The 72,089-nt window shown below is 38.5% G+C and overlaps 1 protein-coding gene across 1 annotated transcript; it reads right to left on the bottom strand.

Moving 5' to 3' along the window:
• Positions 1 to 17,265: 17,265 nt before the first annotated feature.
• Positions 17,266 to 65,516, bottom strand: LOC146005410 (hemolymph lipopolysaccharide-binding protein-like). The gene is made up of 4 exons (XM_083144648.1): positions 65,463 to 65,516; positions 64,034 to 64,134; positions 60,385 to 60,639; positions 17,266 to 17,465 (listed from the first exon to the last, which is right to left on the bottom strand). The coding sequence occupies exons 2-4, from the start codon at positions 64,110 to 64,112 to the stop codon at positions 17,296 to 17,298; spliced, it is 504 nt and encodes a 167-aa protein (XP_083000774.1). The 5' UTR covers positions 64,113 to 64,134; positions 65,463 to 65,516; the 3' UTR covers positions 17,266 to 17,295.
• Positions 65,517 to 72,089: the final 6,573 nt, after the last annotated feature.

The following is a 72,089-nucleotide window of genomic DNA, read 5'->3' as shown; positions in this document are numbered from 1 at the left end:
GGACCGATAGAGCGCCACGTCGTGACTCAGACGAGGAACCGCGAAGGAAATCAGGTACAGTGGTGACACTTTGGGTTTTATCATTGTCAGTGTTTAGATATCTTGCTGGCTCGTGCGTGATCTCCCCTTCCCCCCTCACTTGTGCGATTCTATTAAATATTGGTAAAGAGCAATGAGAGTAATTTATTCCATTCTTCATACACACATCCTCTTGCAGCCAAGCCGGTGAACGGCCTAAACGTAACACAAGCCCCCCATTGGTACAGCGTTCACAAATAATTTCCCGACAACATTTTATACTAGACAACCCAACTTACACAAGGCGTTGGTAGGTTGCATGTAGAGTAAGACTCAATTTCAGGGTTTCCACATACACAATACATACGTGTGAAATGCACGAAAGGAATAAAAAAAAGTTATTACGTATTTAAAAATACAAATAATTCGGAATGATAATTATCATTATAATCACAAATAACAAAATACTTTATGAAAACAGAATTCCCATACTTCAAGAAAATAGATTTGTTACTATTTCATTGATTTTTTTCAATTTTTCGTTGCTTACAAACTAAAATTTCACCCTAAATAATGAAAGCATATTTTTCAAAATCATCAATGCATGAGTAACTGTCATTTGCAAAGATTGTTTGGCAAATTTAAGGGAAGTTACGAATGTGTGAACCCCTGCCTACTTACGCCACTGATTGTATTACAATTTAAGAGTTTCCAAAGTGTATAGAAAATATTTCATGTGAAGCAGCAACTTAGAAAATACATTTCTTTTATGATTTTCAATGGTATTAAGATGCTACAGAAATATTGGGCAAACCAATGCCTAAGGTAAATTGTATCAAATTGTGATTGCAGCACGTTGCCCTGGCTAACTTAACAGCAATAATGTAACCTCTTGTTTTTCCATACGAATGCTATGTCGATCGTTGATTGATTGATTGAATTAGGTTATTTTACGCCTCTTTTTTCTATTTGTGGCTCATCGCGACGATGGAAATGAATGTGATGAAGTGAATGAATAGACAAATACAACCCACGTGGACATCACAAAACAAAAATCCTTCATAGGATTATACTGGGTCTGAGTATTGACGCCAGAGTCAATATGCAATATGTAGACCGGGGCGTACTTACATGGAATAGATTTTGACATTATTCTGTTTCAAAGCGTTTCTCGCTGCGTCTGTCTTTAGAACTTTCATATTTAGACTTACCTTATCTTTGCACTTTGGTTTGTAATATATTATTTTTGTATTCCCTTCAAAAGTCATTCACTCTGGAAGAATTTTCCTCTGGACCTTTCGTTTGAAATAAATTTCGTAGTAACTACAGTGATAACCAACAACAATCAGTATTGTTGTGGTAAGAATTGTTGATCTTTTATTGATAGATGTACTACAAGAGGAAGGCATGGATTAAGATTCAAATTACAATCTTAAGAAATTGAATAGGAAGAAAGTCAGGAGAAAGATTGGAAAGCAGGAAGTCGTGTTCAACATAAATAACCAAGTTCCATGAACATCCAGGGGGAAATTGAGTAGTGTGTTTGGTACTATTATAAACCCGAGAAAGTATGAGCCCCCCTCAGGCAGACTTGGCTACACTTAAACCTAGCTCAAGATGTGCATATGAGCTTATTGCTCAAGTGTGGTACTCTGTCTAACCCAAGATTTTTGTAAAAATGCCCTCGGGAATTTCCCGTGAAATGATGAGCCCCCTCAGATTGATTTGCCTACACTTACAAAAGCTACATCTGTGAGATTGTTGTCCATAAGCTTGTTAAAAATATGGCCCTCTTGATATTGTTTTTGCTACACTTAAAACTAAGCCAAAGAGCCACCCACACCCACACATATTTACTTCTGGTTTAAGTTCAATTGAACACCAGCCTCAACTTGCATATCTAGTACTAAGACAATGTAATATGCAGAGGCCTTCTAGAATTGCTCTGTGACTCTCTCATTTCTTACATCATAAACATATGATTTTTCACCTATAAGAATAACACTACATATGGTGTCATCAGGGAGTGAATCGTGGAATTCACAGATAATTTTAATGTTTGTCCTGTCATTAACCACAACCTGTTTCCTTTTTGAGGTGTTGATGACAAACATGGGTCTCTGTGCTTTGAATTCATCTGGTGTGTAATACATGTCAGTATTGCCTGTAGTGACCCTTTTGTATGCTGTAAATGCTTCATATATTTTGAGGAAATCATCCTTGGACATGTTTAAATTATAATTTTCTCTAGGAAACACCTCATTTCTGCCATTTTTAAGATATATGTTTTTGATGTTGCAGCTATCAAATTTACTTGATTTTTTTTCCTGATTATTGTGTCTTCCAGTCTGAAACAGTACCACCACAAAATCTGGCATGTCATATTGTATACTGGAGAATGAATTTGTAGCATCAAATTCATAATAGCTACCAGTGGCAGGCTAATGCACACATTGATATGTATAAAATTGTAAAGGCACCTGTGGATTTTTTAGGATATCTGCTTTGTATTTAAGAGCATAACTGGCTTCATATTCAACAACTGGAATTCTTAGCTCCATAGTCTGAATAATGCATTTGCCCTCATCAGGTAGGGTATTAGGCAGAGCTTCCCCTGTAGAGTTTAATGTACTGTACCTCATCAAAGCATTAATATCATTGGCAGCTCTTCTAAATGTGATTCTTAAACCACCCTTCCACATAATATCTTTGTAATCTGAGAAGAATCCTGGCAACAGGCGCATGGGGAACAATACTGTGTGGCTTTTGGATAATATTTTATCACCAGCCTCAAATCCACCTATTTTGTAGTAAGAAGCCTCGGTTTTGGATAATTTTAGTGTGGCCAAAGCTGTAGAGGTAATGCCAGGGTAATCTACTCTGTTTATAACAACACCATGTTTTCTGATCTCAATTTCAGAGAACAGATGTGGCACAAAATTGTCTACCAATCTTATATTTGAATTTGCAGGATAATCTGTACCATCGAGCTTTACAACATCAAATTTGATGTATAGATCTGCTCTGTGGGGGTGTATAAAGCCATCCACTACATCAAGATCAACCTCAATCTCTGTGTTGGGTTGATTTAAATTTGCAGAGGTCCTCCTGTTTGGGGGGAATGATTGTAGCTCATAACTATCAATATTTTCCTTTTTTTGTATGTATTTTTATTTAAATATTAATTTCTATGATAGCAGTTGTTGTGGCTCCAGCAAAATCAACTAATTCTTCTTTTTCATTAGTGACCATCAACTCAATGTAATCTATTCTATTATGGCACACAGGAAAATATAATGTTGGTGATGGAGTGTAGATGATGGGCTCCATAAATTCAGAATTAGGTTTGAATGTTGCAATGATGCCAGTTTGTTTGTGAGTGCCTATGCCATTTGATTTGGTGATCATACCCTCTGCCACATTACAGTGAATATTCAGAGTCTCTATGGCTAAGAATTTAGGTATATTAATAGCAGTGTGTTTGATGGCTGGTTCAAGTTTTGTGTTGTTCTCAAAGCCTAACAGCTCTCCTATAGTACCCAGATCTACTGTCTCTGTAGCAGACACAATCTCTACTCTGTGAGTGACAGAATTTTGAGTTAACACTATACCTCTGGGTAACTGAGCATTTAGAGTGGACAGATTATACTGCCCTGGAGTGATGACAATTTTTTGATCACCAACTTCAATTGTGTTGTTGTGGTGTGTAATATTAGGGATCAAGTACATGCCATAAAATGCTCTGAGAGCTATTGTTTTGGGATACACTATATCATCCTGTAATCTGAGTTTCAATATTGAATTTTGGCTGGTGAGATGGAATACTCCTTTGATGCTTCAGATACCACAGGGCCTTTTGAAAATCTTCAATTGATGGTTTATTTATTTGAGACAGATATCTAAGAACAGATAAACACAGATGTCCACAATTAACATCTTTGAAATTTTGAACACGGGCATTATTGTAATAAAGATTAGTTGTTTTAGATATTTTACTAAATTTTCAGGTGGAACACCTCCAAATGAATCAAACACAAATGCCTCATCTTTTAAATATTTAAGATAACAGATCCAGTGAGTGCCCTGATTTTTGTACTTATCCAAATTAACTATGCCACACTCTTTGTTGAGTGGTTGTTCTGGTAAAGAATCAGACATGTATACACCTTTAAAATTTTTGATGCCCAGTGGCTTGATTAAAGCTTCAATATCTTGGTTTGTAAGCGGCTCTTGTTTTTTTAAAACTTATTCATTGCTCTCTTAACACCTTTGCCTTGTTTTTCCATGGCCAGATTATGGCGCTTTATTTCATCTAATTCTGCCTTATTCTTTTTGGCATCTATTACTGTTTTTGCTATAGCAGCTGATCCCACAGCCAAGCTCCCCACAGCCCCAAGTGCTACTAAGATGACCGGGATAGTAAATATAAAGCCACCTGTATGCAATTTTTTTCTAGATTGCTGTAATTTTTTTAATTGGGGGGGTGCTAAGTAATAGTTTCATACCATGGCCCTTGGCAAGACAAGAACTTTTCTTCTTGCGCTGCTTTTTGGTTAAAAGACTATCAATAGTTTTAAGAGATTTAAGACCTGCATAAGGTATCTGATACACAACACCCTTGGCCTTCATTTTAGGTTTATTATATATATATTTACAACCCCCACCCCAGTTTTTGTTTGGTGTTCATAGCTATGGTGGTCCCCAATGCTGCTATTTTTTCACTTAAAGAAGCATCTTTGCTTACAAATCTACCAAATGCAGCCTCTTCTAATTTCTTGTCTGCAACATGTCGCCTATCAAGATCAGAATGTGTGTTGTATGCTATGTCATGGTCTCTACAAGCAGCATCTAGGGGATTAACACCAGGATCACCTCTGTTTAATCTATGGTCTAATTTTGTACCGGGACCACAACACTGATAGCCTGGAATGTGTAGTTCAAATGGCAGCTTGTTTATGATGTCATTAACCAGCCCCCGACCCTCAGAGATATTCCAAAATTTGGGGGGTAAAGTATTAATAATTTTTATAAGATATCCAATCCCCTTAGTGTCATTCACTATTAAATTAGACAATTTTGTGCTTATCATGTCCATAATTTCAACCTTTTCATTGTAAAAATTGTGGTTGCCAGCATTTTCCTCCCCAGCTATCACCAGCAACCTATCTACAAGTTTCCTGATATCATCAACCCACACAAATTCTTTAGGCAGGGTGTTGTATTGTTTGATTCCACTACCTGTCTTGATCTGTGACCATATGGGCTTGATTAAATTGTTGTATTTTGCTCCACTGCTAGACTTGACTGTTTTTTGTGTGGGATCATTGTTCTGGTACAGAGCATCTGATTTTATTAATATTTCTTTGTAATGCTCATAATCTTGATCTGTATAGCTGCCAGGTCTCTTCCTAGTCATCAGTTCCCACAATCCAGATGTGCCAGGATACTTAACAAAAGCACCTCTTTCTCCAAGATGAGATTCTGAATATACAATGAGATCATCTCCCATAAATGTTACTCTGAAATTGCCAATTCTATGTATGATGCTACCATCACGCTCTGTGTCAGCATATAAGCCAAAAACCTCATCTTTGTTGTCTTTAGGTGTGCTTAAATATTTTTGAGCAAGAAGACCCAATTCAATAGGATCCTGAGTAACTTCAATTCTTCGAGGAGCAACAGGACTAGGTGTATGAATACTAGAAAGTGGGGTGATTGGATAATCTAATATGTTCCTAGCAGCTACAGGTACAAGCTCTGTGATCAAATTTTGATTTTGCTCTGTAACAGTTTTGATATTTTTACCTAATTCACTAATAGCATCAATAATAGGCTGTTCTGTTTGCTTGTGTTGTTCATAGATTCCTCGGTTCTCTGATTTCCATCCCTTAAATCTTTTTACAAGATAATCTCTTAATTTAAGATCATCAATAATTGGCCTTTTCATGGTTATTTATATATGTTTCAATGTCTAGAAAATTGTTAATTTTATTTCTGTATTTGCCACTATTAGGTTTCCTTGTCATATCAATTGTGACAAACCCATAACTGTCTTGATTCCAGCACCTACTGCAAAACTTGGAAAAATCATTGTAGCTCAAGTCCCCACCTACATATTCATCATGTATGTGTTTGAGGTTGGTATGATCTTGATGAAACACACATATAAAATTGCTGTTGTCTCGGATCAGCTGCTTCGGAATTTTAGAAAAAGTCTGTGCCAGGTAGAAGCAATCTATGTTTTTGTGTCGGCCCTGTGTGAAAAAATTTCTAACCTTGTTTTGATTATCCAGTATAATGTCATCAAACACAACAACAGAATTATCGAGACATTCATAGAGTGGCTTAACATCTGATTCAAAAGTGGCAATATCCAGTCTATCATATAGCTTCATCAGCTGCTGATATTTTAATTGTTCTAAGCTCTTAGAGAAGACATACACGTGCCTGTTTTCCCAATCTAACCAGTTAGGTGCCAATAAAAAATTATCAATCATTAGTGTAGTTTTACCACAAGCTGATGGCCCAACAATAAGACATCTAATATTATCAGGCAGCAGCATTCCATTTCTCTTATTCTGCTGTTCAGGCTCTGGCAGCCTCTTTATAACATCCCTGGTGTTCATAGTATCACTTTGTCTGCCTCGATCCAGGTGTGTTCTGGGAGTCCTAGCCATTTGACAAGTAACTTGTTGCCTTTTCTGCGGATGATTTTTTCTATGAGATATGTGTCAGGCTGCTTAGTTTTGCTGAGTTCTTCGTCATAAAACCTGCCTTTGAGAATTTCTCCTCGGTGATCTTTTATTATATATGTGTTAAGGGTCCCAGGTTTAACTTGAACCACTGTAAATAATTCAGTGCTCCAGTTTCTGGTAAAGCCTCTTTTGAATAAGTGCTTATATTTGCTGATTCTTACTTGATCACCCACCTTGTATTTGGCTTTTCTTGTTGTTGGCTGGTATCTAGGATAATAAACAGTGCTGATCAATTTTTGCTCATCAGATGAAGTTACCTCAGAGGTTTTCATGTTGATTTTGGAATGGACCGAGTTGTTATATTTATGTAGAAGTTCTGGAAGAATATTAAGCCATTTATAATTACCTTGGAGGGTAAATTGTTTATACATATGATTTTTTAGGGTTTTGTTGAATCTTTCAACAATAGAGGCCTTGAGATCACTGTAACTCGAGTAATGTTGTATTGACTGGCTTTTAATAAATTGTTGGAACACAGAATTATAGAATTCTTTGCCATTATCTGTTTGCAAATAGCGCGGTGATCTTCCACTCTGATTGATGATTGTCCTGAAGGCCTCTGTAACACATTTTCCAGTCTTCGATTTGGGTGGCACAGCCCAGGCAAATTTTGAAAATGTATCTATGACAGTGAGTAGATACTTGTAGTCCTTGTTGATCTTGTCCAAGTTTTTCAGCTGTCCACTTGACATCTCAACCAAGTCAGACTGCCATAAATCATCTATGCCTTTTGTGACTACTGGCAGTCTCTTATAATTATGTCTGGCTTGTCTGTGTAATTCATCAACAATAATTTGTCTAGACATAGTATGTAAACAAGAATATTGCAACTATAGGGTGTTCAGCAGCTGATACTACAGGATTTTCTAAATACAGTTTGTCTCCTATTTGTATATTAAATTCCAGAGAGCCATCATCTTCAGCATAAGATGTTTCTAATGTATTGGGGTCTGTAAAATCCTCTAACTCTACACTGGTGATTTTTGCTTTGTTATCAGCATTTGTTATTGATAAGGTAGGGTAGTGGTGTGCCTGTAGTTGAAGCCAATATTTGATCTTGATTGGTCTAAGTGTGCCCCCAACAAAAAACTGGTAATAAAATTGTGCAGGGGACAGCATATATATTTTGCCGCCTGGTGTAAATGGTGAATCATATTTTTTGTTGGGGATACTGTACAATTCAAGAATTACTGTATGTTTAGGATTCTCGATTAGGCCAGTTATTTCTTTTTCTGCTGTGAGCAATCTACTTGTTACAGATTCAAGATGCTCATTGATAGTCCTAACAACATCACCATGGCCTGGCTTGATCTTTATGTCCACAACAAGTTTCTTGTATTGTTGCACAATCTCTTGTAGCTGGGTAGCAAAAACAGACAAAGCATTTGCTTGATTGGATTCCATGCTTCCTAGCTGTTGCTTGATGTTGGCTACAATTTGCTGTAAATTTTCAACAACTGCCAATTTTGAATTTTGAGCAGTAAGATCATGGACTTGTCTTCTGATATCCTCAAACAGGGCATGCAGTTCATTAATATGTTGATTAGTTGGTAGAGTGGCCACTGTCTGAGTAAGTTGTTTGATCTCTGTCTGGATATTCTTGATATCTTCTGATTTCAATATGCGATTCACAGCTCTCTTTATATTTTTAAGTTCCTGTGATGTAGGCAGATTTGATACAGTATTCTGCAAAGATTCAAGTGCCAATTTCACATCATTTAATTCAGAAGCATCAACCACACCACGCATAGCATCTTGGAGCAGGGTTATGTCTGCCTGAGTGGGTGTTGATTGTTGTAAGCTTTGTTTCAAGCTTTGTTTGGATATCATCGATCAAGTGATGAAAATGAGATAGTTCAGATTCAGTGTTGAGGTTTTCAAGTTTTGTGATCTGTTGCTGGACACTGGCAAGGGTATCTACAATACCAGGCAAGCGGGATTCTAGAGTTTCTTGTACATTTGTCAAATCACTTTGCACTGCTGCTATTGTACCCTCAAGATGGGTTATGGTACTTTGAATTTTTCCAAAATCTTCAAATGTTTCAAGTTGCAACACTCGGAGTTATTGCACTCAAAGCATCAGAAGATGCTTTGACACTTGTTTGGAGCTGTGTCTGGACATTATTTATCTGCTCTTCCAATTGTTGTTTCAATTGCTCAGAGTTGGTAGCCTGAGTCTTAAATTTGGCTTGAAGAGCTGCTACAGCCTCCTCTAAATTTTGAAAATTATCCAATGTAGCCAAGTCAGTATATTTTTGAAGCAGTAATTTGAGTTCTGAGTCAATTTTAAGAAGAGGGTCCATGCATTGTGATTGTAAATTTGTAATTTCTAGTTGAAGACTGGCATTGAGTGTGGTTTGTAAAGCTTGTAAATCACTTCTTAATTTTTTGACTCTGACATCAAGCATCAGAATCTCATCACTGTGATCTTCATGTCTTGTATGGCCAAATATATCATTAGGCATTTTTGTTTTAGTGGTTATTTATTATTGAATATCTAATTCTTAATTCTATAAAAAAAGGTATAAGCTTGTCATAGGATTCTGGGACCTCAATATATAAGCAGTCACCAGCAGAAACAGTATATACAGTGCCAGAAATCATGTTTGAGTGCTTAATTCTATAAATATTTCTCCCTACTGAAATCTTGACATTACCCTCGGGAGTTGTAATAAATTGTAATTGACCACCTACAGGTAATTGGTAATGATTTAAATTATTGTTAAATATGTACAATGTTTTACCTGTTTTATCATCAACATCTGTAATTATGCTGTTCAGATGAATAATTAACAAAGCACTTAGTTTAGATATCATAGATTGTATATCAGAAGAGGGTGCTGGTGTTGGCAGGTCCATAATAGCCTGTTTTTTGAACCCAAATAAGTTCATTGGCATGTTTATTTATTTCAAATCATGCTCTGTTTTTGGGCATTGTTTGCCACTTTTCAAATCACAATGACCCCATGGTAGAGTATGTATGCCACATGATAAAATGCATCTCTTATCATCATGTGGGTCTAGAGCTACTTTTCTTACAATATTCCTAGTCAACAAGTGATTCATACTCTGAATTCTATCTTCTGATGTTCTGATTAAACTCTGGGTTTTGAGACAATTTTTGTAATCTTTAGATTGGAGCTCTTTGTCCACAGTTACTCTGCCAATGCCCTTGGCCTTTGTGACAACAGCACCACCACATGCTTCAAAGCTGTACATCTTGGCCCTTAACCCAGCAAATGCCACAATAACATCACCAAGTGTCTCATCTTTTAACTTGCCAGGCACCTTTTTGTTGTGGGGCTGAATTTTTGAATGTTCACTGGTATCAAAATATTTAAACAATTCAGGCTGTGATATATCTTGATAAACATCTTCTGTCTGAATATCAAGGATAAAACTATCTGTGTCCATGTACATCAGTTTTACACGATCACCATAAAAAGGCTTGAGCACATCATAATAGAGCTCCAGCATGTGTAATTTGGCAAATTCTAATATCACAGCCCCTACATAAATAGGCTTATCAAACTTAATCTTTGTTTTTTTCATGTTGAAAAGTGCCATATTTTCATCATAAATTCTTCTATAATTAAAATTCGGCTTTGCCACTAATTTTTTGCTCAGGCTGGGGTCGGTAACTAATTTAACATCACTATGTTTTCTAACATTTTCTATAGTTTTGCCATATACTGAATTTACCATTAATTTAAACAAAGTTTTATCAAATTGGCTTACTGCAGATGTTCGAAGCTCGGTGTTGGTATCAATATATGGCTTCAACAATCTTGAGTGCCTGAACCTCAAAACTTTGCCAACTTTGGTCACTTGAACACCATGATTCATTAGGAACTGGAGGTTTTTGTAATATATGACTTAACCCTGTTTTGGCTCTAGAGTCATCATTAGCTTCTTCTGTTTAGAGCCAGGTGAACACTTAACCTCAGGAATTGGGGGCAGATCAGAAAATGTCTTGTGTAAATCATCAGGAATTGTCAGATCAACTTCTAAGAACAGGCCATAGTCACTGTCATCAAAATCCTGAAGATCTTCAATATTGAAATCTTCAACCCACTCAAGCCCTGCATATGGCAATTTATCCATCATAGCATAACCATAGAGGCTGTTGGCATCTACATACAATATATAATTTGATGGCAGTGCTGGATCATAATTGAGAATATATTTGTTATTAGCTCTGGCATATCTCTGAGAACATTGCACCATGCCCCCTCTTATACATTGCTCCATAAACAGATACATGTCCTGATCCTGGATCAGATCCAATTGCATTTTAGTGTTTAAAAACATTGCAGACCATGCTAGGCCTGGGGCACTGTAAAAATACATTGGATCCAGTTTATAATTTTCCATGGAAGATTTTCTAAATGCCTGAAGTATATCAGCTAAGAGAGTGACATCAAGTTTTAAATATGCCTTATGATAATCACCAAATGTCTGGCATTTTAAATTGTTCCACATCAACTGGGCATGGTGATAATCATCATCAGTAATTCCAGATGCCCTGAGTTTACTGTAGAATGCTTGTTGTGGTGGCAGAGAACACTCATCAAATTTAGAAAAACCTGTAACATAATCATATGGATATACACCCTTCCGCCTAATTAATTTCAGGTCCTGATTTGGAAACATAGCACATGTGATTTTGAATTGGTCATCAGATAATTGATTGGCCAGTGTAGCCAGGCTAGCAGACAGAATTCTGTAGGAATCAAGAAATCTTAAGTGAATAGGAACACCATTAACTTTAATTTTCTTGCTAATAGCAATATATTTCTCATTATTTTCTGTTAAAATATTTAAATTCTGCTTGTCAAACCCCTTGTACCTGATCAGATGATGAAAATCATAATTAGATGCACCATGGGAAAATATAGGGACAAATTTTGGTCTCTGGATCTTAATATTACAGCTATTACACAGAGCCATTTTGAATTTACCATCTGTATGAGAATGGTGATGCACCTTGATATTTGTATCTGAAAATTCAGAATCACATACCGGGCATTTTTCTGCCTTGTTGAAATCTTCAATCTGTTCCTCTGTTAAAGGCATCATGGGTTTTGATTTTAATAAGATATTAGATGCTATGTCATGGCACTGATTTTCTATTCTATGTGCAAATTCTTTGATGGCATCTGCTCCCATGTATAAATATTCTTCACTAACAACACCATCCTGTACAACAACATAATAAAATCTAGAAGGTTCATGTAACTGGTATGATGTAATTGAAGATTCATCAGGATCTGGGCTGCAGAATGCAAGGGGTTTGAAGTTTGATTCAAAATCACAGACTATATATGCTGGGTGTTCCAACAAGGCTTCAAATTTTTTGAATTTGGCATTTTCACTTGGACTAGGCATCACCATATGAACAGGTTTATGGTTGCCACAGTATTTTAGATGCTCAATTAACTTGTTGTTAGCAATTTCTGCATTCAATTCCCGAACCCCATTCACCATTTTTCTACCATCAAATACAGTCAAACATCTTCTGCACAACTTGAATATTGTATTGGATTTGCCTTGTTGTTTTCTGACTAAAGCTTCAAGACTGTGTATTAGAGTGTAATGGTATGTACCATCTCCTTCAATTAAGAGCAGATCAATCGGAACAGCAGAATCATCATCAAGTGTACTGATTCTGAGAGGTGCTATCAAGCAATTGCCACGGCCAGTAGAACAAATATATACATTAATAGATAATTGTTTACCATTGATATCCCTGGCCTTTTTTTCAAATTTATCAATATTCTGAACTGACATTGGATATTTTAAGCCCTCCATAGCATCATCAAAATCATTTTCATGCTGTTTATAATAACTTATTCTCTCAGGATGCCTTAAAACTGGAAACAAAGCAGCTAAAATACACCACAAAAAGCATTTCTCATCATTATTTTCTATGTTAACCACGGCTTTTTTGTTTTTAATATTGGCAGGTAATGGCAGATATGTAGATCCTTGTAATGGGCTGAATTCAGAAATATTAACATAGAGCTTGTGTGGAGATCCGCATAGGCTCCATCCTGACTCTTTTGCTGCAAATTCAGAGTGTTTAATATTCAATTGATCTATCAAACTGCTTATTATTTTGTCTGAATTTGCATTTGAATATACAGCTACAGTTTCTGTTATGTGGGGCTGTGTAAATTTTGTGCCATTTGGCTTCTTATATTGTGTAAACAATTTGAGGGACAGCTTATAAGAGCCATTTTGTGCATTTAGAATTGCCTGCACATCAGAATTTACACTGTTCAAAAAATTCTTAATGTCTCATTTTTGCTCTGATACAAACCGGTAATCCCTAAGTTGGCCAGCAAAACTGCTATGGATGGGTTCATAGCGTGGCTGCTTTGCTGCTCTAGCATTAACAGGTGCTTCATGCTTCCTTTTCAGACCAGATGAAGATGGTTGTCGGGGCAATGTTGATGACTGCGCAGAACAAGTACCCTTATGTTTATATGTGAAGTATTCCATGCTATATTTTCTATGGCATTTAGGGCATATTTTTGTGAGAGTTCTGCATTTATCTGGATTACAATTCTTTTGGTGCTTAGCCCAATTAGGGCTGGATATATTCTTATTGCATTGATTACAATATTTTTGATTTGGCATTTTTGTTGTTTATTATATAAAATTTCTTGGGATTCAAATCAAAACTCTATACTTAATAAAAAATATCAGTTGGGTTCAGCAGTGTGCTTTGTATATTTAGTGTATATACTAAGTGTCTTAATATTTTTGGCTTTGTTGTTGGTTTATTATATAAAATATCTTGGGGTTCAAATCAAATTTCTATACTTAATAAACCTATGACAGGTTGTAAAGCTAATAGCTTACATGCACAAAGGTAGAATAAGTATTGATCTACTGAAGCACTGACCTATCACAATTGCATGTCTGCACAGGCATGTCGTGGTGTGCATGGAAAGGCAATGACCTAATACCATGTGTCATGTATTGATCTTGTATAACAAACTGGGACAGATATAAACCCTTTGTTTAATATATTAGAAAATTCTGTATATTAAATCAAACAAACCTATAATTCAATTTATACAAATCTGCTATATTTTTGTGTTTTTTTTAAAAAATAAGAGGAGTACTGCAACAACACATCTGTACTCCTCAGCCACTCTCACAATACTAACTGATATGTAATGCAAGAGCTCTTGCATCATAATTTGTTGCATAATATTGGGTAATAATTTGTTGCACAACATAATGCAAAAGCTCTTGCATCATAATTTGTTGCATAATATTGGGTAATAATTTGTTGCACAACATGATACAATAGAAATAAACCAGAAGTAGGCCACAAGTGGGCAACAAGTGGGCCGGAAGTGGGTAAACCGGAAGTGGACCGAAAATGGACCGGAAGTAAATATGTGTGGGTGTGGGTGGGTGTGGGTGGGTGGCTCTTTGGCTTAGTTTTAAGTGTAGCAAAAACAATATCAAGAGGGCCATATTTTTAACAAGCTTATGGACAACAATCTCACAGATGTAGCTTTTGTAAGTGTAGGCAAATCAATCTGAGGGGGGTCATACTTTCACGGGAAATTCCCGAGGGCATTTTTACAAAAATCTTGGGTTAGACAGAGTACCACACTTGAGCAATAAGCTCATATGCACATCTTGAGCTAGTTTTAAGTGTAGCCAAGTCTGCCTGAGGGGGGCTCATACTTTCTCGGGTTTATAATAGTACCAATACAACTACTAAATTGTTGTTTTAGACACTTATTGAGAAACATGCGGAAATTTCAACAACTCGTATTTCCACTGTGTATTGCCTTTTACTCTTAACGTGTTGAATGCTACTCTTGGCTTCTCCTAGCGTGTACATTTGCCCCCTTACAGCTTATACCATCAATTCTGTATATGCTGGATATGTATATATGTGTGTGTGTGTGTGTGTTTGTATATTTTGCATATTCTATCCGATAAAAATATCCCACACTTACCTCTAACACGTAAACCAACGTCTAGATGTCGCTATGACTTAACCAAGAGGTATGAAAGTAGCACATAGTTTTGTGTTTTTCAGTGAGAAGAAGTAGGAGCGGAAAGGGTAAATCAAAGGAGCTCAGTGACCTTGAACTTGGTCTAGTTAGCAATTCTCACATTCGGACGAAAAATCGATCAGATACTTTTCAGCCCTTCTTAATAAGCAAGTAAACATGTGACATGATTGTGAAATGGAAATGTGACGGAACAAAACCACGATTTGCCAGTGAGCACCATGACTTTACATCCAGAATTTAAACAAATGGGGTCCCAAGGTTGAGCAGCCGCCCACAAGGAAAATGTTACTGCCGTAATGCTAAGCCGTGTAAAGAGCGACGCCACTGGCCTTGCTTATTGGCAACACTGTAGGTGGGTGATGTGATCTTGACTGGGCTGTTTTCGTAGCGTTTGCTTTAGTACATTGCACAACAAATTTGAATACATTTTCTGTCCTTTAGATGAAATCATGTGATTTGGACTAAACACAGGACACAGAATTGAAGTGTGAAAACCGTATGCTTCTATCACGTATCATTTTCATTGGACAGCCACCTGATGCATGTGTGAAAGGCATATTACAATATACTGTACAGTAAGAAAGCACAGTAACAATACCTACAAACATGACGTTGTGGAGCATTTGCGCTTGTACATATCTGTAGGGGTCTCCCTGATGATAGACCAACAATAGTCAGCAAGCATACTGCCGTTCCAACCACTTTTCAAACACAGCAATGTCCTGGTGGAACCTTTCCCCATGTTCATCACGGACTGCTACCAGGTTTTTCTGGAAAAAGTCCACATGTGAGTCCAGAAAGTGTAATTTGAGGTACATGTGGCATCCCAAGATATGGAATCAGTGCACCACGTCACGAACAGTGATTCATATTTGTGTGCTTTGACATTACCCAGGAAACTAGAACACAGCAACTTGAATGTCTGCCATGCTGCATTTGATTGGTCAGAAAGTGTAGAATCAAACGGCTCTAATCTGTGTGCCAACAAACACACCTTCCTTAACCTTTGCCTCACTTAAGTGTGGGAATTTCGTCCAGAGGTACCTGAAAGCCTGGCCTTCTCGGCCTAGTGCTTGAACGAAGATTCTCATCAAACCAAGCTTGATGTGTAATGGGACAGAAATACATTCTGATTGGTTGTTTATATTAAAATAACTTCTCTCTCGTTGCCGCATCCCACATTTTGGGGCCTCTCAATTAGATCTCGCGATATGTTCTTGATGCCTGCAGTAGCGGCCAGTGTTTACGGACATAATGATTATCTCTGTCCCGACTGTCCGACTCACAGAGGAAGCAACAGTATTTCATGTAACCTTCTTGCATACATCTTATCTTGTCATACCAATGTATAATTTCGAGCATTCATTCTTTGTAACACAGGAGAAACACGCTTTCGGCTATTGTACCTTACTTTTCTTATGTAACTTTCAAATTTTGTGTTTTGGGCTAAATTATACGTGATACACGGAAACGAGTTGCAGATTCGTTTCTGTCATGCACAAATACATTACAATCACACATTTTCATCTAAAGGACAAATTTCGTGTTGTGCAAATCAGTTTTATAACAAGAATAACGGGCGATTTTCAAATGCCGTACAAATTCCACAAGCAAAATTACTAATGTACTCGGAACCTTTGATCGTTAGTTAGCGGAGTGAGCAAGTTCTTAGAATATCGGTTACCGATCCGGAAAGGAGCGTCTCAAGGTATCGCTCCGCTCCGGAGTGAAGTGAACCATTTCCTAAAATTTCGCTCCTCGCAAAACTCAACAAATTAAAAAAAACGTAAAGCGCTCCCTTTTGTTTGCACCATGCCATGAAGGCGTACCTATAGGGGGGGGGGGGTGGAGTTAGGGACCCACACTTTCATGTTCACGGCCGAAGGTGGGGGTGATGTGATCAGGACCACGCCCCTGGTTGCCTTTACCCCCAGAGTTTCCTCCAGGTACCCACTTTATAGGACGCTGGGTGGGCGCCGGAGCCACTTGAACAGGTGGAAAAAATCCCGGTTCTCCCCGCCGAGGATCTAATGAGAGTCTCTCGCATGGTAGTCAGACGCCCTAACGACTGAGCTACCGCGGCTTTAAAAATTAGCTAAATATAATTAGAGAATTGAAGTTAATTAAGCTGCAACTCATATGTTGTAAGTCCAAACTTTATTGCTTCATATTGAACTATGAAGTGATTCAATATTAAATTATGGTAGTAAAAAAAAATATTTTGTTTCGATTAACTAGCAGAAGTACGTTCATCCCAAATGGTCGTCTGCATAATAAAGGCATTAAATATATTTTAAGCCTATGATATTAATTCGTAAGAAAAAAATAATTGAATATTAATCACATCATGCTACAACACATTTTTATGATAAAACAAGAAAAAAGGAAAAAAAAGGTATTTATGGTAAGTGAAAGTAGAGTAGAAATATATTATACATCTTTAACATAATTTTATTTTTAAAAACTGACAAAATTTATTTGCTTTCATTTTCATACTTTTCGCACAGAAACGCTCTTAGGACGTCGCATTCAACGTCGTTCAGTTTTCCTTGAATGTTGATGGACCCGCAGTCTTCAGTAGCGGCCACATTGCTGCTGGGCTCACCCTCTTCCCAAGAATTGTAAATGCCGTACAGATCCTCTCCTACAAAAAACAGAAATATTCATTTGATGTAACCAGTAGTTTCCAAATTTACATAGGTCCTCCGGTTAATGTAATGGTCAACATTAAATGCCTCCATTTAATCATGTAAATTATATAAACTCACTCAATATGATCTCAACTCCTCGTGACTCCAAGGGGTGTAAACGGGTGACGTCACGATACAGCCTAGCAAAACCTTCTCCAATACTGTATCCACACTTCTTGGTGTGGCCCTCCCAAAACGGTCATTTTACATTACAATAACCCAACCGCCTTGGCGACGCCAACCTACAAAAACGAAACCCCTTTGGAAAATAATAGAAAGGCAGAGGAAAATTTTAAAATATAATCTTTCAGTAAACTCTGTTTCGTGCTTTGGCTCCTTGTGGTGCACGACGGCAAAGCAGCTGGGAGGTTATTTCCAATGTTGCATAAAAGGGCTAAGTTGTGAGCGCAAGACGGGTCATTGAGGTAGAAAAAGGGCTCGTTGGCGTTCGCCTCCACGAAAATACAGTGCATTGTTGTAAGCTGTTTTGTGCTCTGGGGCTTGTATATTTTGTGATGTAGCATTTCCTTTAACATTTTTGCTAGCATAAATGCTAGGTAAATGCTCCCAAAATATTATTGCAGAAACTAGTATACACATAAGCATTTCATCGAACATTACGATTAAATTTTGCGATTACAGTGTATAATATATACAGCACGAAAATCATCTTCGAGCTCCATCGAGTTACACCATCTACGTTGAGTGCACGGTGTTTACAATTGAAACAACTAAAATATTCTTCCATTCGTGTATTGTATACTTCATAAAGTATGTATCGTAACGCCCCGCACCTCCACCACGTAACGCAACTCCCATGCTGTAACAAATGGGATCGAACCAAGAACCTGTAGATTGAATTGGGTGATGTAGTTATTTCTCATTCATCTCTCAGACGGTTATCACTCGCTTGGCCTAAATGTGATAAATGCAAGAGGTTACATTTAAAGGAATGGCGATAGAAATTAACTTAGGTTAGATATGGGTTTTATACTCTCCATGACTGAACCGATATGGATTGGTTTAGAAAAGGATATTACTTGCCTTACAAATAGTGTGATAGTTCCTACACTTGTCCTCTCAAATGTCACTGTCTGACCTCCCCGTCAGACATCGATTCAATCACACACCATCGTCCAATAATCGTTCTCCACTTTGCTTCTCTCTCACAATCCGCAGATCTTACTCTCTCTCGTATTCTCGCCAACTGCTCACACCTCCTGACAATTCCAACACTCATGCCACATACGCCTTCCATGCCACCTGACCTTTGCCTGATTACTTATTCAGCATTCCTATCTCTGCTACCTGCTATGCTAAGACTTTATATTTCTTGCCCAATACCTTGGGTACGATACGGTATTTAAACAACATTGATTGATTGATTGATTTAGTTTATTTTACTTCGCGTTTTGTGCCTCTTGGCTAATTTACGAAGATGGGGATGAGTGATGAAATGATGAAATTGATGAATGGACATTCACAAACAAACAAGCCCGACCGGGATTCGAACCCGGGACCCTTGGTGTCGCAGCGAGGTATTTAAACAACGTCATTGCTTTGTACCTAAGAACTTTTTAAAGCAAGCGTTATTCCTCTCGGTTCAATAGTTATTGTCTATTTAAAATGTGAAGTTATACATTGTTTACATCTCACGCGGCCGCCATTACATCTGCACTCGTGCCCTAGAGGTCGCTTCTGATTGGTTATGCTACGAAATATGCTATGGAAATAGGACTGATTCTATCCTTAAAAAATGCCATGTAATATGCCATAAAGTTTTCTGTTTACACGGTAGCATTTTGGTCATGGCAGAAATGTTAAGAAGAATGCAAAGGACAAGGTTTTTTTTGTCTAAAGCGGGAAAATAATGCATGAAATAATACTCGTTAGTTTTTTTGACTGCAGCAGGAAGTGTGTTGCTCGTAAGTATGAAAACACCAACAGCGAAGAATTTGCCAAAGATGAACATATTACCAACGACGATAAAATCTGTTTTATGCCACTTGAACGACATCTTAAGGCACTTCTGATAAAACATAAGAAATACTTTTTCTCTCCAACAATAACAACATGTAATACGAAAGATAAACATAAATGAAGAGTATTTGAAAATAAAATTCTTAAGAAAATATTTGTACATATCTAAAAGGGAGGAGGAGACAGGTGAGTGGAGAAAGTTACCAATATAGGTATATATGACGCCCATTTTCACGGTTATTGTACTTAAAAGTTATTTTTTGTGTTTAAAACACTACTTTAGTGACAAATATACCAAATTTTTACTCTAAATATGAGAGCTTTATGCTTACTTCTCAAATGATAGTAGTGATGATTTGTCGTGGAGCTGCTGCAACAGGTTGGTCCATTCTAGGGTCAGAATCATATTTCCAAGTACTTTCATTTTGTTCCGTCCACCGCCTTCCATGTCTTAATTTTAATTCCCTGACTTACCTGGCTTGTCTGACAGAAAATAAAATATTTTAAATCTCCAAGGCAACGAATACAATTGTGCACAGAAAGATTCAATTTCTTATTTTTAGGACAGTTCCCATGGTAACGTGCATCAAAATTATACATGGAATGAACATTTTCCACTTACCCGATAGAGAGGGTCGAGCTGGTTAGATTGCCTAAAATCATTGATTTATCTTCAATAGTAAAGAATATATGAGCGTTTGAAATTTGGATAGTTATACTACAGCGCCTTGAATAACGTAGTGTGGAAAACGACCCAAGAAACTAGTTCCCCAGACGGATGACAAACATAGATGGCATTGCGATCGGACCAGGTGCTAATTTTATTATGAAAGTAATGCGTCTTTGTTAGTTTTTGGAATATATTGTGTAGATTTGTTTGTCTAGAAAGGCGGTAAGTGAATTGATGGAAACAGTGATATTTGTGGAGGGATTTGCAGTCACGAAATGACATTAATTTGGAAAGAAAAGTAAAATAAAATTAATAAATAAATAGCATGCGTAACACAAGAAGAAACATCGCAAAGTGATTCCGGACGTCAGGTGTTGGATTGTGTACTAGAGTTTTATTTTTCTATGTTATTAGAATATAAATAGTATCCTGAGAGATATTTCATACCGAGGCGACAAACCACAAGTGTCGCTTGGAAGCGAGCAGTCGGTAATCAATGCAGTCTTTCGAACCGTAGGGACAAAAGCTCTGACTGCACCGTTTCCTCAAGGAGATTTTACACCAAAGCGACACGCGACAAACGATACGAGGATTTCACACCAAAACGACACGGGTCCTTCGGTCCAAGGCAACTTCCATACCGAAGCGACACATGTTGCTTGGAAACGAGCCAATCAAGAGCAACATTTCACATTGTAAAGGCATGACGGGCAGCACAGCCCAGCGTTCGGTTGGTGAAATCCTCAAGCGATAAGTGTCGCGTGCCGCTTTAGTGCGCAATATCCCTAAAGCAAGACACTCATTGCATCGCGCATGCGCGAACAACAAACCATGGCAACACGTTGCAAGCTATTGAGGAAATGGCCCAGTTTGAGCGACACACAAGCGACAAAGCGACACGTGTGGCTTATCGTGTCGCCTAGATCTGGGTTTCGCACAATTAGCAGCAAACGCTTGCTAATAGACTGAAGTGCCGCTTCAAGGCTGTCGCTTGCCACTTAGTTGGGGACTCCCCCTGTAGCGCGTCGCTTCGGGCTGAGCCCCCTTCTTTCCGACCGAAAAAACAAGTAGCATGCGAATAAGATATACGAACGTGTCGTTTGCTGTTTCGACCCTCATGTGCAATGAATGCTATTTTACAGTCTGGAAGTGTGTGTCACTAGTGTGACAGTGTGAACATCCCGTGTCGCTTGTCCCATTGGTTTGAAAGTTTCCTTACACTCATGTCGATGGCACTAAGAAAGTTTTGTGGGGTTCCCCTTGTCGTTTCATGGAATCATCATTATCATCATCGCCGCGATTAGTTTAAAGCGGAAGAAAAGAGACAGTAAATATCAAAAATACAAATGCTTCAGTGTGTTTATCTTTAAAAGAAATGATGATGATGATGATGATAGTAATGAACCTAATTCATACACAAAAATTTAGTTACCAAGAGCATTCCACGCGTATTTTTTCTCCCGTATTATTAACGAAAGTATGACGATAACAGGACGTGGTCGACTGTCTAGAATGTTCGTTAATATCTTCGCGACCACTGTACCAAATATCATAACAATTATCACATCCATAGAAATGCTTCATGTAAAAGAATCAGACGTTGCAGCGAAAACTCCATTTACTTCCATTATAATACCAAGCACCGGGTCCAACACCAGCGCCTCTAGCGGATCATTTTCGAGTGGAACCAGCCAGAGAGCGCAGAACCGTGCCGTTTTCCACACTACGTTATTCAAGGCGCTGTAGTTATGCTGCCAAATGTACTCCGTAAGTTAGTTTTCAAATGTTTCGACAATGGAAATGGACATTTTAAATCTCCATGGCCACGACTACAATCGTCAACAATTATGTTTCAATTTCTCTTTGTTAGGATGATTTCCATGGTAATGTGGCATGAAAATTATGCATGGGATGAAAATTATAGATTGAAGGTATGCAGAGGGTCGAGCTGATTCCATTGAGTGTAAAATCATTTTTTTACCATCATTAGTAAAGAAGATATGGTCGTTTCAAATTTGGATAGTTCCAAAGAGGGTATCGGTGGAACTTCATGTGTCGGACCCACAAGTGACAAGGAGGATTGAATGAATCTTTGAAAAGGACAAATCTTGAATTTTTTCACCTGGACGCTATTTCAGCCACTTAAGATCATTGGTATCGGCGAGGAGAATTCAACCGATACTTACTGATACTGATTCATTGATATCGGCGCACCCCTGATGGCGTAGTGATATTCCGCGACGAGATTAGGTAGAGAGCAGACGTGTGTAGCGAACGCTCCCCGAATATTCGTCAAGTAGAGTAGAATGAACACGCGGAATTTACTTTCTACAGACAGGTGAATACATTAACAGCAGAAAGAGAAGCTCTGTAGTCGTGAAGTTAAGTGAACGTATGTAATTTCTTAGACATTCCGGTCAAAGGTTAAACACTTTGCAATTTTCTTTTGCAAGAGTGCAGCAAAGGCCGACCAGGCTTGCCATTCACGAATGGCTGAGAGACATAGTGAAATTGCGCGTTGTGGATGTTTTGAGTATCGAAGTAGATTTCATGAAACACCAAGTGTTTGTTAAAGTAAGTACCGAGCAATTCTGCAATGAAGTAATAGGTAGCACGTTGCACGGGAACATTCGGTTTTTTCAGACGATACGGGAGAATGTGAAATTCCAGTACACAGAGCCGACAAACCTGTTACAATCGTTCGTATTCATCTAGTTCCAGTGGAATTACCAGAAAGTGTTATAACAACTGAAATGTCTAAATACGGTATAGTACAAACAGTACCGGCCGGATCAAGAAAGTGTGGGGTGTTACCCCCACACCCCCTATACGCCTTCATGGCGTGGTGCTAAGCACAGGGGAGCACTTTACCTTTCTTACCTTTACAAGCAGTACGAGTTGAAGTGTATTCCACCTCGCACCCCATTCCTGTGAGAACAGGCAGAAAGATAATCCGCAAAATTCTACAAAAAACAGTGCCTTCTTATACCATGTTAAATGAAGAGCGTTATTGGACAACGTATGAAGGGCAACCCAAACTATGTTTCGGATGTGAAGGCCAGGATTATCTCCGGCATAAATGCCAGCATAGGGTGGCAAGGTCGACACGTATACAGGATACGCTTCAGCTGTGGAAAATACACCAACCAATCCTTCACACCCTTACACGTAATCAACTGTTCAAGACCAGAACACCATCACCATTTTGCCAGTACCGTCATATCGACAGGCCAATCCAGATGACCACAAGGAACAACAGGAACAGATGATAGTCACTAAAGACAACGAACCAAAGGCAAGTACTACGATTCCCAAATCTACACAGTTAAATCAGCAAGAAGATAATGCAAGTGATGGTAACAAGGCAAGTGTACAGGTGGGAATGAATCTATAGATTCCAACTACTCTATTCGAAATTCCGAATCAAAACTCCCAAACCCCTACAAGTTCGATGTTCGCAGATGCAGAATTTCCAGAACCTACCCTAAAACAACCCGCTCCAGAGCCACCAGGAAAGCGAGGGAAAATGCTACAGACCATATGACCTTACGTCCGAAGAAACAAAAACAGGATGACGAGGTAAGTACAGAAGCAGAAGTACAGTTTAAGTCCAAGAGTGAAAAACCTATTCAACCGACCCCTCCATTAGGAAAAGAGGAAAAGAATTTAGAACTCATAGGGACAGGGACAGATAAACCAAGTGATACGGAAATGCATACAAATCTTGATTCAGGTATCGACGAAGAGATATGAGTGATCTTGTCCAGCGTCAAAAGTGGAACAATCGCGAAGATTAAAGTATTGACAATTATTAATGCATTGCTTAAAACAGATCCTTACATCCATAATGTACATATTCACATTAGCAACTATTAACCTTAACAAATTACAAAGTCAGAATAAACTAATGGCGTTAAACGATTTTTTGACACAGTCAGATATTGATATAGCCTTCTTACAAGAGGTAGGCATTGACAATTTTTCGTCTCTGGCAAAGTACAATGTTCATAATAATTTTACGGCCACATATCAAGGCACGGCAATAGCGGCCCATCAAAGATTTGATATACATAGTGTTACCATTCACCCATAAGGAAGACTAATAAGTGCGGAATTAGGTCCTTTGTTTTTATGCAATGTATATGCGCCTTTAGGAAGTCATAATAAGCACAAACGAGAACATTTCTTTCTACAATCCTAAGTCCGGAATTGACATCGCATACATTAAATGCGTTAGTGTTAGGTGACTTTAATTGCGTCCTAAATAGGCAAGATCAATAACCTGGTTATAATTTTTTTCGGGCACTCTTTGAATAATTCAATTTTGTTAATTATTAACAAAAGGATTACAGTTACACGATGTTTGGAGTTGTAAACGTGGAGACCAACAAGGATTTACACTTTTTACAGCTCAAAGTTCTTCACGCATTGACCGATTTTATATAGCGAAGGGTTACAAAGAAAATTTGCACAGTGTAAGTGTGTTCCCCGTGTGCTTCAGTGATCATAGTGCCTTAATAGTGAAAATAAAATTAGAACAGAACAAACCATGTATGGGAAGAGGATACTGGATGCTAAATTGTTCAGTATTGGCGGATAAACATTATGAACACTTAATAAAAGAGGTACTATTATCGTATGAGGGAAACAACTACGAATCATATATTTCGGACTTCTTTACATTGCTAACGTGTTGCGGAACATTTCTTAAGGCGAAATAATGCATTTCTAATTAAGATAATGTCTATTTTTTCTATTTACGAGTACTTACTGTTACTTGTTATTTCGAATCTGTAACACATTATGGCCGTGATAACGTACTGGTTTAGGGGGCGTTCTGAGAGTGTTTTGTCGATTTATGCAGTGTTGCAACCTTGTTCACCGGAAAATATCTACTTTCGTGCCCGGATTTGAAATTATGCTAATACGTCGCATTTACGTGTAGAACTTGTAAAATAACCTTGCGATTTACTACGTTCATTGTCCATACACAGCAATTCGGAACCATCTTTCTTTCGCAATTCGTTAATGCTCTTCCTTTACGCACAACACTCTTCCACCCTTGAATATTGACGTCAGACGAGGAATGCCTACGTGGTTAGGTTAGGCCTGTTAGGTTAGGTTCCATTAGCATAAATACAAAAAAAAATTAATATTTTCGCTAAGAGACGCGTTACCTTGTATTGCCTAACATGAAAAAGGTCTCTCTTGTGACGTCAGAACACAATGTTGCTACAGTGTTGTGCGATAAGTGACACCCATTCGGGGAAAATGGCTTGTTCCGTGGAGATGCTGTTCTTATGGTAGGGTTACGTTACGTTAAGAAAACATAGTTTATTTAGTTTTTTTTTTATCGATTTCCATACTTGACCGCCAATTATTACATGCAGATTCGTGATTAGGAGGTCTCAATTAGTGAGTAGGCGAAATTTCATAGCAATTGGAGAGTGTTCCGGTATTGTAAACGCGTTCCAAAAAAAATTAAAAATACTGTACACGTGGTTCTAGTGAAAACACGGCGAGGCTGAAACACTGGGTACGGGGTTGCATCATCTTAACACACGGAACATTGCATTCTCATGCAGAAAGCAAATGGCGGGAGCAGAAACAGCGTGTCGGACAGAGATTTTTGCAGAAAACAACACGCATTCATATTAAAATGGATCAAATCTATATTCGGGAACTTCCACAACACTAAAGAAAATTATTTCCGTAAGTACTTTCTCCTGTAAATTTGAAGGAAATTTGAAGGAATCCGTTTCCCTCATACGATAATGTTACCATAAAAGACACTTGGCTAGAGCTATACCGCGTTTGTTACAACCTGTCCCGCTTCCCGCGCTTGCTGATCGCTGGCTTTTCTAGCAGAAACCACGCGGCGTTGCTGCTGCCTACCGCGTGAACCCCGTGCTGGGGAAAGCCGAAGTCAGGCTGTGAATAAAATACGCGGAAGTGCACAAATATACACAATTCCCCTTCCTGAATGTGCCAGCTAAGATGACACTAAACACACAAAGGACACAAACAAATATCACCAGAATAAATTCCATCCTGGATACTTTAAAACGCACACTAATCACACAAAACAAGCTTCTTTACAAGACACAAACAAAACACGTGAGTTAGACCGGATTGTGGCAACAGCGTCTACGTAAGCGCCTCTCTTCTGCCTTCCATTCGCTCATCGCTGCCCAGAGCCATCGCTAGCGCGGGAAACGGGACAGGTTCTAACAAACGCGGTATAGTTAGGCGTAGATCACCCATTAAGACCCTAACAGAATGGTGGGAATTCATTATTAAACCAAAATTTCGTTATATTAGTAAAATGTAAAGTGTAGAGAAAAGTAGAGATCTTAAAAACATGTATAATTTTTACTATGCTGTTTTACATGATTTACAAATGTTAGCACTACAAGGAAATGTATAAAAAACAAAATTTCTGACTGTAACATTTACTTAATCGAGCTATTACAATATGACTGTTTGTTTTTCACCGAGACTTGGCTAAACGACACGGTGATAGAGAGTGAATTTACATTTTTAAATCATTTCAATGTATTTAGAAATGACCGTGCAAGTCGTCGTGGTGTAGGAGTGATGATCTGCGTTAATGTTAAATGGAATTGTAAAATACGAAGATACCTAATCAAGGACTGATAAATTATTTGGATAGAACTCAATTTTCAAAAAACCAAAAAACTGCTCGTTGGATCTATTATCGCCCACATAAAAAAAAAAAAAAAAAAAACATTTTCATCCTCGAAGCATGCAGGGATTCGGTATTAGCAGCAATAACAAGTGGTGATATTATGTTATTTGGTGATTTCAACCTGTCCATCAATTGAGGAAGCCCAAATACGCGAACTATAAACTGCCAAAATTATCAGTGGTTTATTGATACGTTCATTCACGGAATTGGGTTAAACCAGTTCAACATGTATAAAACACGTGCAGAGAGTAACCTTGACTATTGGTGAGCCCAACTTAAGAGTTCAGTATGGGGCTTATGGGGACAGTGTTGCCGCATGGTGCGCAGTGGAAGAAGGCTCCGGCGTGCATCGAACTTCTGCTGTAGTACACGCCGCAACAAAAGTTAGTGATTAACGGAACGGGTACTGTTCAATACAAGAATACAAATCCTTTCGCCATGGTTTGATGGGAAGCTGTTCTTTCATGCGGCTATGGTACAGAGTAATGACGGTCCATGGAGGGAGATTTGCAAATAACTTTTCCCGAATATACTTGTCATACGTCTTGCTGTCCATTTCATCATGTACGTTGGCCGTGTTTTTTCCCTTTAAGTCCACTTTTTGCACAGAAAGGCTAATCGGGACTGGACCTACAGTTTAAACTGGGATCCGAACCACTATATGCCTCCAAAGGGTATCAAACCAGGACGTTACCACTGTGCCATCGGGGAGGCCTGTTTCACATTTATCGGCACACTGTCTTGTTTGAGACAAAACCGTGTTCATTACCGGCATGCACCAAAGCAAATCTCTCCCCCCGACCTGTAAGTGCTCGCAAACAACTCGTAAGGCCTCTATTCGTTTTGCACAGCAGCAGCTCGACAGTCATAGGCGGGTCTAGATTATTTTTTTCTGGGACGTGCACAGAATATGCTCTAAGCATTACGTAATATTGGAAATATAATGTACAGATTTGCAACTTATTCGACACATCAAAAAGTGCCCTTATATCAGTGTTGTGCCCAGTGTTTTCGAAGGGGGAGGGGGGTAGTACGTATACTTTTTAGTAGCTGTCCTCATATGCCATCTTCTCCTGCTGTTGACCCTCTTCTTTTAGGAATACTTATCCAAGGGAGAGTTATGACCAGCATATACGCCCATTGGACACGTCACGTCATTCACATCAATATAATTGCAAGGGTTCGTTCTAGGTGTAATTTGTGGTCAGATGAACTAATCGGAACTGAGCCTTCAATGTATAATTCATCCTAGAATGTACCTCCACCAGGAAACTGAACCCAGGGCCCTTCGATTATAAGGGGATAGCATTAGCAGAATTTCCGTCGTCGCATTATAATCAAGTGATCCAGTGTTCGATACCTGCTGGAGGCACATAGTACTTCGTATCTCACATAAAACTCTAGGTCCAGTTCCAACTAACCTATCTGCGCATAAAATTGGACTTAAAACTCAATCAATCAATTATTAGTAGAGGTGTGAAATAAAAGGAGTTCTATTGTATTTTTACTCATATGAAGGATAATTACAGAAAGGAGACTGACATTCTTTTAACTATCTAGGAAAAATGGCTCTATCATTTTTTTTTATCTTTTAATATAACGCTCTCAATACTTTTCATAATACTTAGTCATCATTTTGGGAGGGGCAAGTGAACCTCCTCCCGAAAAATCCGGCAATGTATTATATACAATATGCCTGGGAAGTTTCGCCGCACATCGCCTCGTATTAAAGTTATATTCGAAGTCGTTGGATTTTGCGTACCTCTTGACGTTTTTTCTGCTCGTTTGGTGTTGCAAGAGGACCTTTAATCGCTTCGCTATTAATTTTGTAAACAGTTTTGAACGAAATTCCACTCGTTTCAGCATTTTCGCTTGCAGTCCAACTAACACTTTTACCGGGATTTTTCTGCTTGAAGTATATTTATATTTATTACAATTTGTCTCTCTTTACTTGTAAGACTCTGGACACTTTTATGCTTAATAATACCACCCCTTGCCATTTTGCTGTTGTAGAATAATTATAATAATAAATTCCTTCAAGAAAAAAAAAAAAAAAAAAGTAAAGTGTTCCCCTGTGCATAGCACCACGCCATGAAGGCGTATAGGGGGTGTGGGGGTAACGCCCCACACTTTCTTGATCCGGTCGTGAGTGGAGGTGATGTGATCAGCATCACGCCCCTGACCGCCTTTACCCCCCAGGGTTTCCCCCAGGTACCCATGTTATTCGACGCTGGGTGGGCGCCGGGGCCGCTTTCACCGTTAGAAAAGTTCCCGGATTTGAACCGGCCGGGGATCGAACCCGGGACCTTGAGCATGGTAGTCAGACGCGTTACCGACTGAGCCACCGCGGCCACCAAATTCCTTCAAGAAATACCCAAAATGAGAAAGCGCGTACGCAAACAACAAACCACTTGACCCCCGACAGGAGCCTATTCACGAACTTTTGCCTGGCCATTCCCCGCCCCCTTCCCTCTTCCCAACACGTGTTTGCAGCAAGTGGCAACCGTCGGACGGCTGTTAGTTTTAACTCCCCAAATCGCGGTAAACACAAGAAAGGAAAACGTCTTGTTTTGATGGTCCGAATTACAAAAGAAGGTGTAAACCATCAAAGCCTTACATTTCCTCTGATTTTTGCTTATTTATTTTTCTCTCTTCGAATGATAACGACTTTTGTTTCTGACAGAAACACACTTGTTTAGGGGTGGTGATCTCAAAAGTAAAAGCCCATAAGGGCCCATACTGAACTCTTAACTTGGGCTCCACTATATGTACTGGCAATCCTGCCTGATATGCAGGTAACTCCAGGAAAACATCTTCTAACCTCTGACCATGACTCACTCGACGTCACAACGCACCTACCTATCATGAAGAAAGACAAGGAATCCGTCAAACGGAACCAACCCCCCTCACTACCACCTATGTCGAAAAGCTCCATGGAATGTCATCCAGCGTGCGCTCAATGTCTACCCTTGGTTTTTGTTGATGGAAGAGGAAGTGAACGAAGCCGTTGATAACTTTGTCGAAATATTGCATGCCACGATAAAAGACTTCGTACCCACTGCGAGACCAAGATCTACCAAATACCCCGTCTGGTTCGATAGAGAAGTTCTCTTAGTGTTAGAAAATAAAAAGAAACAGGCTTGGTACCTATGGAAGCAGCACCCTAATGTTCACACTCACGGTACCTATTGTGACATCAGACGTCATTCAAAATACCTTCTAAAAAATATAGAGAACATATAAATAACATAACAACTGAATGTACTACAAACCCAAAGAGATTCTTAACATTACTAAATTCAAGAAAACAAAGCCCACGTATACCTAAAGAAATTGTTCATAATACTGATATTGCTAGTGGAGAAGAAAGAGCCGAACTTTTCAATGTTTTTTCATGAGAACTACTCCCCTCCCTCAGTTTCCAACCCTCTCCCCCACTTAAATGCTGTCTGTCCTCACACACTATCTTCAATCAAAACGTCCCCCAAGGAAGTAAAATACCTTCTGCTTCATTGCCCCTCCACCGGTCCCTAGGTCCAGATGAAATCTCCACAATATTCCTGTGTAAAACTGCCGACCCTTTGGCTCTTCCCCTGTCTGCCTTACTCAACAAATGTTTCTCTGAGGGTGTGTTTCCGAAAAACTTCAAACGGGCCAACATTGTGCCCATTCACGAAACTGGAGATAAGAAATGTGTAAAATCCTATAGACCAATCTCACTTCTATCGCCACTATCAATTATTTGTGAAAAAATAATCAAAAACAGGTTACTTCAGTTTACGTCACCGTATATTAATACAGCACAACATGGTTTTCTTCCAGGCAGCTCTTGCCTAACAAATCTTTCCGTCTTATTTTCGCATGCTGCCAGAGCTATTGATAATAACTCCCAACTTTACACTATATATTTTGATACTTCGAAAGCCTTAATCATAAATTTCTTCTACATAAATTATCATCCAGATTTAACATCCATGAAAAATTTATCTCTTTACTGCAGGACTACCTTCATGAGCGTGAACAACGTGTTGTTCTTTCAGGTACCTCTTCTAACTTACTTCCCGTTTTGTCTGGAATTCCTCAGGGGAATGTCTTAGGCCCACTCCTATTCCTTCTGTATATGGATGACCTCCCTGAAAAACTGTCCTCCCTCCCAATCAAAATACTTTTGTTTGCGGATGATTGTAAACTCTTCAAGGAGATCTCATCCCATCATGACGTGACGATTCTTCAAAATGCTCTCACAGAATTTGAATTTGAACTAAACCCTCAGAAATGCTCTTTCCTTACTTTTTCCTTAAAAAAGAACAAAGTGGTGTCTGCTTATGCTATTGAAAACAATTCAATCCAAAAAGTTTCCACTCAAAAGGACCTAGGTATTATCATGGATGAAAAACTCACTTTTAATTATAATATTATATATAGCTACCACTAAAAAAGCCTTCTTGGTCTTCTGTACAGCTTTAATGAAGTTCAAAACCCATCATCTCTTGCCTTATTCTTTAAATCTTTCATCTCGCCCATCCTTGAATACTGTTCCCCAATTTGGGCAATGGCCTCAAAAAACAATCTTACCAGAATAGATTCTGTTCTCAGTTTCTTTCTTGCAATTGTTCAAGAATACCTTCTTTTCGACATGTATCCAAATCAGACACCATGGCTGCTATGAATATTCACTCTTCATCCTTTCGTCGTGATCTAGCTGACATGAAATTCTTGTACAAGATAATAAATGACAAAATCAGAACAGATATCCTAATCAGCGAATTCACACTTAGGGTACCCTAAAAGCAAACGCGCAACCTGCAACTTTTCCACAACCCGATCACTAGGCTATCCCTTCTACAACGCTCCTAGTTTTACAGGTTGCCAGAAATCTACAACAAACTTCACCTGGATGTAGATATTTTCCTTCCAGAACGTAATTTTTATGTATTACTGACCAAGAACATGTAAATCTATCCCATCTTGTTATTATTTTTATCTTTTGTTATTTTTTGTTTCTGCTTTATGTTGTTTCAGTGTAAAATTACCAAATAAGACTGTATCTGAAACTCTGAGTAAATAAATACATAAATAAAAAAAACATTAACGAAATGAAATCAAAATTACTCTCTATAGACCGAAAAAAGAAAAGCATCGTGAAAATAAAAAGCAAAAAGTTACCCTTGGATAATGATGAAGAGGCAAATTTATATCATATTTTACATGAACATAGACAGGTTAAACGTCACATAATAACAGAGATAACAGATGACATAGGAGAGATTACAACCAATCCCAGAATAATTCATAGCACATTTTTACAATATTATTCAAAATTAATGGGTCAAGCTCATAATCCCTTAGAACCAGATTGGGACTTTATGAAACAAGTAACGGAAAGACTCACTGAAGAAGAACGAAAGGAAATTAGTAAACCCTTTACGAACACCGAAGTAAGAAATGCAGTTTTCAAAGCGACCAGAAATAAATCAACGGCAGAGGAGGGTTTGCCCTCAGACTTTATCAAACCTTTTGGAATCTCTTTGGGGATGTTTTCACGCAATGAATCAACGATGTATTACAGGGGGTGAAATTAGGGTCCTCAAGTCGGACAGGAATAGGGGTATTCATTCCAAAAAAAGCGAAACCCAAAGTGGTTACCGATTACAGCCCGAGTACAATTCTAAGTAGTGATATTAAGATTATTAGCAGATGTATAAACATCCGCCTAATACTTTACATGCATAAACTAATAGGGGACACACAATATGCATGTCATCCTCAAAGAACAATTCATCATTTATTACAAATTATTGGTTATTATTACAACACAAAACCAGCAAGTTAAGAAAGCAATTTTATCAGTAGATTTTTCAGAGGTTTACGATAGAGTTAGTCATAAATATATGTACCGTGTTTCAAAGGCTTTTGGTTTCGGAGAAACCTTTATAAAATGGATACAAAATTTGTACGGAAACACTCAATTGAAACTTAATGCAAATATAACAACCGTTCGAATTGAAAGAGAAAATGCAAAATGTAATTGGAAGCAAATATGGAATAATGTAATGGTGAAACATCTAACAAATAAGACATTATCTATATGGTACGAAGCAGTAGCGAAGCGTAGTCTTACGAAGGAGGCAAGCAATGTTTCAGTACAACAAAACATGTAGTACAATGGCACGCCAAGAGGGGGATTAGAGGTTTATAGCCTCATTGGCCCGGTCGCTGGATTTGTCAAAATATCATAATAAAGTGATGGTTCTAAAAATAAACCACATGATCCTCAAACGTCACATTTACTTTCGAAAAAAAAATCGCATTCGGAGTCAAACATTAAAATAAAAAGTTAAACACAAACTTTAAAAATTTCATTTCAAACCAAAGAAACACATGAATAGACGATGTACTCACCACAATAAATTCCAAACTCCTTTGCATATATAGGAAATTTCCCGCTATCGAACAATTCAACAAATCTTAGGGCCTCAAGGTTCTCAAAACGTGAAGACACTCCCATGCTCTTTCCACAACTGGAAAGCATCCACGCAAGATCACTTTGGAAATCTCTGAAACGACCGAAAGTGATACCAACCTATTTCCTTCATTTTATCCCTCATGGGAAGGAAAGATATATCAGTATGGAGATAGAAATTAAGCGGTGGAATCAGAATCATTACAGCAGAAAGAGTATATACATAATATTTAAGTAATAAAGTGTCATACAGAGGCGGGGCCGGGGGAGGGTTGGCCCCCTTTGGCCCAGTATTCCTAAGAAAAGGAAAGTCAAAGGCAGGAAAATATGACAAAATGAGGAGACTACTACAAAAAATCCTGGGATCACCAATTGTGTCATAATAATAAAACTTAAAACATGTTCTTGTGTTCATAATGTGTACAATGTATACGATTTAATTGTGCTGTGTAAATATCAGTAGAGAGTTCTTTTTAGATAGCTTTATTTTCACCCCAAGTTTTATTCAAAAGCAGTCAATTTATTGAATATGGTTGTAAAATTTGTGAAACAGCTCACTTGAATTACTGTGTAAATAATTTGGCAGTTGCAAACACTGGTGCGGTCAACACTTTTGACGTAATTTGAGCTGGACCGAGCTGGACACAGGGTGCAGACCAAGGTCCGTCGAATCTTCCCTCCCTCCCTGGGGAAACTCTTCACGGGGGTGCAGACATTTCACTTCCTGGAAACACAAACCCCCGCCCGTTACCATCTCGCCCGAACTCCCAATATCCATTTTTTTACGCGTTTTCCAATTCGCGAAATCTAAAATAAATTGTAATATAAAATGATATATATGGAATTTAGAACAATGATAATAACTTATTTTAGTTATTTTATGACTAAGAATTATTTTTATATTCGCGATCTTGTTTACGTGTTCATGAAGACAAATATTCTTTACTCGTAGTTTTGGTGGCAATATATCCTTCTGCTTTCGGTTGAGCTCGGCTATTTTCGGGAATAACGCAAGCTCAGCAAGCAGAGCTTTTGGTATAAGCGTTGTGGACGGGTTCCACTCGAATTTCACGCTTCGCCATGTGACTCTTTCGGGTGCGTTATTTTCCCGCAGAGCAGCCGCAAGCATTGAGGCTGGTGCTTGCTACAGAGCTGCTGAGGGAGTTTGCGGCCGTAATTTTTCGCGAAATCGAGTGCGATGGAAACGAAATAAGGCTAAAACATTAAGTACATTAAATGATATTCGAATAATGCAAGCAGTGCTTGCATTGCTTGTACTATATCTTCGCCTCTGGTACGAAGTGATTCAACAAGTAATTGTACACCAAGGTAACTTAATATACTATAAGGTAGCGCCATCCGAAAATTGCCGATCATGCACGAACGCGTGACGTCATGTGGGAGGATCGGTTATGCTCGGTTCCCCTTCGGTTATGTTCGTTCGGGGCTTGGCAGAAGCAAACGGCCGCTATCATTTCTATGCGAGTTTCAGAGAGGGAAAGTGTTTCATTACTTTGAGGGGTAAATATTAGTTATCATACTTCGGGATGGTATTGAGGTATTCCTTTAATGATTAGTAACATAATTAAAACATGCTACTTTTAAAAGAGGGGAAAATTGCACATGCAAAAGTATTGTAAAAATTCATTTTTCTGAAACATGATCGATATATTACAAAGAAGGTTGTCCGTGTTCTAATTAGAATTTCAGATTTCATCATTTCATAAATCGTATTATGATTTTAATAAGAAACGTTGCATGCTAAAGAAGAATTGCATAGTGAAAGAGTTACAAAGAAAGAATTGATTGACAGATTTGGTTTATTTTTGCTTTTCTGTCTATTTTTAAATATGAAAGGAAAACCCATAAGAGGATCTCTTTCTTTGTTTCCACAAGCCGGCCTCCTTGGCGTAGTGGTTAGCACATCGCCCTTCAACGCCAGAGATTTGGGTTCGAATCCTGGCTTGGGCATCCCTATCTTCGCAAATTAGCCAAAAGTGGCACAAGAAGCGAAGTAAAATGAAGCAAATCAATCAATATTTGCTTTCACATATACTATCACATTTACTAAATTCTCAATTTTCCCATTAAGGACAAATCAATATCTTGCCCGATTGGATTCGAATCCGGGACCCCAGGCGTCGAAGCGCGATGTGCTAAGCACTACGCCAAGGAGATCGACAGAGGCCTCCGAGGTACTACGGGCTCACAGAACGTCACAGGAGTACTATCGGATTATAAATTATGGATATTAGAGTTTGGATAATAAATAAATAAATTATATAATATATAATCTATAAATAAAAAAACACCCGTTCTTTATTTATAGAATCTCAAAGAGAGCGATAGTTTGCCAAACTAAAAAATAATCCTATCTTCTTCTCACGATAATAAAAATAGAAGGCATAATAAAAAATAAATTGGTAACTATAGATTGACACAGAATTGAATAAGCTGAATTTTGATGTAACTCGTTTTTATGTGGTTCCACTGATTAACTTTTAATTGGAGTCCAAACTTGAATATCCGTAATTTCTAATCCGATAGTAGTCCGGTATAATCTATTTACAACATTTAACACAACGCACTACAAAAACCTAATATTTAGTTTTCTGACTAAATAGTTCCTTCTTGTTCATTCAGAACGTTGCAATCATTTCCAGGAACATTTCAAATTTTACATAACATCAGAAAGTATTAAAATTATACTGATATATTTAAAATCCAATCTTTACCATTCACCATAATGTAACTTTATTTTTGAAGTTATCAAGTGAAAGAAGCAATATACAATCTAGATAAAATTTTACTCTGCATTTGATACTTACTCTAAATTCGAAAGAATTCCCAACCTTCTTCATATATTTATTTACTGTACAATAATTTACGTACGGATCAAAGTTCGACATGCAAATATTTTTTGAAAAGTTTTATGTGGAGGAAGAATAATGAAATAGTTTGTAAGATAGTAGTTTCAGACTTTGAAAACGCAATTCCAGTTTGTAATTTACAGATATTTTTAATTTCTCTGGTTGAAATTTGGCTGCAAGTTATCGTTGTCATAGTTCTAAAAAGTATTTTTTCGTATTAAGAACTTTACATACAAACGCGTGCAGAAGATGAGTCTATGAAACACTTTGAGAATATCGATGAAAATATCTTAGTTTAATTAAACAATGAAGGAGAAAAGTTACATGAACTCACAATGATTGACCGTGCAAGTGTACGAATTATTATTCGTTAAAGGACTTTGTCCGCAGATTTTCCATTTCCATTCCCATGTGTGTCTGAGTTGTATAACCGGAAAATATACTCCAAGGCTGATATGCGACACACATTTGTACATTAACGAAGTAACTTGCATTACACTAATCTTAGATCTTGCTCTTTTTGACAGAAATGTACTACAAAGAAATAATGTAACATCCATTGGTTTATATTGAGTACAAGGGTACAAAATTATTCACAATATATTTGTGAAATACCAAAATTGAACAAAGTTGCAAACATTTTAATGATGGGTGTAATATTCACTTATGCAATATTTACCATCGTGAATACAACGCTATGTAACTCGAATTGAAGATGTACTAAGTGAATTTCATTTCGAATAGCGTGAAAGTTAGTACACGATCTTCGAAATGCCCATTTCCGACAACGTTTTTCACAATAATGTGAACATACAAATCACAATCAACATCGGTCTGCGTTAAATGAAATTGTTAATAATTATAAATCCGACTTACATAAAATGTACTTAACAAATCAGTTAGGCTCACTACGTACTTCGCACTAGTTGAACACATTTTCAAGATATTGATGACTTCTCTTGTAGTACTGTCGGTTAGGTTACGTTCTAGATTTTGAACTTTTTTATTTGGTTAAACCGGTTGAAAGAGGTTGTTTGTAATCTTTAATTTATTTGCTTCATTATACAGACATGTGTTTCTCCTTTTTAAAGGATAGAATATGTTTTCCAACAACGAACTATTGCTTGCAGTTTGTGTATATACCTTCATCTACACTATCTGGCCATTCGTCACCGGACACCTGGAACGAGTACTTTAATCCGGTTTCAGGAGTCCGTCAGTATCGTGTGAGGCCACCTTTCGCAGCAAGTACAGCCGCAACCCTCTGAGGAAGACTGTCCACCAAATTGCGATAGGTTTCGACGGGAATGCTGCTCCATTCCTCTTGCAAAGCGGCGAACAACTCTTTAGTGTTTTTTGGGCAGTGTGGCCTGGCTCTCAACCGGCGCTCCAACTCGTCCCAAAGATGGTCAATCGGGTTGAGATCAAGACTTTGGGTGGGCCAATCAAGTTTTTGCACACCCATATCCTCGAACCACGTGTTGATCACACCTGCCGTATGACATGGGGCATTGTCGTGCTGAAACAGATAAGGACCACTACCGAATTGTGCCCACAATGTCGGTAGCGCAGAATTGTCCAGGATCGTTAGGTATGCATCTGCATTCATGTTTCCACGCACTAACACAAGGCGACCAAGACCATACCAGGAGAAGCACGACCACATCATGCTGCTTCCACATGCCTTTGGTTGGGTGTCCGGTGACGAATGGCCAGATAGTGTATATGTTTTTCACTTTTTTGGCAGCATAGTCTTTAGCCTGTTTAGGGCACGTTTCCTTATTGCGTGTCTTTCGTAGCGTACAGCTCTGCAAACCTTATCAGCACGTCCTACAAGCGAAGCATATTGTGAAGATAAGTGTTTAGGAGAACTACACCATTTCCTCGATTATTTGGTACTAAAGTAATTGGATGTAATTTTAGCGATGGCAATACAGTTGGCTTCAGCACGTTCTTTGGTGGAAAATACAGAAATTCTGCTTTTAGATCTCGCACATAGTCTTCTTCACAATAATTGGCACTGCACACTTGCATTTTTTACATTTCGTCTACAAGCATGAATCCACTGTTTACTTACGCAATTATCGACTGGAAATCTATGATATTTTATGTCAGTTCCTTTAGTTTTCTGGTTATAGTTTTCATAGCTTGCTACAGCACAATTAGACATGATTGCAGTCTAGAAGTACAAAAATACAATAAAAATAAATCGAACGCTACAAAATCAACAACCTGCTTGTTCCGATTTAGCTAAATGTACCCCTCACCAAACTTACTGCACATAGCAACGAGCACCGTCAAACCCGATCCTCCCAGATGACGTAATGCATACGTACTTCACATAGCAACGAGCACCCCCTGATTGTACACTGTAAAAAAAAATACACTTTCTGCACACCTTTGGAACACTTCCTAGAAACTACTTTTGATCACTTCTTGTACACATTAAATGTGCACAAGAAGTGTACAGGAAGTGCTTCAAAAGTGTACAAAAAGTGCAGCAAAAGAAGTGTGCAAGAAGTGCTTCCAATATAAAGGTGTCCCAAAAGCAGAGGTGGTCACCCTCCGGAGGGCGACCCTCACGAGGGCAGACCTCACCCTCACCCTCACCCTCCGAAGGCTTGTGAGGGTGAGGGTGTGTGAGAGTGAGGGCGAGATCGATCCGTGAGGGCGAGGGCGTGTGAGGGTGAGGGCGAAGCCGAGCCGTGAGGGTGAGGGTGTGTGAGGGTGAGGGCGACTGGTGAGTCGTGAGGGTGAGGGCGTGTGAGGGTGAGGGCGAAGCCGAGCCGTGAGGGTGAGGGCGTGTGAGGGTGAGGGCTACCTGTAAGTCGTGAGGGTGAGGGCATGTGAGGGTGAGGGCGAAAGGCGAGTCGTGAGGGTGAGGGCGTGTGAGGGTGAGGGCCATGTCAATCCGTGAGGGTGAGGGTGCGTGAGGGTGAGGGCGAAAGGCTAGTCGTGAGGGTGAGGGCGTGTGAGGGTGAGGGCGACCTGTGAGCTGTGAGGGTGAGGGCGTGTGAGGGCGAAAGGCGAGTCGTGAGGGTGAGGGCTTGTGAGGGCGAAAGACGAGTCGTGAGGGTGAGGGCGTGTGAGGGCGAAAGGCGAGTCGTGAGGGTGAGGGCGTGTGAGGGCGAAAGGCGAGTCGTGAGGGTGAGGGCGTGTGAGGGTCAGGGCGAGGGCAAGGAAAATCCGTGAGGGCGAGCCGTGAGGGTGAGGGCGAGGCATGAAGGTGAGGGAGATTGAACGAAAACGACCACCTCTTGTTTAAAGTTGGATCCGAACTACAATGTGCCTCCTCCACCGGGTCTAGTAAGAAATAGGCTTTAATATTTTTAATTCGTTTCATGGTGTTTCTAGTCCAAAAACGCATTTTTATATTGCCTATAAATGCCTATTAGGTGAGTGCCTATTTTGCTTAATCGTCCCTAAAATGCCTATTATGCAATTTTTGCTTACTTTATCTTTGTTATGCGCCTTTGACTTTCCCTATGTTGCATGTAAGCCTTCGTTGACGTTGAACTGACTGAAAGCCTCAATCGGGGTAAGCAAACTGGACAACCTGTTAGTGACTCATCATATATGTGGACGTAACGACGCCAGCTCTCCCCTTCTTGGTCTAAGATGGTGTTCTAAGTCCACCTAATCGGGACTGGACCTACAGTTTAAAGTGGGATCCGAACCACTGTGCCATGTGCCTCCACCTGGTATCGAACCCGAGACCCCTTGATTACAAGGCGACGACGCTACCAATGCGCCATCGGGCAGGCCCTTCTCCCATTCTTTTTTCCCCCTGAAAGATTTGTGGGAATCAATTAGTACTCATTTGCTTTGTTGTGCCTGTGAAAAAATGTGGTTGTATGAGGAGGTATCATGTGTTTCAAAATGACAAGGATGTGACAGCCAGAAATGTATTAATTAGTGGCGTGCCAAGAGGGGATCGGTGGGGGTCGTAACCCCTCCCCTTTGCTCCAGTATTATTTTTAAAAAGTGAAAGGCAGTAAATGATAGAAATTACTGCGAAAATCCTGGACACGCCACTGGTATTAATTAACAATTCATCTTCGCAGGGAATTGTGAATTAAAGTAATTCTGATATAAAGAACTTGCACTAACCATTTGGCCAATTTGAACAAATATCCCAATTTCGGATGGCATCCCATTTCGCCTAACCGCCTAAACCGGTCGGAAGGGGAAATGAGGGAAATTTTGATCCAAGTAAACACCAAACAATTCCCAACATGTGCCCATGCCAAATAGTCAGGTGTTGCTCCGAAAAAGGAGCATTGTCACACAATCCAGCAGCCGGGGGTGTTTGTTATATTTTCTATAAGATAAAGGAAAATATGACTCCATTTCTTGGTCTATCTTTTAGTAGGCAGAAACAATCCTCCACTCGTCCCCCTTCAATCTCTGACTTTAGTCGGATTAGAAACTCTAAGCTGCTTCATTGACGCTTAATGTTCTGCTTGTTCTTGTTTTATCTAACCTAACCAGGTGTGCGATATCAAGGATAACTAAGAATGACTTTCATAACTTGCACCGGAGTTCGGGTATTTATTTTGGTTAGAATAGGCAGAAAAAAAAAACATTTATAATGTGGAAAATAGGCACCAAATTAAAAAAAATAGGCACAATAAACAAAAATAAAGTGGGAAAGTTCCAAATAATTTATCTCTATAATTTCATTTTAAAATTAACATGTAAATAACATATTTACTTTCATTTCTTGCCTTGATTACACACAACCACTATTTTTTTTTTTGAACATTCATTGCTAGCCGTCTGTCAGAAAGAATGATTTTCATAACGAGAAAATGATCTCATTTGACCTCCCATGAAATAGGCTATTGTAAGAACTGGATTCATATCGTGAATGAAATATTTTTTCTCGTTTAAGAATATCACAAATAGTTTTTACTCATTACACCTTTGCACTTTTCTGAAACTGCTAACTTTTTCTCCTGACACTTCAATTAGTAGCTGCACCGATTCCTCCAAGACTTTAATGGATAAGAGTTTCACCACTTTTTCCTAGCTTTGTAATTGTTTCTGGCAACTGGCAACATCGTAATGTGCTAATAAATAATGTTTTTGAAAGAAAACTAAGTTACGTACAATTTTTTAAAAACACATTCTAAAAATGTCATTGAAAATTTAAAAAAAACAGGCGTAAAAATTAAAGATATAGGCAGTAGGGTATAAAGTAGGTAAAACGAAAAAGTTTCTAAAACATTATCACCAACATAAAAAATGTACAGGGGATGGACAAAAATATGGAAACAGCACGACATCGGAACGGGTGATATCGACACACTTTTTCCACTTGAAATCGGACACGTTGCTACATTATTTTGTCTTGCGCCGTGAGATAGGACCCTGTCGGACTGGTAGGAGTCGACATTTGCACTGTAGATAGCGTGCATTGCTGTTGATACTGAATCATGTCGGAGCTGACAGTGTTTCAAAGAGAGCAAATTGTTGGTGCCTGCCTTGCAGGGGCCTCTGTTACCATAGTAGCCATGTTATTTGGCGTAATTACTTTCGGTGCAGTGGCGGCGATTGGATTCTAAAACCGGCAGGGGCAAGGTGCCAAAACTGGGGGCAAAGGCAGTATATTTTCCTTTGTAGATAAGGTTTAGCAAAGTACGAGGGCAAAAGTGGCGAAAAGTTGGGGGGGCTATTACCCCCTCGCCCTCTAATCGCCGCCACTGCCTCGCTGTTGTATTTCCTTTTTCATGACATAGGAGCTCCAATAATTATTTTAAACTTTCCTTTCAGAAGTAACTCAAAAAAAAAAATGGTTGCTGGAGGGTAATTTAAAGGGAAGTTTTCCCAAGTTCTTTAGATTTTCTTATTGTCAAAAAATTTCGGGGAGGGGTTGTAGCTCCTTATTCCCCCCTCCTCCGCGTACGCCAGTGGGGTAAGCAAATTGTGTCTGCTAGTAGTGGATTCCCGAGATCCTTGGATTTCAAAGCGAAAGCGTGGGCACTACATTATATGGGAGTTACCAAAGGAAACCCCACGATACAATTAACCATGGAATATAAATGTAGAAATTGACTGACATGTTTAAAATTATAACACAGTACTATTGTACTTGTACTTTGATTGCTGTTCTGTGTCATTAATTTTCTCTTTTCAAAAACTTCCACCCAATACGTCATTATATTTCCATTTCCACTCTGTCTTCAAAACTCTTCATTCACCAAGCTATAGTAAATGCTCCTGTTTCTTCTGTGAGATTACCATCATGGTTTCCAAGAATGAATGTCTTTCTTCAAATCGAAACTGTCCCTCTTACAACAAAGGATGGGGTGGAGGTAGGGGCTTTGAACACCTGCGGGGCAAGTCTTCCTTTTCCATGGAATTCCAGTAATTGTCACGTAGTGAGATCAAGTTCAACATATTTGTGCAGAGGATGAAGTGATCCCACAACTTAGATGTTTACATATCATCAATAGCTTGCGGATTTTTTGCGGATTTGCCTTTTTCATTCTTTCGTAATAAAACATAGGCTTTAATATTTTTAATTCGTTTCATGGTGTTTCTAGTCCAAAAACGCATTTTTGTATTGCCTATAAATGCCTATTAGCTGAGTGCCTATTTTGTTTAATCGTCCCTAAAATGCCTATTCTGCAATTTTTGCTTATTTCAGCTTTGTTATGCGCCTTTGGCTTTCCCTATGTTGAATGTAAGCCTTCGTTGACGTTGAACTGACTGAAAGCCTCAATCGGGGTAAGCAAACTGGACAACCTGTTAGTGACTCATCAGTCATCACCGTGGACATAACGACACCTACCGCCTAACTACCCTTTCTTTTTTCCACCTGAAATCTTGTAGCAGTCAACCCATACTCATTTGCTTTGTTGTGTGTGTGTGTGAAAGGAAGTAGACAGTTATCTGTGGAGATATCATGTTCATATGTTTAAAAATGCCAAAAGCACAAGACTGCCAGATGTGTATTGATTTAAAAATGGATTTCTGCAAAAGTTTGTTTAACCACCGACGGAAAATTTGATTTTTGTTATTCAGCATCGCTTTTCTTCCACTTTTGGCTAATCGCGAGGATTCGGATGAGGGATGACATGATGACATTTATGAAGGAACACTCGCAAAGAACATCCATGCCCAGGCCAGGATTCGAACCTGGAACCCCTGCTGTGCTATCCACTTCCTCACGGAGATCGGCCCCACTGACAGAAAAGTAATTTTCTGTCAAGCTTGTGTTAAATTACTATACAAATTAATATTCTATCCCACATACACGTACGTACCTATATAGTTTTACAAAATATCCTTGTTCAAAACTCAAGTCCTCTGTACGTGATTTTAGGCTCCTCTGAAAATGTATTTCTACCTATCGCGTTCTTAGGAAACAAGAATAAATGGTGAACAATGCACACCGAGATGAACCCTCTTACATTGCCTCAGTTCTGAATGAAACAATGCTAAGTTATAAGTTATGTGAAAAACTTAGTGTAGTGCCTTTGTGTAGCATAAGTCAAACGATGCTATTTATTCTAAAATGTAATGCCATACAAATTAACAGCTCACGTATTAGTGTAATGTGCGTAATCAGCGCAATGAGTAACGCAAGTTCATTTCTTCAGATACATTTTATTGGAAACATCCACAATTTATTTTAAGGGTGCAATTTTTTTTCATAACTTGCAAACAATTGGGCATGAAACTGGTGGAATTTACGTAAAAATGGCAAAGGCAATAGTGGCAACGGAAAAAGTGGCAAATTGAAAATGGCAAGCGGATAAAATGGGAACGATACAAATGGTGAGAATAAAAGTGGCAAATACAATTATTATGATTTTACTTGAAAACTGAGAAATTTCTCGCATTTCACAGTTTGAAATTAAAATTTAATATAATGGTATATTTTTGCAGATATATTTACAAGAAGTATAACTTGCACATGTAGCTCAATATCGGACACACTGGACGGAGCAGAACTAAGCCTGAAATCTTCTTCATTAAGTTTTAGCCTAATGTACGAATTTCCATTGATTGATTTTGTTTATTTTACTTAAATTTTCTTGGGTGATCGCGAAGATGAGGATGTGTGATGATTAGGGTGTGGATTTATAGGCACTAAAAACCTCTGAAATAGGCAGGCAATAGGCACCAAAATGATGCAAATAGGCACTTAAAAAGGGACTCTAAAATAGGCAACCAAAATTAAAATACATTAAAATAGTAACACCATTAAGCCTTGTTTCCATGATTATGAAAAACTAAAATATGCTGACCAAGGCAGTAATTTATTTTATAAAAAAAACATAAACTAACGTAACGTTTCAACCTTCTAGCAAGGTCTTCTTCAGACTCTGTATCAAGTACAAAAGTAACCAGATACCACAAAAGACCATTATATATACACAAACATTACTCCCTCCAGACTATTTAGAAAGTTGTTTGGAACTTTCTAGCAGATGACTTTCACTTTGCCAACTTCACTTTCACCTAAAAGGCTAAACACAATTACTTCCATATAGAATGTGGTTGGGCTTTTAATCTCACACTCTTTTCCCTTCATTTTTCTTCCTTCTCCTTTCCTCTTTCTCTCTTGTCCTTTCCACTCTTTCCAACATCTTCTTCCATTCTTTGTTTAACTTCAGTCCCCCATTCCAGTTCATTGTGTCTTCTTCACCTTTCTTCTCTATTTCCTTGGCTTCCTTCCATTTTCTCACTAGCATTCTCTTCTCCCTTCCTATCTGCTTAGCCTCATCCCACTCTATGTCATGTCCTGTTTCTCTCGTGTGTTTAAATATTGCATTTCTCTCTCTCTTAAGTCGTACATCATCCCTATGTTGTTTCAACCTGTCTTTCAGCCTGTTTTTCGTTTCTCCTATGTACACACTCTGACATTCTTTACATTTCACTTCGTAGATAATCCCTTCCTCTTCCTCTTCTCTGTTTTCCTTCTTCTTGTTAGCATTCCTCGCAATTCCTAAGATGCTTCTCCCTCCCTTCCTGTATGTTTTAACTCCCGCTTTCCTAAGCACTTTGCATATCTTTTCTGTGGTCTTCCCCATACTCCTTATTCCAAACCTTTTCTCCTCTTTTTCTTTCTCTTCCAAATCTCCCCTGCCCGTTTTCTTACTTCTTCTGTTTATGTCCAGTCTATCCTGCTTCTCATAGCCATTCTTTTCCAGCTGTTTCCATAGGCTATTTATTTTGCCTTCTTTTTCACATTCTTTCATGCATATTTTCTTGATTCTGTCCTCCATATTCTTTATAAAATTTCTTTTTGTCACCTCACTTACATCACTTCTTTTGTGGCAGAATACCCCTGCTGCACACTTCTTCTGATGCCAAGCGGTTTCAATTTCTTGTCCTCTTTTCCTTTTCATCAATATATCTAGATAGCTTATCTTGTCTTCTTCTTCTATTTCAAGTTCCAATAATATCCCTCTTTCTTCATCTTGAATTTCTTTGACAAAAATGTCAAGCTGCCTCTTGGTTCCCTTCCATATGCCAAAGCAGTCGTCCACATATCTGCAAAACAGAATTATTTTGTTAAGAGAGAGAGAAATGCAATATTTAAACACACGAGAGAAACAGGACATGACATAGAGTGGGATGAGGCTAAGCAGATAGGAAGGGAGAAGAGAATGCTAGTGAGAAAATGGAAGGAAGCCAAGGAAATAGAGAAGAAAGGTGAAGAAGACACAATGAACTGGAATGGGGGACTGAAGTTAAACAAAGAATGGAAGAAGATGTTGGAAAGAGTGGAAAGGACAAGAGAGAAAGAGGAAAGGAGAAGGAAGAAAAATGAAGGGAAAAGAGTGTGAGATTAAAAGCCCAACCACATTCTATATGGAAGTAATTGTGTTTAGCCTTTTAGGTGAAAGTGAAGTTGGCAAAGTGAAAGTCATCTGCTAGAAAGTTCCAAACAACTTTCTAAATAGTCTGGAGGGAGTAATGTTTGTGTATATATAATGGTCTTTTGTGGTATCTGGTTACTTTTGTACTTGATACAGAGTCTGAAGAAGACCTTGCTAGAAGGTTGAAACGTTACGTTAGTTTATGTTTTTTTTATAAAATAAATTACTGCCTTGGTCAGCATATTTTAGTTTTACATTAAAATAGGCATTTTTTACTTCCAATGCACATGCATACTGTATTAGCATTCCAGTTTACATATAAAAGTGGGCTAACAATTCACAAATTTCAGAGAATCGTCAGTTCAAGTAATTCTCGCAGAAATTACTTGAGCTAACGATTGTTACGTGAATAATTGTTCTGAAGTGATGAAAAAACGATTTGCACCATTTTAACAAAAAAATATTTTAAAGGATGTTCCGATTAAAATTTCTCCGGAGAAATGAATTTCTGTTACCCACTGTACTAATTGCGCACATATGTTTAACAAACTATTGACAATAGTTTGAATGAAATGATCATTTGCAGGGAAGCTAGGATAACACAACCTGGTTAATTTATTTATTTGAATGTATTTTACTTGCACTTTTTGCACGAGTAGATGAGCTGTTCATCTGTGTATGCGCATAACATTTTATAATAAATAATATCGTTTGATTTGGTGTCCGTGCTCGAAGTGAGTCGGCATACGAGCGGATGGCATCCTCGCAACTAGCGCCAAGACACGCTATTAGTGTAATTCTCCATATTCATCACAAAGCCACTAAGCGAAGTTTGTCACATAACATAGCATTGTTACATTTAGAACTGAGGTAATGTAAGCTGAAGGCTCGTCACAGTGTGCATTGTACACCATTTATCTTTGTTCCCAAACAACACGAGAGGTAGAAAAACATTTTCTGAGGAGTGGAAATTTATACGTGAGCAGCTCAGTTTTGAACAAGTGCAATACATAAAACTATACATATGTAGTACCTAGGTACATGTGATATTTCCCATGTGAAAGAAATTGTTTATTTGGAAGTAATTTAACAGTTAAAGATGTCTGCTTCATACAAGCTTGACAGAAAATTACTTTTCCGTGTGGGAACGACCTCGGTGGCGGAGGTGTTAGTACAACAAGGCTACAACTCAAGGGTCCCGGGTTGGAATCCCGGCCTGTGCATGGGTGTTCCTTGTGAGCAGTGTCGTGCCCAGGATTTTCGAAAGGGAGGAGTTATGTATATTTTTTCTTGGTAGTCAGCCATCATTTTGTCGTATTTTCCTACCTTTGACGTTCTTTTTTTTAGGAATACTGGGCGAAAGGGGGGTTATAACCCCCATCAAGCCCCCCCCCCTTGTGCACGCCACTGCTTCTGAGTGTCTCTTCATCAGTTTCATCATATCACTCATCCTCATCGATGCGATTAGCCAAACGTGGAGAAAAGCGGCGCTAAATAACAAAAATCAAGTTTTCAGCCGTAGAACAACCTTCTGCATCAATCCATTTTTGATTAATACACTTCTGGCTGCCTTGTACTTAGGCATTTTAAACATATGAACACGATATCTCCACACATAACTGCCTATCTCCTATCACACGCTCAACAAAGCAGATGAGTACTGGTTGACACTAGAGGCTTTCAGGTGGAAAAAAGGAAGTAGTGGGTTCAAATTTGGCGAATACCATATTTCAGTCAGTTCAATGTAACCAATGGCTTACCTTCTTCAATGTAGGGAAAGTCAAAGACGCATAAAACCAGCTGAAGTTATCAAAAAAGGCAGAATAGGCATGTTTAGGCACGATTAAGCAAAATAGACACTAACCCTCAAAATAGGCATTTATACGCACTAAATGCGTTTTCAGACTATAAACACCATGAAACGAACTTTAAACATTAAAGCCTATGTTTTCTGCAAAGGAATAAAGAAGGCAAATAAGCAAAAATCCGCACGCTAGTGATGATACTTTAAAACTGAAGAAGGGACACTCACAAAGAACACCTATCCAGGCCAGGATTCCAACCCGAGACCTGTGCCATCGTAGCGCGCAGTGCTAACTACTCCGCCGCGGAGTAGTTCTCTTAGAAGAAGAAGATGAGAAACGGTTGTAGCAAAAATACCGACCTAGTTTAACTTTAACGTGGTGAAATGATGACAGTGTGGCAGCGGGTGGGATGATCTGTGAAAATGTTGCTAACTCGGGGAAACCATGCCCCCTCACTTCGAGCACTGCTTATCCTCTTTTTTTTTTTAAAGTGATAGGTAGAAAAACAAACCCTGTCCCGGATACGTTTTCGAGTAGCCGAAAATCACGTAACCAGCTGATAGTTTTAAACAAGGCTATTACATAAAATTACATATTTTTCCCATGTGGGAAATAAATATTAATCTGTCTTTTGATTTTAGGGTGTTTTTTGAAGTGCTTATTTTTTTTATTTTTGTGCCCATTTGTCTGCCTATTTGAGGGCTTTTTAGTGCTTTTAAATCCGCACCCTCATTGTTAGACATTATACACGTACACATTAATATCTACTGTTTTCCGGGCTCGGTTTAAAAACTGAAAAGTGGAGTTTGATCTTTCCAATTTCCCTTCAATTATGTCCATGGAATGATAACTACCAATTTTATTGTATTGTCTTCACACATGCATATTTCTCAACATTTATCCCTTAATAATCAAGTAATGTAATTTTATCATAAATCGATTGTGTTTTAAATAAAAATGAGAACTTAGCAATATTCCAGTGGTTTCGAGGCCAAATATGTGACGCATACATAAAACGTAAAAACATTCACTGTCAAACGGGAGGAAAGCAAAGTAACAAGAGGAGAAAAAATAACGGAGTCTGGTGTGTCTAACAGTACCAAGTTTAGTTCTAAAGAACATAAGTATCCACTATGTCGTAAACCAAGATTACGAAAAATTCTGTTTTTGTCAGATGTCGTGGAAAAGATCTGGCAAGCGTAAAAAATATTAGAAGTTGTTGATTGATGTGATGAATAAAGATAGAACTCTTAAAGTAGTCTGCCAATGTTTTCGACATTGTCAAACAAAACATCGCAGTGTCTGCATGCCAATCGTATATTTCTTTAACTTCCCTATTGTTTTTTTTGGCACTTGACAATTAATTAATTAAATTTTCCTCAATTAGAGTATCACTTACATTTCTTTGTGTGTGTGTGTGTGTGTGTGTGTGTGTGTATTTGCATACATTCTTTTACAACATATTGCCCTCTCATCCCACATCAGTCCTTTTTATTCCTCTTCTTATCTATGTTCCTCATTTTTTAAATTTACCGTACTTGTTGTTGCTACCCCCTGATACTACCCAGGTCTTGTGAAATATATGCCGTCAAATATTTCTCAGTGTTCACATTATGTATATATATGTAGACAGAGACAAAGGAATTGAGAATGGGAAAGAAATAATTTAATAATTCAAATTCAGTATCGATGCCTCATATGCAAACAGGTAGGAGCAAGCGAGTACTCGACTGTTTCCCCTATTGACAATGACGTTACTGTAACTACATTCGTAAAAGAACAGCATTTATATCATGACGATCAGATTTCCATTTACCTGGTAGAGGTTAAATCAACAAATTTTCTTGACAGAAAATAAACTAAAGTAAATGTTTGGTAATTGCAACGTTGTGTTCTCTTAAAATCGAGACGAATTACATGTGGTGTAGGCAGCAGTAGCATATGATATTCGTAGTATCTTTGCCATAACCCACTCTGTTAAACGCAGGAAGGAACCATGTGATTATTTATTAATCGAAACACTGACCGTGTATTATGACGGATTTCTTCCGAAAAAAAATGAAGTGAAATATTTTTGTGGGGAGAGAACATGAAATGAAAAGTTTCATGTGCCCAGATATGGTTTTTTCTTTGTGTTCCCTCGCCTATTCCTTATTCATGTATCTTTATCGTTGTTATTCTAGAGAAGTATAATTGGAACGTGAAGAAACCAAAATACGATTTGATTGATTGATTGATTTGCTTTATTGTACTCCGCTTATGTGCCAATTTTGGCTAATTGCGAAGATGGGGATGTGTGATGAGATGATATGATGAAATTAATGAATGGTGATTCACAAGCATCCATGCACAAGCCGACAGTCGAACCCGGGACCCCTTGCGTCGTAACGCGATGTGCTAACCACTCCGCATCAGGGGCCGATTCAAAATAAGAAGAAAAAGAAGCAATGTACATTGCCCATCAACAAGGTAGTAATATTTTATATTCGTTATCAAGGGATGTAGTTTGTTATAGTGGAACCACAAGGAAAGAAACCTGCGCAGACCCCATCGCGCTGGCGGGTGGGGGAAAAAGACAGGAGGAAGGAGCCTTCAGAGCGGCCAACGTCAGTGTTGCCAGACCTATTGATTTCTCGGTAGGATTCCATAATAAACTATTGCTATGGAACCTCCAACGGCCAGCTTAAAAATACGTTTCCTGCTCATCTTACTTGAACATGGAGGGGAGATGTGGAGTGGAACTTCACTCAGCCGTGAAAAGTGCTGTTTGAACTGTGAAATTATGTCAAACGCTACTCACGGGCCTCCCCGATGGCGCAGTGGTATCGTCGTCGCCTTGTAATCAAGGGGTCCCGGGTTCGATACCCGGTGGAGGCACAAGTGGTTCGGATCCCACTTTAAACTGTAGGTCCAGTCCCGATTAGCCTTACTGTGCATAAAGTGGACTTAAAACACCAAATCAAAATCAAATCAAACGCTACTCAATTGTGCTAGGACATTATTTTATTACTTTTACTACATTACTATTTTTAGATGGCTGTATTTTATCCCACCCCAAAACTCTATTTCTATTTTAGTTACTTTACGTCGCTTTTGTGCCTCTACGGGTAAGTACGACAGTATGGATGAAAGAAATACTGATGAAATGGATGAAGTGACACAAACACAGTGAAATGTACTTGCCTTACGAGGTAGAAACACTGACTTCGTAGCGTGGGCAAATTATGTTATACATGCATGTGTTTGTGGGTGTGTGTGTGTATTTCTAGCAGATGGGGAGGATGGGTGGCACCCTAGCATAAGCGTTGCTATCTTGAATTATTGAGGAACACATGCTGTCTAATTCACCAAATATATTTCACATACGTAATGCATTTTCTCATTATGGTGCAGAACGCGTGCCCACCCCTATCGATAGCTGTACACCGAACACCAGCAGAAGACAAATTGATTTGTTATTGTTAGCATTCGACTTGAAAGATTGTGGAAAATCGCCGACAACGAAAGGCGGCACGTTAGCTTCATCTGTGAACACAACTTTCTACCATTTCCTGTCATAAAAATTCCTCGCGATAATAGAGGCATCACAAACCCCTTGTGTCGGTGCTGAGAAAGGGCAAATTTGAGGGTGTTTTCCACGCACCCTCTAACCGGAAAATGCAGAAGAGATGAAAGATGTTGGTCGGTTCCCTCGGGCGGTTTACTTTCTTTTGTTTGAAATATGTCCACTCCTGAAATGGAGATCTTCGGTTTATTTTCGCCAAGCACAGAGTTCTGGGTTTAGCACCATTGTTACAAAAGTATCTGTGACGTTTACACCGTAAACAATGCGCGCCATTCCCCTTGCCCCCCCCCCCCCCAGTGCGCACGACAATACCGCTCCTCCGCCCCCAAGAACGTCGTTCATCCGCTACTATTAGATCATCGGATTTTGTAGCAGATCTTCTGGTTTCCCAAGGAACAATCTCCCGAATTTTTCAAATCTGACCTGGCAACACTGCCCCGAACACCGATAACGGCAGGGAAGTTGCGCGAACGCTTTGGACGGAAGGTTTTTTTCCTTGTGGTCGAGCTATAGACGTAAATTTTATGCTCAAATAAGCTAATATCTACTGCACCTACAATTACAATGGGAGAAGTACTAAATTGTACACCAGCTAGAAGTGGAATCCTTGGATTCCAAAACGCAGAGGGTGCAACAACGAATTTTTGTCGGGGCGGGGCAAGTACAGTGGGATCCACAAGTATTGCTCAGCAAATTATCCATGACTATTTTCGTTGGTTTTTATCTTAATCTTACGTATTTTTAAGGACTGATTTTTTATGTATACTGGTTCAGAGGTTGTAAGCAGATTGCTTGGTGTTTTTTTTGTCAGTTTGTGAAGCTCTCATTGCATAAAACAAAGGGAGTAAATGTTGTGATGGACAATTTGCTTGGTAATACTTATGGATCCCACTGTACCAGGGTAAAAGCACCAATAGTAGTAGTAGTAGTAGTAGTAGTAGTAGTAAAAATGACATTATTATTATTATTATTATTATTAGTAGTAGTAGTAGTAGTAGTAGTAGCAGCAGCAGCAGCATCAAAAACGTTATTATCCTCTTAAATTACGCAAAAAAAGGGGTAGAAGTCGGTGCTAAAGCATTTGTTTGGTCAAACGATTTGAAATATTTTTTCAACACTTTCAATTTCACATTAGCTAATAATGGAAAACAAGCACACAAACTGTATTTTTGAATGGCAGAAAATGCACGATAAATGCATTCCGATTATAATTCTTTTCGTACACATGACATGTATAACTTTCATGTACATCATATGTTTTACACATATGCAATATGGAGCGACATAAAATAAGAAAATACATATGCAACATGCTGCCACTAAATTGTGTACAAATTCAAAATTTATTCAATACATATATGTACAACAGATGTATATTGCCTAAATATATTACATTATAGAAAACAATTATATTGCGAGCAAAGCGTATAAGAAAATATTTAGATCCAATTTTTCCAAACTGAAAAGAATATTGATTTAATATGGCGCAAATAATTTCACGGGGCGCCATGGCATTCTCTCTTTTATAGCTTTTTTAATTTAGATCGCTCGGCGTCCATGGCCGACTCCCGCCGCCCCCTAACTACGGCTCTGAACTTGACGAGATTGAGTAAAGCAAGCAGTCCGAGCGAAGCGAGCAAGAAAATTTTACGAAATGTATTTTATTTGCACAAAATTTGAAATCAAGGGGGGGGGCAATTGCTCCTATGTACCCCCTGGAAATGCCCTTGGCCGTCAACGTTTGCCCCCCTAGAATTTACTTCCGTCGAAGCTTTAGGGGGCAATGCCTCCCTGCTCCCCTGTAGTTGCGCCACTGTCAAAATGACAGCGTGGGCACTAGTCTGTTTGACAAAGGAAAGTTTATTTAACCACGACACGATACAATCAGCGATTCACGAATCAATGAAAAATAATTTTTGAAATTGACTGACATATTCAAAATTGTAGCACAGTACTATTGTACTTTGATTGTTCTGTCTTCATAATCACGAAATTTATGCCCCGTCAATATATTTCCCCCTTTTAAAAGCTTCTACGTTCTATTTAGTGAACATATTTCCATTTATAAGCTGACTTCAAGCTACTCCTGTTGGAGGTGCAGATTTCCATCACGGTTTCCAAGAAGATCAGTGAATGGAATGTTGTTTTTCAAATCCAAACTGTCCTTGCAGACAAGAGGGTGGGGGTAGGGGCTTTGAACGCCTGTGGGGCAAGTCTTTCTCATCTATGGAATTCCGGTAATTGTGACGTAGTGAGATCAAGTCCAATATCTCTGGGCAGAGAATGAAGTGATACAACTCAGCTGCTTGTATATTATCATTGTTATAGTGTGATAAACAACAAGAAATAAAGACAGAGCAGTTGCATCTTCCAATGATAAGGTGTTTATAAAGTGAACGCTACTGTCAGTGGCCCACCCAAGGGCCCACCCACAATACTGTATACTCGTATGACACGATTTTTGTGACAACGTATAACTCAAATAATCTTAGTCCAAAATGATACTCATTGTTAAACCTTCTTGCTTAATAAAGAAAATTTATTATTATTATCATTATTATTAACTTCCTTCACATGAATGAGTTAACAATTTCGTGTCATTTCAATGTATAAAATGCACGTGGTAAAGGAACCAGTTATTTCTTCAAACATCGCTAACTCTCTACGGAGGGCAACCCTCATGAGGGCAGACCTCACCCTCACCCTCACCCTCCGAAGACTTGTGAGGGTGAGGGTGTGTGAGGGTGAGGGCGAGATCGATCCGTGAGGGTGAGGGCGAGATCCATCCGTGAGGGTGAGGGCGTGTGAGGGTGAGGGAGAAAGCAGAGTTGTGAGGGTGAGGGCGTGTGAGGGTGAGGACAAAGCCGAGCCGTGAGGGTGAGGGCGTGTGAGGGTGAGGGCGACTGGTGAGTCGTGAGGGTGAGGGCGTGTGAGGGTGAGGGCGAACTGTGAGTCGTGAGGGTGAGGGCGTGTGAGGGTGAGGGCGAAAGGCAAATCGTGAGGGTGAGGGCGAAGCCGAGCCGTGAGGGTGAGGGCGTGTGAGGGTGAGGGCGACTGGTGAGGGTGAGGGCGAAGCTGAGCCGTGGGGGTGAGGGTGAGGGAGGTTGAACGCAAATGACCACCTCTGCCCAAAAGTGTGTAAGAAGTGTGCTGCAGAAACTACTTTTGATCACTTCTGGTACACTTTACACATTTGGAACACTTGTGAAAATACTTGAGCGACACTTCTTGCACACATGAGATATATCGCAATTCAGTACTCATACTTAGTTTCTAAAATAAAAATACAGTTACTTCACATTTAACTCCACAATTGAAGGAGGAAAAAGCAACAACTTTCAACTGTGAACCTTAAATTTTGTGTGATGTGTGTTTGTTTTTCTGCGAAGCACGTACCTTCTACTTATATAGTCCAGAATCAAAAAGGTTGCTCATGGGAGATTCACTTTTATTCACTGCAGTACATTTTCTTCTTTAATTTGTATCTTAGATGTTCACATATTTTTCGAAGAGTGTTAAAGCACAATTTTTCACTGTGATTATAATCAAACGTATCATTATTTGTTGTACAAAAACTTATGTTTCTTGTACACATTTTGACAGAACCATCTAGCGGCCGGTGTAGGAAACTCAGTATAAAGTAAGTATATTCTGAGCTTTTTTCAGAATATTTTTTTTTCAGAATATTGTGGCCGCGGTGGCTCAGTCGGTAAAGCGTCTGACTACCATGCTCAAGGTCCCGGGTTCGATCCCCGGCCGGTTCAAATCCGGGAACTTTTCTAACGGTGGAAGCGGCCCCGGCGCCTACCCAGCGTCGAATAACATGTGTACCCGGGGGAAACCCTGGGGGTTAAAGGCGGTCAGGGGCGTGATGCTGATCACATCACCCCCACTCACGACCGGATCAAGAAAGTGTGGGGCGTTACCCCCACACCCCCTATACGCCTTCATGGCGTGGTGCTATGCACAGGGGAACACTTTACTTTACCTTTTTTACCTTTTTTTTTCAGAATATTAGGTTACACAACAACATAAAGACTCGCTTCGAGTAATTATCTATATACATGAGTTTCAATTTTCGACAAAGTATTTTCATACTACACTCGACGAAACTGGACAATCGTTATTTCAAATTCAGAAGCACGCTCACGCACATATAGTAAATTTAACCAAAAGTTTTGTTTCTCTTTACTTATGTATCATTTTGTTTACGAGTACCAAATTTCGTCTGACCAAATTTTTTGGTATTCTCAAACAAAATTATTTAGTAATTACAAGCAACATTTGGTTATCGGAAACAAAAAGCATAACCAAACAGCTCAACCAAACTTTTTTGGTAATTCCAAACAAACCAATTTTTTCTGTGTAAGGCGAAGTAAGTGGCGTTACATAATAATGATGATGACAAGTTTCCAGCAACAACCAGCCCCCCGAAGTTAACGATCTGTTTTGGTGTGCTTTAAAGATGAATAGTTCGATTTAAGAAAATCTATTAATTTCCTCGGAACACTCAACTTGCTCCTTCTTCAATTTTAATGAGATTTATCCAATTATCAAATTGGTACATTAAACAATAAAGTATTGATAGTTTCATGATGCAATGCGATTTCCATGTGTTCCAGGAAAAAAAGATAGTTATATTTTGTTATTGTTTAATGTTGCTTGCTTTCAAGTGTGTTACTGCTTTATATAATGAAATTGATTTATGTTCATAAGATATTCATTTGTCAAAAAAGTATAAAATAGCAATCGATATGACCAACAACACAAAATGAAATCATGTGCTACAAAAGTGTACAAGAAGTGTACAGACTTACTTTAAACAAAAGTGTACAGAAAGCGTTGAAGAAGTGCACACAACTTTGAATGTGTCCCCAAAGTGTGCAACAAGTGTACAAAATTTCGTCATTTCGGGTCGCACACATCTAGAACACTTTAAGTACACTTTTGCAACACCTTCAGTACACATCTTGTGCATATTATATTAGGGCGTGTTGAATTTTTCATCTTTAAAAATCCTGATTTGAGGGGTGTTAAAAAGTTGTGGTATGATTAGGTAATTTGAAATATATTTTGGTTACTTGTAAATATTTAGGTCTTGCTTGGTAAATATCTATGTGAAAAGTTCCTACTTTTTAATATTTTTAAATTTTTCTGTCATTTAAACGTATGGGTTATTCCCAAATTTTCATGAAAACAGATGTTGATAAATGCCTAAAATTGATTACAAGTTATTGTAGTTCTCTTATATATGTATTGTAGTTATATGTAATATTAATATTTTACTATTATTATGTTATATTTTGTACTATTAATATTAATATTATACTCCTTTCTTTTTTCCAACAGAGACTGAAGAATTTCCATTTTGAGAGTTGCAATCGGTGTCAACTGTGTCAATGACAGTGTGGCTGTGGCGTGGCAGATATGTGACATTTTTTTTGCTTTCTACAACCAGTGATAACTGCTTCACTATGACTACAAAGAAGAGAACAAGACAGGGAACATTCACACATATGAGCAACCTTATTGGAAGTGGAAGAGACATGTTGCCTTCTGAATTACCAACTTTGCGAGACGTGTTAAGATATGGACTGTTGCTGAGAGAACCAAGTAGTGAGGATATGAGAAACTATGCAGCTGCCAGTGTTACAAAAGACATATATCCTAAAAATGGGAACGAGCAAACTGTTCTTTTGTTTTCCCTGTTGTGAATTCAAGAGTTACAGTATTAGCAAAGATTCAAGAAAGTTGGGAGCAAGCAAAAAACATATCTCTTGGAAGGGGCAACTTAGATATTAAAGAAGCCTTTGCTTCAAAACTTGACAAGCTCTTTGACATTCTCAATTGCAAATGTGAAATCATTATGTGCTCTGAATTTGGCTGTGCTACAGATTGCACAAAAGAAGCTCACATTAATTGACAAGAAGATCCCAGTGAAAGAACTTGCTTTCATTAAAGGCCAGAGAAACAAGATTGGTTCTATTGGACCACACCAAATTGGTTTTCCAGATTTTCCAGAACATAACAGACTGATAAAGAAGCAAAAGCGAGGAGAAGTTGAGAGAACAAGACTTGCTGAATATAAAAAGGAATGCTTGCAGACTTCTTCACTTCCATCACATGAAGAAAGTTCCTCTGGGGTTGGAAATAAGGAAGAAGAATCTGATACAGAAGATGGAAGTGAATCAAATTATGATTTAGCAGCTCCTTCAACTTCTAATGGAGAGAAACAGTACAATACATTAGATATACCTAATGTTGCTATGCAGAGCATCAGATACGGTGTTGGTCTTCGTGGCACAGCTGCAATTACCACCGCTGCATTTATTGATATCGGCTTGATCACCGAAAAAAACGAAACTTGTTGTTGACCCCAATAAAGTAAAGAGAGCACAGGAGAAATTGACATCATCATTAGACAATAAATTTGAAGAAATTTGTAAGAAGGTCAAATTGATTGCATATTTTTCGATGGTCGTGAAGATTCAACTAAAGTTATGCTGAAGGCTGAAAATTCAGAGGGGCAGTTTCCCAGTACTATGAAAGAACAACATTATTCAGTTTGTAGTGAGCCAGGTGGGAGATACCTTTATCACTTTACACCAGAGAAAAGCTCAAAGAATGAAAAACCAGCTGAAATAATTGCTGACAATTTACTGAATTTCATGAAAGAGAAAGGTATTGATAAAACAATACAAGCAATTAGAGGTGATTCAACAAATATTAATACAGGCTGGGAAGGTGGCACCATGCACTGGGTAGAAGTCAAACTAGGCCGCAAACTTAACTGGCTAGTTTGTGCTCTTCACACCAACGAGTTACCTCTTCGCCATTTAATCACAGCCCTTGATGGGAAGACTTTGTCAAACAACAAGTGGACAGGTGACATTGGTAAAATGTTAGATGCAGCTACAGAGCTTGATATTAATCCTAAATTTCCAACAATTTCAATTGGAGTACCTGTTATTGAACTCAGTGACAGTATTGTGAAGGATCTGTCAACCGATCAAGCGTATGGATATAGAATTACACAGGCCATAAGAGCAGGTAAACTTCCCAATAATCTGGCACTTCTTGAAATTGGACCAGTGAGCCATTCAAGGTGGCTTACAACAGCAAACAGACTTTGTCGCTTCTGGCTTTCCAAACATGGCCTAAAAGGCAAAAATCTCGAGAATTTAAGGCTGATTGTGGAATACATCGTTGGTGTGTACTATCCGTGCTGGTTCAATGTCAAAGTAAAACATTTGTAAATAGAAGGCCCACGTCATTTGTATTTTTCAATTGCAACAGCTTAGACTGCAAAACAAGGCTGTAGTAAATGCTGTTTTGCCGACTGTTAAGCATTCAGCGTGGTATGCATTTAGTGAAATGTTAATTCAGACACTGCTGTGCTCAAATAATAAGGAAGAAAGGAGGCCTGGAATTCAAAAGATCATCGATTTGAGAGGTGGCAATGATGATACATTTGGAGACCTTTCAGTACGTCCAAGGAAGACACCTTCTATAAACACCTCTGCTTCAAACTTATTGGAGTTGATAGATTGGTTTGATGGAGTTTATGAACCTCCATTAACATGCAAAATGACAGAAATAAAGGAATTTATTGACAAGCCTATGCAAGTTCCTCAGTGGCCTTGTCATTGTCAAGGGATTGAAAGGGATTGTGTGAAACAAGTCACGGAGGCTGCAGGAAAAGTGTATAGACAGGAAAAAAGGAAGGCTACATCAGAGGCCAAGAAGCAGGTCGTCGGCTTTTGTCAAGAAATGAATCAAAACGGGACTTGATGAAACTTGTTATTAATTCTAATTAATATTATTCTTTTTTACTATAATTGGACGTTATAAGATAAAGTAATGATATGTTGTTACAGCTGGAAACAAAATTTATTTATATTTTTGCTTATATAAAATGATTAAAAACTTCAACTTCGCTTTAAAATGAGAGTTTTTGGCTTTTTTTAGTGCATTTCAAACAAACCTCAATTTACCAAGCTAATCATCAACCAATCATAAAAATAATTGCAGATTTGGATTGCTCATGTCCAATAACATATTTTCAGAACCCCTCATTGAGCAAATTCGCAAAAGAAAATTTTCCGTCCTTAAATGACACGCCCTAATATTATATGCAAGAAAGTGTACCAAAAGTGTACAAGAAGTGTATTTTTTTTTACATTGTAACGGAAGATAGATGTCATAAATACGGTTTCAGTAATTCTCCAAATTGTTATAATTGTCATGTTCCTGATTCGATTACCCATAAGATAACAGATTGTAAAAAAAATCAGCCACAGCTTGGTCAAAATTAAGAACAATGCTCAGTAGAATTTGCCAATTCACCAAACCATGTGTCAGTAAAAAATATAATTCTATCAGAGTTTCACTTTTTCCCAAGTACAAATAAAAAATCAGTTCAATGGTTAATAGTACAATACCTAATATTTTTATTTCCTGTTGGGAAAAATTATAATTATTTGGACTTTGGACTAACTCTAATACAAGAATATGAACACATGTCTCAAGATTATACAAAGTTACATTATGCCAACTTTTTAAATGTAATACTTGATTAACATAACTGTAAACTTTTGTAAAGAATTACTGTAATTGTTTGATTTAAAAGGGAAATTAGAAAAAGAATAGTGGTAAATTCGCCGCCTTGTAATCAAGGTGTCCCAGGTTCAATTCCCGGTGGAGGCACAGCGGTACTAATCCAATTTTAAACTGTAGATCCAATCCTGATTATCCTTCCCGTGCATAAAGTGAACTTGGTACTTTAGTATTATACGGACTACCTAACCTAACCTAACCTAACCTAACCTACCCGTTAGGTCCATATGTGATTCTTTTGCTTTCCCAGAAAACAGACGGTCTGAAATGAGGTAGACCGTATAATACTAAAGTACCGTGAACTTAAAATTAAAACTCAAAGTAACTATTTAATAACAACGTCAGATTTCACCACTCACCTAGAACCGTCTCATAGAGTCCCTCCGCGTTCCTGTCGTGAAATCCAATGAACACATAACCTGCCACTGGCACGCCGTAACTGGCAACAATGTTAGAAACAGCGGTCTCTTCTTCAACTGAATTGATGACTGCTAAGTGCGCTCCTTGCAGGGCACAAATTAGCACCGCTTCGTCCCAGACTTTGCTTTCTGTGTGGTAAATGTGGCGTCCCACTTGGTGCCCTGGTTCATATTCAATCACCCTACTTCCATTTTCTGTAATGATCAAAACACCACGTTTTTATAATTATCGGTTATTATTCTATAGTAACCACAAATCAATAAAAACACTTTCAAAACTATTAAGTCTTATTATCCGCCTTTACAATAGGTGGAATCTAAAACAATTGACTGATGTCATGCCGCAATTTAGTCTCATGTGCTATTCTGGAAGACAGGATCACTCTCTCTCTCTACAAACACAATGTAAAAACTTGTGACAAACAAGGATCAAACATCAAACATGATAAAACACGTTGCAGGCCATTACTAATTTGAAAGTGGCGAAGTTTAAAATACATAGTTTGAGAATTCATATTGAACGAGTGGTTTAAAATACAGCAACATACAAGAATACACAATTATATACATTCATTTTTAATGCATGAATTGACACAGCTATATGTGTAATTTTGTTATCTTTAAATGATCTTGTCTAATCTTCCCAACTGATGCATTTAAGTGCATTCCACGGAACACCAGCTGATAAAAGTGCACTTTTATGCATTTCTGTGTGTATTTTGATTCAACAAAAAGCTCATTATTTGCAGTTTATTCACGTTAATGTGTTATTGGAGTCAACATGCAGGGTGTCTCAAAAGTAATAGAGCAAACTGACACAGGTGAAAGTACACGATAATAGAAGCAAAGAAGTCTCAGTAAACATGCGTCTGCAAACGAGCCGTTTTCGAGCTAATCGCAAATGTGTGATAACAAGCCGCCACTGATTTCATTGTAAACGTCGTCCTAGTTGGTAAAATGCTAATAATGTTTGGGAATGTGTGGGTACGGGCCATTACTGAGTTCAGTGTTTTTTACAAACACGTCTTCCTAGTTGGTAAAATACCAATAATACAGTATGAAAAATCAGAAGATCTCATTGCTATTATTGAACATTCTACTTATTTTAACAAGTAATACAGCACTACTTTAGTACCTAGGTATGTTTTACGTTACACTTACTGTACAGTCGTACCTGTTAAAGGAGGTGTTCAAAGTGTAGTTCTTCCATCTGGATGCAATACTGTACGCAATTCCACATTCAGTTTCGAATTCTTTCGAACACCCCCGGATCATTTCGGAATTGGTCACAATTCTCTGTTCCAGTTCTTCAACCGTGTCAACGGGAGTGTTGTACACTACAGGTGACTCCAGACACAAAAATCCAAAGGATTTAGATCCGGTGACCTTGGAGGCCACGGTACAGGTCCGCCTCGACTTATCCATCTTTGATGATATCTGCGTGTTAGATGTCGTCTCACAACAGCAGCAAAATATGTCGGTGCTCCATCACGCATATACCACATACTCTGACGTGGATCAAGGGGAACATCCTCAACCAATCCTGGGAGATCATGCCGCAAAAACTGAAGGTACTTTGGTCCGTTGAGTCTTCTTGGAAGGATGTATGGTCCAATGAGACGATCACCTAGTACCCCTAACCACACATTGAATTAGAAATGTTGCTGATGTGGTGCCTCATGAACAACATGTGGGTTTAGTACACCCCTAATATGAGAATTATGAAAATTAAAAATACCATCGCGTGTGAACTCCGCTTCGTCTGTAAATATAATGTTACTTGCAAAACGAGGGTTGAGTACAACTTGTTGTTGCATCAACTGACAAAACGTCAGTCTAGGAACACAATCCGTATCATTGAGACACTGAACTCGTTGGAGGTGGTAGGGGTAGAGTGAATTGCGATGTAAAATTCTCCATAAACTTCTGCGGCTTACTGGCACTTGTGCGGCACTTTCCTCGTCGAGGTTCCTGGAGAGTGTTCTACTGCTTCCAACACCATATCCTCAACTTCACGCGTAATGCGTGCAGGTCTAAATGCTCTCCTACCATGTTCGAAGCTCACATGTTCTTTGAGGCGTTGATGTACCCTAGTAAGTGTGCGACTCTCGGGGTGCCTTCGAGCAGGTTATTTTTCTTGGTACAAGCGTGCAGCCTCGCGTGCATTGCCGTTAGCCAAACCATACACAAAATGCATATCCGCATACTCTTCGTTGCTGTAAGGTTCCATTTTCACTACACAGTCCAGCACAACTCACGTTACTCCCACAGTATGATTAGACGGTATACTGATTGTATCCATACAACGTCACCTCTCGGAAATGTTCTGTTTGACTACAACGCCACCTCTTGGAAATGTTCTGATTTGTAAATAAAGAGCAAACCTAAGACCGCGCAAGGAGCACTCGGTGTTTACAAAATGCAATCATGACGACTTGTAACCACACATTCGCACACATTATTAGTATTTTACCAACTAGGACGACGTTTACAAACAATGAAGTCAGTGGCGGCTTGTTACCACACATTCGCGATTAACTCGAAAACGGCTCGTTTGCAGACCCATGTTTACATACTAATACTTTTTTGCTCCTATTATCGTGTACTTTCATCTGTATCAGTTTGCGCTATTACTTATGAGACACCCTGTATATGTGTCAATTAACACGTTTGAGTTCTATGTGTATGGGAGGTTTAGGGATAGGCTATATATTTAGAACCAAAGTTAAGCCTATTGTGAAAACGTTTAAGGGGTGTTGAGGAAATTTTGAGAGAATGTTTGGGGGGTGTTGTAGGGTGTTGGGGTGCGTGGATAAATCATTGATTTCGCAGAAAAGATTGTCGCTACGTACCCCACGTTGGGCGACATTCTTGCTAAATTCGATGTTGGCTCAAATGCGACACGGTTTCTGTAGCATGTTCAACCTTGTCGCACGGAAAAATCCACTCCATAGAGCTTCATCACAAGAAGCCCAACTATACCGCGTGTGTTACAACCTGTAACGTTTCCCGCGCTAGCGATCACTTCTCAGTTTCTGCGCCAATGAGAAACGAGGAAAAAGTCGTGTGCTGGGCAGCGACGAGCGAATGGAAGCCAGCAGAGAGGCTCTTACGCAGACAGCGTTGCCACGCTATGATCTAACTCCCACGTGTTTGGTTTGTATCTGCAAGAAACTTGTTTTATAAGCTTGGCTCTGATTAGTGTGGTGTATTTATTTATTGTTTATTTATTACCTCTTATTTTGTATAACCGAGATTATGTACAAAGGAATGTCTATATAACAGTAAATTTCTGTACTTTCGTCTTTCTTTCATTTTGATCCAGTCGAATTTATTATTATTATCTTTGTTATAATTAAGTTAAGTTATGTATTACGAGCACACTGTATCACATTATAATACGTGAACCGAGAAAATGATCCTGTTCCTCTTGGCTCATATTTATATTACACTTACAAATGAGGTTCATAAGCGAAGGGTAGAAGAACTGGGACATACTGGTTTGATTCAGTGAAGCTTGAGAGAGAGAGATGAAAATTTACCCATCAAAACATATAGGAGTCAGTGAGAGAAAATAACTTGCACTTACCTGACACCAAGGTCTTTACATTGAGACCAAATGCTGAAATGACACACGATACCAACAGAACAACTGTCAGGAGTTTCATTGTCTTGTTAAGAAGTTATAATCTAAAATAGGACAAGGAAATATAATTAAATCAACTTTCTTGCATGCAGGAATGATATCACAATTATTATGCTAAGACGGAATGCATATACAGGATTTCTATAAATTAGTTATACAAAAGTAACCGTTAATTGTGAAGATAGTGTATGTGTAATAGAAATGGTTTATAGATCAATAAATACAGCATATCTTCAAGTTTATTGTCGCACGTTGTTAGTTTCAGACGCCGCCACTGGAGGCGTAAGCGTTTGTTTATCTTACACAAGTAACGACTTGGATTGGTTGTGGGGGGAAAGATTCCGTAGCCACCCCGTCGACGTTCCTGGGAAGAGGGGAAACAAACACACGTTCTTTAATGTAACCGGAGATAGAGAAATCCATGGGGACCAATCAGGCGAACGAGGTGGCCACGGAATCGTTCCACCAAGAGCAATCCAAGTCGGTACTCGTGTAAGATAAACAAACGCTTACGCCTCCAGTGGCGGCGTTTGAAACTAAAAACGTGCGACAATAAACTTGAAGATATGCTGTATTTGTTTATGTATAAACCATTTCTGTTACACATACACTTTCTTCACAATTAACAGTTACTTGTGTATAACTAATTTATAGAAACCCTGTATTTACTCTAATGTCATGAATACTCAGAAAACACAACTTATCAAAGATTTTGTTGCAAATCTACTGATATATTTTCACCTAGTGTCATGTAGGATACCTCGTGACTCGAGGACAATAGTTTTACTTTACAGCAGGTTTTATATTTGAAATTTCTTGGGTAGTGAGAAAATTAGAGCAACTTCGTGATAATTTTAGTAGTCTTGACTAAAATGAGTGTGTTTAGATTGGTGATCAATTATAATTAAATACAAATAGTGTGCATTTCAACTTACACATGTAAATTATGAATTTAATATTTTAAAATAATTTTCTTTTTTCTCTCAACATAACACCAGAATTTCTATACTTTTACTATAGTTGAATTCAGTGTCGGCGATTAGAGGGACGTTTGGGGCAGTTGCCCCCCCACACCATTTCTTGCCAATTTTGCCCTCGCACTGTGCCCTGTTAATGCTAAGCCTTATCTACCAAGATATCCTTGAAACCCAGTCTCACTATTGGTTGAATTAATACATATAAATTCGATAAGTCGTGAATTTTTTAACACAACGTGATTACAATGTGTGATTTATTATGCATGTTGAAATAGAGTTATTATCATTTATATCGAAAAACATTCCTTTCGTACTAAACTTACAGTCAATTTCATTTTTCAGCATTTTCAAAAATCAACATAACCAACCTACAGCTCACAAGAAATAAAACTTACTTTCTATTCTCAATTCTGGTGAAAAAGACAGAGAAGCGATAAGATGTCGTCAAATACGCATTTATTTGAGCTTGAAAGGCTTTCTTTTATAGCTTATGAACAGAATATCAGACGAGTGCAACACTTGAGATAAATGTTTTGTCCTGTCAATCCTATCAATCAAATCTCAATATAACTGACACATGAATTGAAAAAAATAATTGAATTTACAGAAATATACCGGATATTCTTATCAGATACGAAGATACTTTTGGTGTGACCTTCGTATCTTATGATTTCGTAACATGGTTTTCGAAATAACAGGAATAAATAAGCATATCTGATATTTTGATTTATCTTAACATAGCATATTTAACATTCAGGTGATGTAATATTTCCTACGGATTTAATAGTAATGTGGTAGAAATAGTGGAAATAATGACAATGCACAGAAACTTTGTCGATGCAACAGAACTCATTTTTAATCTATGACAGAACGTTGTCTTTGAAAGGACTATTCCACAGAGGTACAATAAAAATGTCAAGAATAAATTTGTCAAGTCCTTCATGGTATTTCTTGTTATTGTATGGTCAGCACTTGAGCACCTATAGTGTTAGTGTTGCCAAACCATGTCAGTTTTTTTTCATTTCGAGTATAAAATTACTATTCTCAAACTTATCAAGACAAAGATCCACGTGAAATCAACTAATGAAGAGGCACTTTTCAACCTCAGAGATTTTGAATCATTTGAAATTTGGCATACTGAAGTAGCCAGCTGATGTGGGAAAACATGAACATTTATAGATTTCATTTCCGAAATTACAGTGGTACAAACTGCGATTTGCCCCCCCCCCCCCCCCCCAACATCTTGTTAAATTTAAATTGCAATATTTCAGCATTCAGGGCACCTATGGAAGTGATTCAAACTTCATTGGAAAGATATTGAAGGACTCTTTCACACGAGATACGGCATGCCTATGTCAGGGTGAAAAACAATTGAAGGTGGTGTTAAGAAAAACTTTGATAGGCATTTTCTCAAAAAACGGGTCTTTTAATTTTCTTTCAAAAATGTATGTCATACGTACGCTTCTACTCAATAACTGTACAAAATTTTAAAATGGGACGCCAAAGGGATCCAGAGTTATGCTAGATTTAGTTTGGGTTAGGGCAGGGTAGGGTAAGTTAGGCAATGCACGATAACGTATTTTGATAGACAAATTAATATAATACAAAAGTAAAAGTATAACGCAAATGAAATACAGTATTGTTTAAAAAAGCGTACATGAAGCTAATGTTTACATTCCCAGTTATTAGAAATACAGGGTGATTCTAAAGTCCGGTTCCATAGGCAACTCCGTTAATAGTGCACATAGAAAGAAATATAAAGAAGGGAAAGTTGTTGGAAATAAGTGTGTTTCAATCTAAAGTGCTTGAATTTTCAACATAGGATGCGCCGTTTAGGCTGTACACTGGTACGAGCGTCATTGGTAGCCAAATATCTCACATCGCAATACCACAATGTACTGGGCGAATGAAGAATTGATGACGATAATTATAAGCGAAATAAAAAAGTAAAGAACGTGGACATATAACTCGCATACCCTTCCCTTCCCCCCATACCACTAGAAAAAGGCACAAGTGAGAGAATCAGGCTAGAATAGCATACGTACTTCACACTGTGCCACTGCACGTGTCACCCACTCACCAGTATACTCCCATTTCTTCATGCGATATTCAACGTGTTTTCAGTTAACACAATTCTGTCCTTAATGATAACAGGAGGGAATTAATGTTTCAGCACTTAGAAAGAAAGTTTGGAAATCCATTGTCCTGGTAACAAAAAATACAGCTTACTTTATATTCCAATTTCACATTACAATTATTATCATGTAAGAACAATGCATTTTATTTAGCTCGTTTGAATGTCGAATTCCACGTTTTGATGAAAATAACTAATTAGATATCTGACATTTTTGGTACATAAAATCCGTTCCCTGTTAATGAGTAAGTGCTTATTTATAATTAATTTTATCAAACATAGAAAAACGTTCATTGATATTAGAAGTATTTATATTTATTTACTAAAAGTTTCAGATACAGGTACAGAATGAGCATTTTATACTGAAACAGTAACAGCAGAAAGACAACAATAATAACAACAAAACATTAGAGTACAAGATGGCAGAGAAAAGAAATAAGATTGCATATTCATTGTTAACAATTTTCTGAAAATGTGCTCCGGTAAAAATATGACAATATTTGGAGGCAGGTTATTATATGAGCGAGGAAGCCTGTAGATAAGAGACCGCTGTAGAATACTCTTGTGGTGGGATTGTGAAAGAGCTTTACGTTGCGGGTTGGTCGTGTGGGGTCTCGTAGATGAAATTTGCTACTCAGAAATTCGGATTTAATTTTGCCGTTCATAATTTTATTCAAGAATTTCATGTCTGCTAATTCGCGACGAGTGTGTGGTGCTTGGATATTCAAGACAGACATAATATCTGTTTCATGGAGGTGCCTCATAGAAGGTATTCTGTGGCGAGCAATGGCGGGGAGAAAGTTGAGGAAGAAGCAAGCCGTGAGAGATTAGTTTTTGAAGCCATGGTCCAGATAGGGGAGCAGTATTCAAGAATAGGGGAGAAAGGAGATTTGAAAAATATGCTGATGGATGATTGGTGTTGATTTCAGTGAATCTGTACAGATGACCGAGAAGACGCATTGCTCCTTTAGTAGTGTTTGTAATGTGCTCGGAGGTATTACATAAGCTAACCAAAATAATTTTCAACAATCTCTTACGTTGAGATTATGTTGCACTTATCCAAGAGAAAAGAGTTCAACAGCTGACCCTTTGTTTTGACAATTGTCAATTTCCTGTTCCTGATACTCTTTCGATATTGGTTGGTTGATTTGGTCTTTTAAGTCCACTTTATGCACAGTAAGGCTAATCGGGACTAGACCTACAGTTTAAAGTAGGATTCGAACAACTATGTGCCTCCGTTCGAGTATCGAACCCGGGATCCCTTTATTACAAGGCGACGACGTTACCACTGCGCCATCGGGGAGGCCACTCTTTCGATATGAATTACGTTTACTGTAAAGGAAGAATGCAACACACTAAAGTATTTACCTCTTTTCTTGTGGGTCTCCCCGATGGCGCTGGTAGCGTCGTCGCCTTGAAATAAAGGGATCCCGGGTTCGATACTCGGTAGAGGCACATTGGTTCGGATTCCACTTTAAACTGTAGGTCCAGTACGTCGACCTCCGTGGCGAAGTGGTTAGCACAGCACGCTACTACGCCAAGGGTTCCGGGTTCGAGTCCCGGGTAAGGCATGGGTATTTGTATTTGTCCGAAAAATGAGTAAAAATGAGAATACAGTGAAACTTGTAGACATGTGTGAAAGTTTGAGAAATGTGTGAATGACGGGTGATACTGCCGAATAGCGGTATTCCTTTAAAACAGATTAGCCATTCTGTGCACAAATTGGACTTAAAACAACAATTCAACAACTCTTTTCTTGTCCCTAAAATCGACGATAACCAGTTAAAAGTGAAAGTGTGTATTACCACAGGGAGATAAACTAAACAGCACTACGAGATTTCATTATATTACTCATTATGAACGTTTATAATAAATACTTCCGTACAAACAGTTCCATTCATCTTGTAAATCGCATTTATTGACTTCTCCTGGAAATTGAGAATCGTCTTTCTTTTGTTGTTACAAATACAGGGTGATCACAATTTTTATAGCGTATTTCAGTAAGGAATAGTAAACAAACTGATCCCAGATCCGGTCCAAAACCAGAAGTTTGTGGAATTTCGATCCATTAACCGAATTTGACAGTCTTTTTGTAAGGATGGGTCCAAGTCAGACGCAATCCTAAAGACAGTGGACTTCCCTGACGTTCATTTTCTGAAGAAAGTCCGTGTTCACTGATTCTACCAGTGTGCTTCAGAGTCTGGTGTCGCTGACTTCAGTGCAACGCATTGTTCGATCATTGTGCCAGTGCTGAAGTCTACTTCTGCTGGGTCCTCAGTCACGTGGGCATCAAGGGGAACGAAGCAGTCGACGCTGCCGCCAAGTCTGCTGATACAGACGGCGATGTTCTTGTCCAATTTATGCCTGCTTAGGACCTGGATGATGTGCTTCATTGCAACCTTCTATACAGTTAGCAGGAAGAGTGGAATAAGGCAACAAGGCACAATCTGCGCTCTATCAACCCCGCCATACATAGTGGCGGCGATTAGGGTGGGGGAGGGACAGTTGCCCCCAATTTCTTGCAATTTTTGCTCCTGCACTATGCTAAATCGTATCTACCAAAGGAAAGTAAACTGTCCTCCCCCCCCCCCACCAACTTTTCGAACCAAATCGCCTCAAAATTCTGAAGAAACAACATTTTATACTAGACAACCCAACTTACACAAGGCGTTAATAGGTTGCATGTAATGTTTAATTAAGTTTTAGGGTTGCCACATACACAATTGATACGTGTGAAATGCACGACAGGAATAAAAAGAAGTATTACTTATTTAAAAATAAAAATGATTCAGTATTATAGTCACAAATAACAAAATACTTTATGAAAACAGAATTCTCGTATTTAAATAAAATAGATTTGTTACTATTTCATCGATTTTTTACGATTTTTCGTTCTTACAAAATGCAGTTGCAAGTGCCAACCGAATCGGGTACAAAATGCAGATTGGTGGGTTGCAAATATTCCGTGAGTGGGATTTGGGCTCATAAACGACAAGGATGCCGTCAAAGACTAGTGGAAGGTTAGTTCTAAGGAAGGATGTGTTGTCCAGTGGGAATTTTGGTGTATTGTAGGTCAAGATGAAATCTGTAGGCGTTATCCCAAGTAACCCACTTAATTTGCAAAAAGTACACAACGTCTGACAAGATGAATATTGTATTGAAGACATATAACGTAACCGAAAGCTGTCATTTCGGGGGTGACTGTCTTTGGAATTAATTTATGAAACCTTTAGTTAATGAAAACATAATGTGCAATAAGCTTAAATGAACATAACGCTATGTTTGTTTTTGTCTTAGTCGGTCGGTCCTATATATACATACATACATACTGCATGTTTTATTAACCTTAAACTCAATAAACTGTAAATTCCAACTAGTATCAAATTTACATTTCTGATTTTTTTCAGGAGATCTAGTCAGTAGTAAGTATAATATTTGGTATAAGGAACCAGGTCCAGAAGTTCTAGAACATTGTGCTACCATTTGTGAATTTGTAAATCTACATACCATTCCTTGCAACGTCACATCAGCATTTCTCTGTGAAAGATACTAAGGGGGGATTAATTTCAGTGCCAGCAGAAAGAAAGTATGTTGGGAAATACATAATTTTACAATGTAGAAAATTATAATGAGTATACATATTATAATATTGTAATTGCCTGTTTGAGATTAATGAATGTTTATACTCGAACAAGATCATGTTACTTCCAATATGGATTACCTAAGTTTGTGTACAGAAATTCTTGTGCCAATAAATACATTACATAATTTCAAAACGTTTTATTATCATTATTATTGGCTTTTAGGATTAATATGAGAGCAAGAAATAGTTACCTGTAATGATTCAATTGATTATGCAATCATTATCGTGATTGTTTACCAGATCATTAAGGCCATTCCACGTAAAATCAATCAATGAAGAGGCACTTTTCAACATCACATATTTTGATTCGTTTGAAATTTGGCATACTGAAAGAACCATCTGAGGTACTAAAATATATATATATTTGTACATCCATATCTTAGGCATTTCCAAAATCACAGTGGTGCAAACTGCGGCATTGACAATTGTTTTCAACATCCTGTAAATCGCAATATTTTGTCAATCATGGCACCTTAAGTGATTCAAACGGCGTTGGAAAGGTCTTACAGCCTGAACGATGCACGATACGTTGAAAATTCATGCACTTTAGATTTAAACTCACCGTATATCCAACAATTTTCGTCTCTTTCCATGTTTCGCTATATGCACTAATAACTGAGTTGCCTATGGGAGGGACTTTTGAATCACCCTGTATTCCATCAGATTCATATACAGTCACCGGCAATAAAAATGGGACATCTAAATACTGAATACTCGCTTTCCTGCAAGTCATTATGTGTGTTGCTTAACACTACGCCCATTAGTGGATTTCAGCAGCAAATTTTCAATGGCAACTTCTACCACCGCCGTAAAGTTAAGCAATACACATAACGTATTGCAGTGAAACGAGTATTTTAGGATTTGGGTGTCTGCAATGTAAAGCTTAGGGAAACCAAGTGACGAACAAAATTCTATAGGGAAACGACAGGGGTGGCGTCGGCACAGGAAAAGTTTGGCAATGAGCAGCACCATTTGCCCCGAATTTTCTTGCATAAAGGACAATTTCCCTTGATGTAGCAACATATTTGTAACGTGGCGCACGAGAGATTTATTTCCTGCGCTACGGTTTCTACAACCGCAGTGTGACATTCCAATGTAAAACGTTAGCGCAAAAATTTTTAGAAAGCAAATTTTAATCTGTCAACTCTGGTCCAAGAATTGTGAATAAATTCAATCCCGGACTGGGAGAGAAAAGCAACAAACGTAAATGAGTTCTAGACAACGTAGAACCTTTTCATATTTAAA

This window comes from Lepisma saccharinum, chromosome 23, assembly GCF_977018435.1.
Source record: "Lepisma saccharinum chromosome 23, izLepSacc3.1, whole genome shotgun sequence".
Lineage (NCBI taxonomy): Eukaryota > Metazoa > Arthropoda > Insecta > Zygentoma > Lepismatidae > Lepisma > Lepisma saccharinum.
The sequence above is the reverse complement of the archived record's forward strand: the minus strand, read 5'-3'. Positions and strand labels throughout refer to the sequence as shown.

What these genes read in the sequence shown, in the direction of transcription:
- LOC146005410 (XM_083144648.1), bottom strand. Translation starts at nt 64,112, where the DNA reads ATGAAACTCCTGACAGTTGTTCTGTTGGTATCGTGTGTCATTTCAGCA. An exon ending in TGTAAAGACCTTGGTGTCAG is followed by an intron (nt 60,640 to 64,033) that starts GTAAGTGCAAGT and finishes TGATCATTACAG; the next exon opens with AAAATGGAAGTAGGGTGATT. An exon ending in ACTCTATGAGACGGTTCTAG is followed by an intron (nt 17,466 to 60,384) that starts GTGAGTGGTGAA and finishes TGTTTTTTGTAG; the next exon opens with GAGAGGATCTGTACGGCATT.